The sequence below is a fragment of the Nicotiana tabacum genome, chromosome 12 (genome assembly GCF_000715075.1).
Source record: "Nicotiana tabacum cultivar K326 chromosome 12, ASM71507v2, whole genome shotgun sequence".
In the NCBI taxonomy this organism is placed as follows: domain Eukaryota; kingdom Viridiplantae; phylum Streptophyta; class Magnoliopsida; order Solanales; family Solanaceae; genus Nicotiana; species Nicotiana tabacum.
This window is the reverse complement of record NC_134091.1, coordinates 83,751,205-83,823,293: the sequence shown is the minus strand read 5'-3', so window position 1 is coordinate 83,823,293 and position 72,089 is coordinate 83,751,205.

Genomic DNA, 72,089 nt, shown 5'->3' with positions numbered 1-72,089 from the left:
AAAGCCATAAAATACAATTAATTGATAAAAATAATGGGTCTTCTCCACTTTTGATCACAAATTTCCCAAAAAGGTAAATTATAACCGCTACAGTTGCTAGAAATACAAAACTTGCCCTAAAAAAGTGCTTCCCGTCTACTTATGGTGCCCAGAAATTCGCCGACAAAAATGTACTTCGGGAGGTTCTACGGCCTCATAATTCCATGTGCGGACCACACTTTTCTTCTTCTTCTCTTGCACTGGGAGGAAAGCTGCAGCCGCATAATTCCATCTACGACTGAACTTCAGCTTATATGGCTGCATATATTTGATTGCGGACCGCACTTTCACGAGGCTTCACAATTGGTCTTTTTGCACCTTCTCTAAACTTTTCAAATTTTGTCAGTGCGACCAGCTTTTGCGGTCGCACAATTTGGTGTGCAGACCGCGCTTTTAAAAAACTCCTCTGAGGCTTCAAGGCTTCTTCTGCGGCCACACTTTTATTTCTACGGACCGCATAATCTTCTGCAAACCACACTTCTGCTTGCATTTTCCTTTTTTTTGTCTTGTTAAGCTGGAATACTCTTCTTTGAGTTAGATTTCTTTATTGAGCTCCAAACCTCTAACATGCCTGCAATTCACACAATTTTATTAGATTTGGAAATAAAAAATACTACTTTTGGACTAAAACTAAAGCAAGAGGGTACTAATAAGTGGTTAAAATCTATACTTATTATTAGTCTGAGTCAGACTCGATCATATCATTTTAAAATATAATTTCTTCACTACTGCACCTATTGTAATTGAACTACGTTTTGACCTGATTCCGTTTCGATATGTAGGAAGCCTGAGTCAGGCTCGATCACTCCAATATTTTATTTATTAATATCCTCGGACTAGTGATAAGACCCATCGTAACATCTGAATGCGACGAAGAGTATAATAGGGCTAATATAAGGCCCAAATAAAACTGTAACAAGCGTTGTGATTAAGGACGCAATATAGTCAATGTAAAGTTTAATAGAGTAAACAAAAATAGTATTGACAATGAAGTCTTTTCTTTAATTTAGCACTAATCATGGAGAGATTAATAAATTTCAATGATTAAGGGCTTTGGAAAAAATCCCATTTATGGACAAGACAACCTTTGGACCCCTGGCGCTTCAGAGTTCACAAGGGCCTCAGGGACCCCGAGCAGTGCTTGTGTCAGGGAAGGCATCTCAATCCACAAACTAGATGCAACTCCTAAATACCCTTAACCACTCACACTCACTCCTCCCTATAGGTTTAAATGTCAATGAGGCATTCACTATAACAACTAATGTAACAGTAGCAGTAATGCATAGATTCTAATATGCACACTTCTCCCAGGAGTTATATAGAGCACCAATATGAGATACCAGACTACACCATTGAGGTCACAACCAAAACACAAGAGTGTAGGATACTGTCAATACTTCCAATATGCACAAGAATGCTTCAAAGAAACCAATTATAGATGCTAACAAAGAGAGGGAACACCAATAGACTATTTTAGAAGTCCAAACACTAAATCATGTGATTTAAGGAGTAGAGAAGTCATATATGTATCAACCGTATTGATTCTACTGACTAGTTCAAACTTGTAGGAGTTCTTAGTTGCATTCACAATACCTTAACAGCTTATCAAACTATGTCCAAATTTATCTGAGGTTCACACAATTATATTAAATCTTCACTTATACTAGATGTATGAATTAACAGCCTCATACAAAATCTTTTTTGAGTATCAATAGAGGTACTTATGCAAACAAGTAGGTTAATCCTGACATAGATTAATGACATGATCACTTCTCCTTTTAGGGGTTCACAATCTCATATTCATGCTAGGCTCATTAAGAGTTAAGACACTCATATAAACACAATGTAGTGTTCTGACAAGGCAGGTAAGCATCAGAAGTTTTTCTTAAATTCTTTTAGTGATCAAAGTCAACTTATATCCCAAATTCTATGTGGTTAATCCCTTTTAATAAATTAGATAAAACTTTCTTCTTTATAAGATAATACAGTCCTAAGAGAGAGGTGTGAGAGAATAGACATAAACATAATGGACAAGCAAGAGGTCTGTTTAAAACAAGAATGTGTGCAGAGGCTTAAGAGAGGATAATCAGACACATACAAGAGATGTTCTTAAAGGGTGGCAAGATTGTAGAACACAGTAGAGAACCAAGTGACATAGGATTAGTTTAACATGATTCATTACAGAAGTTTCAGAACAAATGAAGTTTCACATATGTTAAGTAGGCATCAGTCAAAGTAAATAAGTTGAATGTGATATTCTAGACATGATGAAGTTCAGTTTAGCATAACCAATCCTACAGATAATGCACAAATACAACATATACTACTCTCAACCAAGCTTTTAAGAATAATCAAGAGCATAGCTTAAGCTAGGTTAACAATAGCTGACAGAATGCATACAAGATTAACTACAGAAACTCATTAGAACTTAGTTCAATTACTTCAAAACATATTTACACAGTGAAACTCACAGGTATGACCATACAAATATGGAGATTAATAGGAGACCTTCACAATGATATTTCAGGGAGTTATAGAATCACATAAACATGTTTGAAAAGAGAAGAAAACTCAAACAACTAAACTAATATACTTTGACTACAATGACAACCCTGTATTTATCCTTAAAATTTCATAATTACCATAATCTTAGTTTTATTAAATACATAACCCAAGTACATAATAGAGACCATCAGGTAACATTAAGGCAAATTTAGTAAAGCATACATGAAAGCCATAGCAAAACATCATGAAAAGTCTGAGATCAGAACAAATGTAAAGAATCTTTAAGGTTTTTTTAGTCAACTATAGAAGATCAACATTGCTTAGACTGTTCAACTTAGAGTAGCATTCATTAAGTTCATAAGATGATCAATTAGTATTCATTTAATTTCAAATCAGTGAGTTCACACATACAGTGTCAAAATGATCAAGCTTAAAATAATAATACATCATAAATAGAAACATTCAGCAGGGAATAACAAAGGAGACATGATTTTAACTTAAATAATTAAAGAGAGGAAAGGTCGATCTGTACTGACCTTCCTTTGAGTAGAAACAAAATAAAGTTATTGTTTTTCCATTTGGGAACCAAAAGCTTAAATTCCGATCAGTGACTCTGAACCGTAAAAGAGAGGAAGAAAAATCAAAAATCAATTAAGAACCTAAGTTTCGATTGAAAAATTCTAGACGCTAGTGCTGTGTATTGATGTCTTTCTAGATTGTTATCTGCTGTTAGGTGAGTGAAATTAAGGCTACTATTTATAGTGGCTTCAAGCCTTACGATTTCGGTAGATTCAAACAGTGATAGTGGAGAGTGACGACTACCATATGATGTAAGCCAAGATGGGTTAAAATTGAAGAAACAGAGGGGAAAATAGTGAGTATTTTACTTGAGAGGAGAGAGGTCGACCGTTGAAGGCAAAGACCCATCGGGTAAAACTCCAAATCCCAGAGGTCACTATGTTTGACCTCTGGGTGTCAAATCCTCATGATGAATCTCTGAAAGAACTCCATGCATGCTCCTATTTGACAGAACATAAGAGAGATTGAAAAATTAGAATTTTCACTCTTTGGCTAGGGTTTTCGGATTTGGGATTTTTGAATTCTATAAGTGGAATTGGAAGTGAATCGGCAGGATTCGCGGCATAAGGACAAGATTGGTTGATTGAGGTTTGATTTCGTTGACCTTCACAAATTTGTGCAAGGTCTCATGACTGATGGGGAGTGAAGCAGAGGAGGGAGAAGGAAGCGTTTGGGGAAAGGGGCGGCTGGTCCTGGAGGCAAATGATTAGGGTTTGAGGTAACTAGGACAGTCTCTAAGGTTAAGATCGAGGGAAGCAATCTGGGCCGTTTGATCATTTGATCAACGGCCCTGATAAATCTGTTATTAAAGGTTTTAAGAAGGTTTTTATGAGGAAATATGAGAACCGTTGGATCTTTGTATTTCAACGGTGGAGATGAGATTGTAGCGGGAATTAAAAGAAAAGAAAAAATTCAGGATTAATTACGGACAGTTGATGATTTGGATCAATGGTCCAGATTTGTTTGTGCTTGCTTTGTAAGTGTGGAAAATGAGTGATGTGGCGCACCGCTATTGGCTCACAAGGAGTGGCATGGATTGCCAACTTGGACTGTAGGGGTTGTTTGGACTGGGTCTGATGGCGATTGGGCCTATGTATTGGGCTAATTTCAACTTAAAGATGGCAAATTTGTGTTTAGGAGCGCAATTGCAATTATAGCCATTTAGCCTTTAACCTCTTTAAAATTATTTTACTTAAGCTTAATTAATTCAATAAAATGTGATAGAAATGTTAATCATCAAATATACCACTAATTACTGTACTTAGTTAATTTATTTATTAAAATACTTTATTTCTCAAATTATGACATTAATTTTGGATTACTTGAAATAGTAGGATAGTTAATTAAAAATTAAGGATTTATTTGGTAAATTAACTGTAAAACGTATGTAATACATATAAAGGTTACATTAATAATCTCTAAAATAGTAAGTGTAATATATTTTATAATTATGTAATACTGAATTATTAATTTCAACACTATTAATTACTAACTTTATATATAAAAATAGGTATTATTGATTAGAAAATATTTTTAACATATTTATTGCAAATCATTAAGTATAAATAAATTAACCTTAAAAGGGAGGGTCAAAATTAGTCGTCAATAGCTGTCCCTCTTTGACCGGAGGCGATGAAAAAGTTTTCGGGCAAAGAAATCAAACCAAGACCAATTTTGTCCTGACTTTATGCATATATTACAGGAACGGCATATAGATTTGAGAAGGGTTATGATTTGTAGGACTAAGTAAGAGTTAAGGAAGGTTTCATGTGAATTTTGGGAAAATGGGGCCGGATTCTAGCTTTGATTCGCCTAAATACCTCGAGCTTAATGAGGATCAGGCCTCATATAGTTCTGGAATGATGATTTGGAGAAGGTGATGCTTGCAGGAATCCCTAGTATCATATTATAACGATACTGCAAGATGGGAGTATTTTTGGCACCTAGAATGACTTCGGATTGCGGCTTGATTATGAGACTTGAAAGATTCGATGATTTAGCATCCTGCTGATCGTATTTGAGTTTGAGGTTGGATCCTTGGCCCGCTTATGAGTTTGTTGTCCCTCATAGTGTTGTAGCTTGGTTTGCTACTTAGAAGAAGTTCCACATCGCTATGTTTGATCCTGCAAAAGCAAAGTACACACATACCTATATATCGTATTGTAGACATATTAAGATATGATGTAAATAATCCAGGAATGATGATGCCTGGCTACCAGCTAGCCATTATTTGGGATTGGGGTGATGAGATATTTGAATCTGAAGTCTCCGAGCTCTGGAATATTATTTGGGGATGCCGGGGATGGGCCTTTGAGTTTGACTTGATAGTTAGCCAGGCTATGTACCGTTCCCCACATATGTCGGAGCATTGAGTCTCCACACGATGGGAGTATCTCCACGCGATGGGAGTAGCTGACTTGAAATGTAAAGTATCTCCGCTCGATGGGAGTTTCTGAATCAAAAATTGTAACAATGCACGCAAACTACATTAATAGAACGTCAAAATATTCAAGATAAAATAAAGAAATAAGGAGCATGCCCAAGAGAGACTCTTGACTACAAAATTAAATTGCGGCTGTCAATCGGCGGAACCTATAGCAGGATGGTTCATCCTTCGATTGGCGAAGTTGGCGACGAAATTAGCAACTATCCACTTGGAGCCTCCGATATGGCGAAGTGACGATGTGATCTGTGAGAAGTGCTCTAGTTGGCGAAGCAAATAGTTTGCTATATACAGGGCTTTGACTTGAAAAGCCAATGGCTCAATTTGTACAAGGCTCTCTGATTGGTTGAACAGACGCTTTGCTATATACATGGCTCCGATTGGCGGGGCCGACAGCTCGTTACATACAAGGTGCTTTGCTTGGTTGAGCAGACATTTGCTATTTACAATATGACCTGATTGCGTAGGAGGCTTTATTCCAGAATACTTGGGGAGAACTTGGAGTTAGTCCTTAATCAGATGGGGAAATGAATTAAGTAATAAAAGAGAGAGGTAAGGGTTCATGAGAGAGTAGCAAGTCCATCATTTCTCCGAGTGTTCCCCAACATTATTCGTCTCATGTCGGTCCTGCATTCAAAGAAAAATTATTAGCAAGAGAGGTGTTGGTTTGTGTTGATCGTAGCAGGGGGGGTGTTGGTTTGTGTTTATGAGAGAGTAGCGAGTCCATCATCTAAACAAATGGATTACAAAGGTTTTCCTAAGGTTATGACCGAACCTTTTCAGGTTGCCTACGTATTTGAAAGGAATCAAGTCTGAACATAGCTCGAGGGTAATACAATGATAAATGAATTATGATGATGATCGAGCCTAACTCAGGCAGCCTACATATCCAAATAGAATCAGGTCAAAACGTAGTTTGATTACAAAAGATGCAAAATAATAAAAAACTGAAATGAAGTGGCCGAGCCAGACTGTAAGGCCGCATAAAATATTTTTTACCTAAAACCTGGGCTTTTGTGGTGCCGAGGTAGACTTATGTGTTGTTGATTGTAGAGACTTTCGTAGGGCATTTCTGCGGTCCATTATGCGATCGCAGAACTGATCTGAGCGGACCGCAGATCTGCTGCAGACTGAAGTAGAAACTTGAGCAAATGTTTTGACCATTATGCAGTCCATTATGCGGCCGCATAATCATTTCGCGGGCCGCACAATCCATCGCAGATCCAACATAAATATTTCTGGAGAGAAGTTCTGCGGCGCATTATGCAACCGCAGAATTAGTCTGCGGACTGCAGACCGATCGCAGAGTGAGGCAGAAATGCCTAGTTTCGGAGGGCCATTATGAGGTCTATTTCGCGGACCGTAGAAGTGTTATGCGGTGGCATATGCGACCGCAGATCTGCATCGGGGCTTCATTTTTCTAATTTTTTTGACTCGACCCTATTTCGATATATTAAAGTAAAGGGCCACTTTTGAAGCAAAAAATCTGATATTTCTAGAGAGAGAGTGCCATAGAGTGAGAGGGGAAGTTCCTAAGTATCACGACCCAAACCGATGGGCCGCAACGGGTACCCGGTACCTTACTCAATCGAGTACCAACATAACGTATCTTTTCATATCATACTATCACAGATAACTGAGCCGGAAAGGCTGCTGTGAGATAAGTAGAATACGACATATAATACCAACTTATACATGAGACATACGGGCCTATATGACTAAAATAACTACTCGTACACTGAACATAGGCCGACAAGGCCATATAATCTTTTACGTATATGACATCTGTCTAGAAGCCTCTAAGAATACATAATTGTTATAGAGGTCGGGACAGAGTCCCGCCATACCAAACAATATACGTCTAAATCATACTAACCAAACAAGCAACTCCGGAGCAAATAGAGCGCAACATCTTCCGCTGAGCTGATAGCCTACTTGGAGGGCTCTCGACCTGTCTATCGGGACCCGTGGGCATGACATGAAGCGTCCCCAGGCAAAAGGGACGTCATTACAAATAATGTACCGAGTATGTAAGGAATAAAAATCAGTAAATAATAGACATGAGAGAAACATGGAATAAAAGACTCGACATGTACGTCTGCATAACTCTGTGAATCATTTCATTTTTATAATGTCATGCATATGCATATAACTGTCATACTATGCATAGGTATATGCGTTCATAACATCATCAAGCCTCTGAGGGCATCTCATCATATCATTTCGGCCATTGTGGGCAAATCATCAACGTATACCAGCTGATCAGGTGGTGGTGCATATATAATGCCGTAACCTTTTTTCATATCCCATATACATATAATATACATATATACACGTATATAATGTCATCTGGTCATGGGTCAATGTACATGTAATGCAATGCATAAGAAATACGTCAATAAAATCTTTCAGGGTGTCATAAGACCATTATGCCTTTGATTAATATAATGAAGTAAACTTTTTCAACTTACGTATTTTTCCGTGACCCATGAACAAATTATAGATTAATAGCACACGTGGGGAATTAAGAACATAAGCATCTCTAGCATTTCTATGAATAGAGTCATTTATGGATGTTGTGCATTTTCTCGTTTCGTTTGTATTGTATAGATCATGCCAAAAGGAAAGAAGGGATAGCCTTAACATACCTGAACCGATTCTCTTGAAAATTCCTCTAACACACGTCAATTGCAATAACACATAATGACGGATTGAAGTAGGGAAACATACGTATGATATTCTTGAAAAAGATTGTACCGTACTCCATAAGAATCGCAAAATCCCGTTGCTATTACGCAGAATAATTTCGTATGAAATTTTTGCTTAAGATCGTTACCTTGCTGAATTTTTAATCCATCTCTCTTAGTGAATTTGATCACAATATTGTATAACTTTTCTTGCTGAAGCTATCCATCACTTTGAAGATGAAAATTCTCACGTTACTCAGATACAATCTCGTATGAATTTTTGACGTATATTGTTTGGTATGGCGGGACTTTGTCCCGACCTTTATGACAATTATGTATTCTTAGAGGCTTGTAGACAGATGTCATGTATGTAAAAGATTGTATGGCCTTGTCGGCCTATGTTCAGTGTACGAGTGGTTATTTTGGTCTTATAGGCCCGTATGTCTCAGGTATGAGTTGGTATTACATGTTATATTTTATTTATCTCACGGCAGCCTTTCCGGCTCAGTTATCTATGATAGTATGATATGAAAAGATACGTTACCTTTGTACTCGGTTGAGTAAGGTACCGGGTGCCCGTTGTGGCCCATAGGTTTGGGTCGTGATACTAAGCTTATTGATCATCAACTCTTGCTCAAAGATGAAGAATTCATAAGAAAAATTCACTACAAAATCCTAGAGGTAAGATTCTACTCCCTAGCCCTTAATGTCCATTTTGCATGCATGTACTATCAAAGGTTGGGGGAAGAATGTAGAGATAAATTGGATAGACTTTGGGTAGTGGAATGAAGGAATTCACCATAGGAGGACTTTGAACTCATGATACCCACCTAGTATTTGATAAAATGCTCAAATGAGCTGGAACCATGAACTCCTTCCTAATTTGTGTTCAATTTTGCTATATCTCTAAATAGATCGAAGTTGCTAGGATTTTCGGAACTGTGTAGTGAATTAAGGATAGCTCAAAGCGAGGTATGTTGGCTAAACTTCTCTCTTAGAATTGAACCCCACAATATTCTTGTAAGTCCCGAGTTATTCATTATAAATTGATTATTCCGAATAAGCCTTGTGCCAAAAGATATATGTTCAATATGTATTCCAATGCTCTTGTTATGTTATATTCTATTTGAAAATGTGCTCGAAGCATGGGTTGCATATCTAAATGTTATAACTTCAAGTCGTGATTCAGATGAAAGCTATTATGCCAAATTGTGTAAGAAATCTCAATGTGCTTAACATTTTTATTTGCTAAATATGTGGACTTAAAGTCTTGAATAGAAGTGCTTTGTTGTTGATGATCCGTGATGATGTTTGAAAGTGAAAGAGATGAACATGAAATATGAAATACGGCCAACGTGCCAAGAGTGACATTGTGTTATGGCCATCGGTGCCAATGAACTGAATGATATATAAAAGATAATAAAATGAGTTGTCAACACTTTAAATAAATAAACACCCTGGGAGTATCGTTGGACACCGCGTAGGTTGAAATAATCTAACCCCGAAACTACACGTGCCGGTGTAGGAGTGAATTGTGATTGTACCCCTTTATTGGGATGAGATTGATGTGAAGAGAATATTCCCCTTTATTGGGATGAGATGATTGCTAGAAAAGGGCAATGTTGATCCACACGGCATTATGGTGAGACAGCCTAGCCGGTCAGGTCATGATCGGATGCCATGCCGCACACATAGTGATGATTGTGCTTGAAATTATGATTGAGATATTGATAGAAATCGTAATAATGATTGTGATTATGGTTGATGTGTTTGGATGAGACGTCTTAGCTGATTGGGCCGTGATCAGACTCCGTGCTAAAATCACGGTGGTATTTCGGTGCTAAGATCTCCCAACCTAAAATAATGGAAATTTACTTGACACTTATCTTGCTCCTAATTTGATGTTTTAGAATTGTCTGAGGCTTCCATTGATTCATAACTGTCCTTCCTTGTGTTATCATTTGTTCTAATGAGATGGTGTTTAGTCTTACATACTAGTACTATTCCATATGTACTAACGTCCCTTTTGCCGGGGGCGCTGCATCGTTAATGGATGGAGGTGGTTCCGCAGCAAGTGGCATTGATCATTGATAGCAGTACACCCCCTTCTCAGTAGATTTGGTGAGCCCCACTTCATTCCGGGTCGTGTATCTTTTGTCCCACGTGTATTATGTTTTGAGGTAAAGCCGGGGCCTTGTTGCTGGTGTTATCATAGTATTTTGTATCCGTAGAGGCTCCGTAGACACACTGTGGGTTGTATATGGGTGTTGGGAAGTCAAACTAGCCTTGTTGTATTTGAATCACTTGTTGCACTTTAACTATGATTGTGTACGTATTTTGAGACTATAAAATAGAGTGACTAATGGTAATGGAATTGGCATTGTTTATGGAATCCACTCAATGTTTAATTAATGATATAAATGTATCTTCTCTTTATTTTTGGGTGAGTTGGGTAGAAGGTATTGTAAAGGCTTGCTTGACCAGGGTATCTCGGTTGAGCACCGGTCGCGCTCCCCGAGGTCGGGGCATAACACAATCGCTCAAACATATCCAAATAGAATTAGGCCAAAATGTAGTTCAATTACAAAAGATGACTGAATCTAATGAGGATTGCCTACGTATTCCAGCCAAAGGAAATCAAGTTGCGGTATAGTTCCGAGTACATACAAGATGATATTTGATTTTTCTATTACAAAGGGGGGGAGAGACCGGACCCTACGTGGGTTGCCTATGTATCCCACCGTGGAAAGTCAGGTTGGGCGTAGTTCTGTCACATGCAAACCCTGATTCTAATCTCTTCAAATGTAGTTTCTCTTTATTGCATATGAGTTTATGGGCTTCGTGTTGACCCTTTCATCCATTTTTCCTAGGATCAAGGCTCCTCCCGACAACACCCGATGGTCCACATAAGGACCCTGCCAATTTGGTGCGAACTTTCCCTTAGCATCTTTTTGATGAGGGAATATTTTCTTCAAAACTAACTGCCCTGGTTTAAATTATCGAGGTTTCACCTTCTTGTTGAATGCACTGGCCATCCTATGTTGGTACAACTGACCATTGCACACCGCGTCCATTCTCTTTTGATCAATGAGCATAATTTGCTCCTGCCTGACCCATATCCATTATGCGTCATCTAACTTGGCTTCTTGAATAACCCTCAAGGATGGTATCTCGACCTCTGCGGGTATCACAACTTCGGTGCCATATACCAACATGTATGGCGTTGCCCTAGTGGATGTTCTCATGGTGGTCCGGTAACCCAATAAAGCGAAGGATAACTTCTCTTTCCACTGCCTGTGATTGTCCACTATCTTTCGTAAGATCCTTTTTATGTTTTTATTGGCTGCTTCAACTGCTCCATTCATTTGCGGCCTGTAGGTTGTGGAATTACAGGGGATGATTCTGAACTTATCGCAAAACTCTCTCATGAGATCGCTATTGAGATTGGCCGCGTTGTCAATGATGATTGACTCTGGTATCCCGAATTGGCAAACTATGTTGTTACAGACAAAATCTGCTACCACTTTCTTCGTAACGACCTCGTATGTAGAGGCTTCGACCCATTTGATGAAGTAGTCGATGGCTACCAGGATGAAATGATGTATGTATGATGCGACGGGTCTATAGGTCCAATTACGTCCATGCTCCAAGTGGCGAACAACCAAGGAGAACCCATTACATTCAGCTTGTTGGTGGAAGTCGGATCAAATCCCCGTGAATCTGGCACTCGTGACACTTCTGCGCGTAGTGGATACTATCACTTTCCATGGTCATCCAAAAGTATCTGGCTCTTAAGATCTTCTTAGCCAAAGTGAAACCATTCATATGAGGTCCGCATGTTACTGCGTGTATTTCCTTCAGTAACCTGGTTGCTTCAGCAGCATCTACATCCCTTAACAGACCCAAGTCCGGGGTCCTCTTGTACATGACTTCCCCGTTAAGGAAAAAGTGATTTGCTAGACTTCTGAGCACTCGCTTCTAACCATTGGTGGCATTCTCTGGGTATTCTCTTGCTTCAAGGAACCTTTTGATGTCGTAGTACCATGACTTACCGTCTGTCTCTTCATCTACATGGAAATAGTATGCACGCTGATCACGAACCACTATTTTAATAGGGTCGATGTAATTCTTATCTAGATGCTGGATCATAGATGACAAGGTTGCAAGAGCATCGACAAACTCATTCTGTATTATGGGAACGTGTTTGAACATAATCTTGGTGAATTCTTGCACAACTCTTTTACGCAATGTAGGTACGAAAGGATCTTGATATTCTTGGTGGTCAATTCACCTTGAACTTGATGTATCAATAAATCGGAATCTCCTATGACCAAAAGCGCCTTGATGTTCATGTTGACTGCCATCCTAATTCCAAGGATGCACGCTTCATACTCAGCCATATTATTGGTGCAAGGGAACCTTATCTTAGCTGAATCTGGGCAATGCTATCCTGACTAAGAGATCAGGACTGCCCTAATCCCTATGCCTTTGAAGTTTTTTGCCCCATCGAAAAACATCCTCAGTCCTGGATACGACTCTACGATGTCCTCCCCCAGCAAACAACACTTCTTCATCCAGAAATTATGTAGTGAGTGGCTCGTAATCCTTGTGCACTAGGTTTTCTGCGAGATGGTAGACTAATGATTGTCCCATGATAGATTTCTATGTCATGTACACAATATCAAATTCGCTGAGAAGAATGTACCATTTGGCCAACTTTCCTATAGGCATCGGATTGTTGAAGATGTACTTGAGCGGATAGAGCCGAGATATCAGGTGTGTGGTGTATGGTGACATGTAGTGCCTTAACGTTTGAGCGATCCAAGTCGAAGCACAACAAGTTCGCTCTAACAAAATGTATTTAGACTCGTATGGTGTAAACTTCTTGCTAAGGTAATAAATAGCCTGCTCATTCTTCTTAGTCTCATCGTGTTGTCAGAACATGCATCCAAATGCATTATGAAGAACAGATAGGTACATCAGTAGTAGTTTCCCAGGTTCGGGAGGAACTAACACTGGTTGATTTGACAAATACTCTTTGATTATGTCGAAAGCTTTCTGACATTCTTCTATCCATTTTGTAGCAGCATCCATTTTCAACAACTTGAAAATAGGCTCGCAGATTACCGTTGACTGGGCTATAAACCCGTTGATGTAGTTTAGTCTGCCAAAAAAGCTCATCACGTCCTTTTTGTTCTTAAGCGGTGACAGGTCTTGAATGGCCTTGATCTTTGAAGGATCCAATTCTATCCCTTTCATGCTGATGATGAAACCAAACAATTTTCTTCCGAGGAATCCGAATGCACATTTTGCGGGATTCAACTTCAAACTGTACCTCCGCAGCCGTTCAAAGAATTTCTTCAAATCATTCAAATGCTCCAAACTCTTCCGAGATTTGATGATGACATCATCCATATATACCTCGATTTCCTTGTGGATCATATCGTGAAAGAGGTTAATAATGGCCCTCATGTAGGTAGCTTCGGTGTTTTTGAGGCCGAATGGCATGACCCTATAACAGTAAACTCCCCACGACGTAGTGAATGCTATCTTCTCTGCATCTTCTTCATGCATCAGGATCTGGTGATATCCAGCAAAACAATCCACGAATGATTGCAGCTCATGCTTCGTGTAATTGTCGATAAGGATATGGATGTTTGGTAAAGGGAAATCATCCTTCGTACAAGCCTTGTTAAGATTTCGATAATCCACACATATCCTAATCTTCCCATCCTTCTTTGGTACCGGTACGATGTTTGCCAACCATGTGGGATAGTTGGTGACTCTCACCACATTTGCCTCTATCTGCTTAGTGTCACGACCCCAATTTCCCTTCTTAGGATGTCGTGATGGCACCTAGTCTCTATGACTAGGTAAGCCTAACATTTAACAATAACTTGACAGAAATAATTAACAGTAATACTAAAGTAAGACTGATAAACTCATAACACCTTCTGAAATAGGATTTCAACAACACACTTCCCAAAACTGGTGGAACTGAGTCATAAGCTCTACAGAATAAACTAGAATGTCTACTACAACACTGTCTAAATGAGAAATACAACGTAAAAGGAACATAAAGGAAGGTGACTCAAAGGCCTGCAGATGCCGAGTAGGTATACCTTGAAGTCTTCGAGAAATCAGCTACAACCAATCACTAATATCCAACACGAGCATACGTACCTGGATCTGCACAAAAAGATGTGCAGAAGTGTAGTATGAGTACACCACAACGGTATCCAGTAAGTATCATGACTAACCATGATAGAGTAGTTACGAGGCCAGGTCAAGACATATACTAGGACATAATAAATAAGACGGAATATAATAACAAGAAGTAACGGAAAGGGGAGAAATGGGTAATATGAACAAGTTAATAACATAGACTAATGAAAAGATTGTAAGCATAGAGATAACATAAAGGAAGCAATTTAAAGAGAACCTCAATGGTCAAATACGGGTAGAAACTGATAAGACAAGAAGATTAAAAGCAACAAGAAGTGTTTCACCAATAACTCTTTATAACATGAGATAACAACAAGAATCACAAAATGAGGTACCACCTCATACACAACAAGAATCAAAATCACAAAATGAGGTACCACCTCATACACAACAAGAATCACAACCGAGGTACCACCTCCTATACTACAAGAATCAAAACCAAGTTACTGTCTCGTATACTACAAGAATCAAAACCGAGGTACCGCCTCATATTCACATTTCTCAATTTTAATCACAATCTTTCCTTATACCTCCACATGAGCCTTACATTTAAATAGTTTTGAAAACATTTTTTCCGAAATAGCTACATGCACTTTAGCCCACCGTATGACGCCGCGTGGCTTCAAGTAATTCCGTTACAACCAACACGCACATAAGTCCCACCTTATGCCGTCGGATGCACATGAACCCCTATCCTTATACCGCCACATGCACATCAATATCACATCACAATAACAACTCGCACCACAAGTGCCCATATATCACAACTTGACAATAATCAACAATACCAATGTTTCCACAACAATAACCCATGGCTCAACCACAATGTGTACAAGAATATCAACGATAACAATGAATGTAAATTTCTCAACAAGAAAGATGTCTCAACAATTAACACTTCGCCTCAATGTGATAACGGCTTTCACAACTTCAACATTAATAACTCAACAATGAGAAAGATAATGTGTAACCACGATACTATATAAGAATAACTCACAATAGAAGAGATAACATATACCGATGACTTCAAATAAGGATAATCAATAATGAAAGAGGTAACATGTAACAAGGACTTCAAATAATGATAATCAACAATGAAAGAGATAACATGTAACAATAACTTCAAATAATGATAAATAAACAATGGAAGAGACATCATGTAACGATGACTTCAAATAATGGTAAACAATGGAAGAGATAACATGTAACAATAAAAGAGGCAACAAGTTCAACTAAAGCATAAGAGAAAAATATCAAGTAAGATGTAGAACAAGTGTTAACAAGGTCATTTAAGGCATGTAAGGATAGACTAACACACGTAAGACTAGATTGACTGTGAGCATTTTAGAACACGATATTACAATTCAATTAATGCATGGAAAGAGTCTAAGTAGCCTAAAAAGGCCAAATACCACATATAATTCATGTACCCACTCGTCACCTTGCGTACACAGATTTCACATAACACAAATGATACAATCAATCCCAAATCCTAAGGAGAAGTTCCCCCACAAAAGGTTAGGCAAGATACTTACCTCAACTAGGCCAACTCAACCCTCGAAAATAGCTTTTCCCCTAAAATTCGCCTCCACACGACTCAAATCTAACCAAAATCGACTTAATGTTATCAAATAATGCAAGAGAAATCAATTACAATAGATAAAGCTATGATCTTTACTGTCACGCCCCAAAACCGAGGAGCGTGACCAGTGCTCAACTGAGTGAACCCGACCGAGTTAGATTTCCTTCTACCCAAACCCATCCACGAATGGAGATAATACATATTTTTCATTAATTAGACAAAAAAGTGTTCATGTCTACAATACCAATCCATTTCCAATAGTTTCATTATTTTTAAAGTCTCAAATGGACAAGTAATACAACCACGACATAATATATTTTGACTTTCCCAGCACCAATACACAACCCAACTATGTCTACGGAGCCTCTATAGATAAAGAAGAGTACAATGATAATGCCGGCAACAAGGCCCCGGATATACCTCAAACAGAATACACAAAGTACAAAATATTCATGACCCCGGGATGAAGTGGGGCTTACCAAGTCAGCTGGGAAAAAGGTGTACTGCTATCTCTGATCAATATCTCCTGATGTGGAACCACCTGTATCCATTTAAAGATGCAGCGTCCCCGTCAAAAGGGACGTTAGTACTGTCGAATAGCACTAGTATGTATAACTAAACACCCTCTCAATAGAATGACAAATAATACAAACAAGATTATCATAATATCAATGAAAGCCTTAATCAACATCAAACCTCAATTTAGGATCAAGACAGTGTTCAAATTTATTTCCATATCTCACATTGAGAGATTTTTAGTATCGATATACCATTGTCCACAATACCATTATTCATAATACCATTATTCACAAAACCAGAACCACCGTACTCTCTGCACGGAGTCCGATCACGACCCGATCAGCTAGGCTATCTCATTAGAGACATCAACCACAATTACTCTCAATATCAATACCACCGTCTTTAACACAAAGTCCGATCACGACCCGATCGGCTAGGCTATCCATTAGGGACATCGACCACAATCACAATTTCAATTACAATTTCTAGCACAATCACCACCATGTGTGCGGCATGGTGTCCGATCAAGACCCGATCGGCTAGGCTGTCTTATTCGAGGCATCAACCTTTTTATATCAATCATCGCATTTCATATTACTTTCACATCTTTTCATTTCATTGGCACTAATGGCCATAATTATAAGATCATTCTTAGCACGTTGGCCATATTTAATATTTCATGCTCACCTTTTCAATTTCAACTATCATCATTATCATCAACAACAAATACAATTCAAATCAAGGTGTGTAGTACACATGTGAGCAATTTAGAGTCTAAGGAACATAGAGATATTTCACAAAATTTGGCATAACAGCCTTCATTTGAACTTGACTTAAAGTCGAAACATTATTAATGCACAACCCATATTTTAACACATCCTCAATTGGTAACATAACATGAATAAAGCATTTGGGGATACTTGTTGAACATACATCTTTCAACCCAATCTTACTCGGAATAGCCAATTTTATAATGAACCACTCGGGACTTACATAATTCACATGAATATCGTGGGATCCAATTCTAGGAGAAGAGTTTAGCCAACATACCTTAATCGAGCTTCCTTAAACTCTAAAATGCTTCAGAATTCTTAGCAACTTCAATCTCTAGGATGAAGACCTAGTGAGTTTCCCTTCTTAATCTTCCAAAACTTGGGAAAGAATTGAAGAACAATTATTGAAGAACACCTTCTCACTCTAGGGCACTCTCTCTCTCACTCTAAAACGTCAGATTATAGCTCAAAAATGTCCCAAAGAGTGTATTTAATGAATAGGGTCGGGTTATAAAAAACCAAAAATGGAGTTCCGGAACAAGGTCTGTGATCGCACAACCGATATGCGGACCGTATATCGGTCGCATAATTGGTTACAAAATAGCCAAAAGAACTATCTGTGTATGCGGTCACTATGCGGTCCGCATACACTATGCGGTCCGCATAACTGTTCTGCGGTCGCATAATGACCGCATAGCAGTTATGCGGCCGCATAATGACCGCATAACAGTTATGCGGTCGCATAGTCGACCGTAAAATTGACTTCAATCTGGACCTCTCCTGCCTCACTTCTGCGGCCATTATGCGGCCTGCAGAGTGATTATGCGGTCGCATAGTGGACCGCATAAACACGCTTTTTCGCCAAAAAATTCCTTTACTTTCCTGTGCATTTCTATAATACACAACATGTAAAACCAATTCGGCACCACGAAACATTATTTTCTTTTGCAAAATTTTACGGGGCCTTACATTTACATTTTCCCCTAAATGTTTACAAAAGTCAACTGGAGCTCGCTAGATCAAAACCCGGGTCCAAGGGTAGTTTTCGACTACCCATAACCCCACGAGTTCATATATATGATTAGTTTCAAAATCTGAGTCCAAATCGACTCTCAAAACTCAAATTCATATTTTTCAAAATTTGACAAAGTTTCACAAATTTTTACTTTGATTCATATGATTTTGATGTTAAATCTAAGATATATTGATGAAATATAGTTGGAAATAGGTTAGAATCACTTACCCAAAGTTTGTAGATGAAAATCCCATCTCCAAAACGCCTCATACCGAGTCTAAGGTTCTAAAATGAGAGAATATGTGATGAAATCCCGACTTCCAGCCCTTTTGATCACCTGCAGATATCGCAATTGAGAACCCTCACAATTGAAAAATATTACTCGCAAATGCGACCACTGTCAGTCCTATGAGAAGGTCGCAATTTCGAGTCTGGCTTCGCATTTGCGTAGCCTCTCTCCATCGCAAATGTGATTGCTTGTCGCAAATGCGAACTAGCCCTCTACCTAAGCTACTTTGCGATTGCGTGCTAGGTATCAAAATTGCGATACCTGAGGCCCACCTTCTAAGATCACAATTGCGAGCCTGGTGTTCGCAAATGCGACACTAGATGTTGATGCATACCCCATCCTATTTTTCAGTTCAAAATATTCTGAAACTCATCCGAACCCTCGGGGCTCCAAACCAAACATTCACACAAGTATAAAACATCATACGAACTCGCTCACGCATTGAAAACTCAAAAATAACACCTAAAAATACGAACCGAACACTAAAATGCATAATTTTCAAAGTAAATTTCAAGAAGTACTAGAATTGTAACTAAGCATCCGAATCCTATTAATTCAGCTCCAAATGATACCAAATTTTGCAGACAAGTTCAAAATAGCATAACTGATACCAAAGTCCCAAAATCAAATTCCTAACTCGATAGATAAAAGTCAACCTACGGTCAAACTTTTTAACTTTAAATTACCAAATTTCAACAAAACAACACAAATCAATCTACGGACTTCCGAATTCAATTCCGGGCATATGCCCAAGTCTAAAATCACGGTACGAAGCTATCAGAGTCATAAAAACACTGTTCCAGTGTCATTTCACAAAAGTCAAAGTTTGGTTAGTATTTCTAACTTAAGCTTCTAAGTCAAGAACCAAAGGGTCCAAAACAACCCGAAATCTTCCCAGAACGAAACTAATCAACCCTGTAAGTCATAAAACCATAAACACACATGTGTGAAGCATCAAAAGGTATAACGGGGTGCAATTACAAAAATCTACCGGTCGGGTCGTTAGATTCTCCCCCTCTTAAACAAACGTTCGTTCTCGAATATGCATAAGGACATACCTGAAGTGGTGAATAGATGATGATAACGACTCCGCATGTCGTGCTCGGTCTCCCAGGTCACATCCTCGACCGGATGACCCCTCCATTGAACCTTCACTAAAGCAATGTTCTTTGATCTCAACTTCCAGACCTATCTGTCCGAGATAGCCACCGGCTCCTCAATATAAGTCAAATCATTGTCCAATTGGACTGTGCTGAAGTCTAAAACATGAGATGGATCACCATGATACTTCTAGAGCATAGAAACATGGGACACCGGATGAACCACAGATAAACTAGGTGGCAATGCAGACTTGTAGGCCACTTCACGAATCCTCTCAAAGATATCAAAAGGACCGATATACCTAGGGCTCAACTTGCCCTTCTTCCCGAACCTCATCACACCATTCATGGGTGGAACTCTAAAGAAGACTCGCTCTCCAACCATGAATGCAACATCATGAACCTTCCGATCCGCATATATTTTCTGTCTAGATTGGGCTGTACGAAGCCGATCCTGGATCAACTTGACCTTTTCCAAGGCATCTTGAACCAAATATGTGCCCAATAACTTAGCCTCTCCCGGCTCAAAACAACCAACTGGGAAACGACACCGTCTCCCAAATAGGGCCTCATAAGGATCCATCTGAATATTTGATTGGTAGCTATTGTTGTAGGCAAACTCCGCAAGCGGCAAAACTCATCCCAAGAACCCCCGAAATTTTCAACACAGGCACGAAGCATATCCTCCAATATCTGAATGGTGCGCTCGGACTGTCAGTCCGTCTGGGGGTGAAATATTATACTCAACTCAACCTGTGTGGCTAACTCACGCTACACAGCTCTCCAAAAATACGTTGTAAACTACGTGCCCCAATCATAGATGATGGATACCGACACGCCATGAAGTCAGAAAATCTCGCGGATATAGATTTGAGCCAGTTGCTCTGAAGAACAGGTAGTCACTACCAGAATGGAATAAGCCGACTTGGTCAACCTACCCATAATCACCCATACCGCATCAAATATCTTCTGAGTCCATGAGAGCCCAACAACGAAGTCCATGGTAACACGCTCCCATTTCCACTCGAGAATCTCAACTCCTTGAAGCAAACCGCATGGCCTTTGATGCTCATACTTCACTTGCTAACAATTTAGGCACCAAGCTACATACTCCACTATGTCTTTCTTCATCCTCCTCCACCACTAGTGCTGCATCAAATCCTGATACATCTTAGCGGCACTCGGATGAATAGAGTACCGCGAATTGTAGGCATACAGAAGAATCAACTCAAGCAAACCATCCACATTGGGCACAAATAACTGGCCCTACATCTACAACACAGCGTCATCTGTGATAGAAACCTCCTTGGCATCGCTGTGTTGCACCGTGTCTATGAGGATAAACAAATAGGGGTTGTCATTCTAACGCTCTCTGATGCGATCATATAAAGAAGACCGAGAAACCACACAAGCAAGAACTCGACTGGGCTCCGAAACATCCAATCTAAAAAATGGTTGGACAAGGCCTGAACATCAAAGGCTAGTGGCCTCTCTGCTGCTGATAGATATGCTAAACTTCCCAAGATCTCCGCCTTTTGACTCAAGGCATCGGTCACCACATTGGCCGTCCCGAGATGATATAGAATGGTGTTGTCATAGTCTTTAAGAAACTCTAACCATCTCCGCTACCGCAAGTTGAGATCTTTCTATTTGAACAGATGTTGTACTCCGGTGGTCGGTATAGACCTCACATGGGACACCATACAGATAATGCCGCTAGATCTTCAATAAATGAACAATAGCTACCAATTCTAAGTCGTGGACTGGATAATTCTTCTCATGGTTCTTCAACTGCCGAGATGCGTAGGCAATTACCCTAGCATCCTGCATCAACACCGCACCAAGGCCAATATGTGATGCATCACAATACACAGAGTAAAGTCTTGAACCCGTAGGAAACACCAAAACTGGGGTTGTAGTTAAAGCAATCTTGAGCTTTTGAAAGCTCACCTCACACTCCTTGGACCATCTGAAAGGAGCAACATTCTGGGTCAATCTGGTCATAGGTGCAGCAATAGATGAGAAATCCTCTACAAAATGGCGATAATACCCTACCAAACCAAGGAAACTCTGAATTTCAGTAGCTGAAGACGGTCTGGGCCAACTCTGAACTGCTTCAATATTCTTCAGATCTACCTTGATCCACTTATTCGACACCACGTGACCCAAAAATGCCACCGAATCAAGCCAAACTTCACACTTTGAGAATTTTGCATTCAACTTCTTCTGGAGCACGATCCTCAGATGCTGCTCATGATCCTCTCGACTGCGGGAGTACACCAAGATGTCGTCAATAATCACAATGACGAATGTTTCAAGATATGGCTGGATTACACTATTCATTATGTTCCGCCCAAATGACATCACAAGGAATTCATAGTGACCATACCGATTCCTAAATGCAGTCTTCAGAATATCTGGATCCCGAATCTTCAGCTGATGATAACCTAATCACAAATCAATCTTTTAGAATACTCTGGCATCCTATTGCTGATCAAATAGTTATCAATGCACAACAATGGATACTTGTTCTTCACTGTAACCTTGTTCAACTGTCGATAATCAATACAATGCGCATAGAACCATTCTTCTTCTTCACAAACAAAGCTGGAGCACCCCAATACGACACACTAGGCCGAATGAAACCCTTATCAAGCAACTCTTACATCTGCTCTTTTAACGCCTCCAACTCTGTTAGGGCCAAACGATATGGTGGGATAGAAATGGACTGAGTGCCCGGCAACAAGTCAATACCAAAATCAATATCCCTATCGGGCAGCATGCATGGAAGATCTGATGGAAATACATCTGGGAAACCTCTGACTACCGGAACTGACTCAACGGTAAGAGTATCAATGTAACATCTTTCACAAAGGCTAGATATGCATCACACCCCTTCTCAACCATCCGCTGAGCCTTTATAAATGACATAACCCTGCTAGGAACATAATCTAATGTATCCCTCCACTCTAACCATGGCAACCGTGGCATAACCAATGTCACAGTCTTGGCATGACAATCCAGAATAGCATGATAAGGCGACAACCAGTCCATGCCCGATAACATCAAAGTCTACCATGCTAAGCCACAATAGATCAACTCTAATCTCAAAACCAGCAATAACAACTAAACATGACGATACACTCTATCCACAACAATAGAATCTCCCACAGACGTGGACACATAAATAGGAGAACTCAAAGAATCACGAGATATATCCAAATACAGAGCAAAGTAAGATGACGCATATGAATAAGTGGATCCCGGATCAAATAAGACTGATGCATCACTATGACAAATCGAAACCATACATGTGATGATCGCATTTGAAGTAATTTCCTCTGTCCTACCCAGAAAAGCATAGAATCTGGACTAGCCTCCCCCTCTAGGGAGACCTCTACCTGTCCATCCCCCACCCTTAGCTAGCTGTGCGGGTGGAGCGACAATTACAACAACAACCATGGCCTGAGAAGTCTGTGGACCTGACTAAATACGTGGAGCCTGAGTAGTCTGTGGAGGTGCACCCCTCCTTAGTCTGGGGTAGTCTCTAACCATATGACGGGTATCACCACACTCAAAGCAAGCTCTCGGTGGGCGTGGCAACTGCGACTGGCTCGGGCCTGGTCAGCTAGACTGACTGCTGAAGAAACCCCGTGTAGGCGGTGCGCTAGAAAGTGGCTGAGCAAAGTGTGCAACCTGAAACCTCGGAATAACCGGAGTACAACTAGAAGCTGGAAGTGCTTAATGAACTTGACGACTCACATAGCCTCTACCACTAAATCCTACCATACCTCGAGGCCTTTTGGCCTCCCTGTCCTCTCTCTCACGGCCCTGCATACCCTCTAACCTCCATGTGATCTGTACCACCTACTAATATGGGGTATCTGTCTCTAACGCTCGAGCCATGCTGAACCTATTACCATAGTTGAGCCCCTCGATGAATCGGCAAACTCGCTCCTTAACTGTAGAAACCAAAGTAGGTGCATGTCTGGATAAATCATTGAATCTGACAGCATACTCTGACATTGACATAATACCCTGGCGCAGCTGCTCAAACTCCGCGCGCCATACATACTGAAGGGTGTGGGGAACAAACTCTCTCAAGAACATCTAAAAAAACTAGTCCATGTAAGTGAAGCTGCATCGGCTGGTCTACCCTCCTCGTAAGCCTGCCAGCACTGATACACTACTCCTGACAGGTGGAATATAGTAAAGACAACCCCGCTCATCTCCACCATATCGATGGTGCGGAGAATATGGTGGCACTTCTCTAGAAAACCTTGTCCATCCTCTGTAGCTAGGCCGATGAAAGTAGAAGGAGGGTACTTCTTGTACCTCTCAAGTCTAAGCTTCTCCTCCTGAGATGCCCCTACCCTAACTTCGAGCTGAACCGGAGCAATAGGCTGCACTGGCATAATCTCTAGGGCTCGATCAACATGGTCCCGCTGCTCTGGAGTACGAGCCGCGAGAGTCTAAGCTCTTCCCCTAGCCTGAGATGTTGTTGGTGCAAGTGGAACAACCCCGCCAGAATTAGAGTACCAAATATGCTCAAGAACTGTGCGAGGGTCTTCTGAAGCACAGGGGTGGCAACAGGGGCCTCGGGTACTTGTCCCCCAACTGGAGCTATTGCGGCTCCTCTGTCACAGCTCGAGCAGGTGTTCGGGCTGCACCACGTGCCTCTCCTCAGCCTTTGCCTCGGCCCCGTCCTCTCGCGACTCTAGCATGAGGCGCAGGAATCTGATCATCGGATCCAGCAGTGCACGTCCTCACTATCTGTGAGAGAATAAAAAGTCAAAGATTTAGATTTCTAAGTCAATTAATTCGCACGATAAGGAATCAAAGAAGTGGAAGTTTTTCCTAAAAGTTTTGTAGCCTCCCGAAGATAAGTATAGTTGTCTCCGTACTGATCTGCAAGACTCTATTAAACCTTCTTATGACTCGTAACACCTATGAATCTAGGGAAATGATATCATCTTTTCACGACCGTAATTTTCCTCCTTTGGATATCGTGATGGCACGTAGTCTCTAAGACTAGGTAAGCCTAACATTTAGCAATAACATGACAGAAATAATTAACAGTAATACTAAAGCAAGACTGATAAACTCATAAAAGCTTCCGAAATAGGATCTCAACAATACACTTTCCAAAACCGGCGGAACTGAGTCATAAGCTCTATAGAATAAACTAGATTGTCTACTACAACACTGTCTGAATGAAAAATACAACATAAAAGGAAGATAAAGAAAGGTGACTCTGAGGCCTGTGGACGCCGAGCAAGTATACCTTGAAGTCTCTATGAAATCAACTACAACCAATCATTAACGTCCAACACGAGCAGACGTACTTGGAGCTATACAAAAAGACGTGCAGAAGCGTAGTATGAGTACACCACAATGGTATCCAGTAAGTATCAAGCCTAACCTTGGTAGAGTAGTGACGAGGCCAGGTCAAGACACCTAGTAGGACATAATAAACATAACAGAATATAATAATGAGAAGTAGCGGAAAGCGGAGAAATGAGAAATATGAACAAGTTAATAACATAGACTAATGAAAGGATTGTAAGAATAGAGATAACATAAAGGAACAAATTTTAAGAGAACCTCAATGGTCAAATACGGGTAGAAACCGATAAGACAAGAGGAGTGAAAGCAACAAGAAGTGGTTCACCAATAACTCTTTATAACATGAGATAAAAACAAGAATCACAAAACGAAGTACCGCCTCGTACACAACAAGAATCACAACCGCGGTACCGCCTCGTATACTACAAGAATTACAACCAAGGTCCTCGTATTCACATTTCTCAATTTCAATCACAATCTTTCCTTATACCACCGCGTGAGCCTTACATTTAAATAGTTTTGAAAACATTTGTTCCGAAATAACTACACGCACTTTAGCCCACCTTATGATACCACGTGGCTTCAAGTAATTACCTTACACGCAACACGCACAAAAGTCCCACCTTATGCCACCGCATGCACATTAAACCCTATCCTTATACCGCCGCATGCGCATCAATATCACATCACAATAACAACTCGCACCACAAGTACTCATATGTTATAACTTGTAAATAATCAACAATAACTACGTTTCCACAACAATAACCTATGGCTCAACCACAATGTGTACAAGAATATCAACAATAACTATGAATGTAAATTTCTCAACAAGAAAGATGTCTCAACAATTAATACTTTGCCTCAATGTGATAACGACTTTCACAACATCAACACCAATAACTCAACAATGAGAAAGATAATGTGTAACCACGATACTAAATAAGAATAACATACAATAGAAGAGATAACATATACTGATGATTTCAAATAAGGATAATCAACAATGAAAGAGATAACATGTAACAATGACTTCAAATAATGATAATCAATAATGAAATAGATAACATGTCACAATAACTTCAAATAATGATAAATCAACAATAGAAGAGACAACATATAATGATGACGTCAAATAATGGTAATCAACAATGGAAGAGATAAAGTGTAACAATGAAAGAGGCAACAAGTTCAACTAAAGCATAAGAGCAAAATATCAAGTATGATGCAAAGTGTTAATAAGGTCATTTAAGGCATGTAAGGATAGACTAACACAAAAAAAGTAGATTGAATATGGGAATTTTAGAACATGATATGACAATTCAATTAATGCATGGAAAGAGTCTAAGTAGCCTAAACCGGTCAAATATCACATATAACCTGTGTATCCACTCGTCACCTTGCGTACACAGCTTTCACATAACACAAATGACACAATCAATCCCAAATCCTAAGGGGTAGTTCCCCCACACAAAGTTAGTCCAGATACTTACATCAACTAGGCCAACCCAACCCTCACAAATAGCATTTCCCCTAAAATTCACCTCCACATGGATCAAAACTAACCAAAATTAACTTGATATCATCAAACAATGCAAGGGAAATAAATTACAATAGATAAAGCTATAATCTTTACCCTTTTTCCCAAAAAGTCAACAAAAGTCAACCTAGGGCCCACCCGGTCTAAACACAGGTCCAAGGGTAGATTCCCACTACCAATAACCCCACGAGTTCATATATGCGATTAGTTTCAAAATCCTAGTCCAAATCGACTCTCAAAATGCAAATTCTTATTTTTCAAAAACTTGACAATGTTTTACAAATTTTCACTTTGATTCACATAATTTTGCTGTTAAATCTAAGATATATTGATGAAGTATAGTTGGAAATAGATTAGAATCACTTACCTAAAGTTTATAGATGGAAATCCCCTCTCCAAATTGCCTCCTACCGAGTCTAGGGTTCTAAAATGAGAGAAAATGAGATGAAATCCCGACTTCCAGGCCTTTTGATCAGCTGCAGATATCGCAATTGCGACATGAATTCACAATTATGAACCCTCGCAATTGTGAAATATTACTCGCAAATGCGGCCGCTGTCATTCCTATGAGGAGGTCACAGTTGCGACTCTGGCTTCGCATTTGAGAAGCCTGTCTCCATCGCAAATGCAACTGCTTTGTCGCAAATGCAAACTACTCCTCTACCTGAGCTACTTCGCAATTGCGAGAAAGTTATCGCAATTGCGATACCTGAGGCCCACCTTCTAAGATCGCAATTGCAAGCCTGGTGTTCCCAAATGCGATAAAAGAGGCATCGCACACTAGATCCTGTTTTTCTGTCCAAAACATTCTGAAACATGTCTGAAACTCATCAGAGACCATGAGGCTCCAAACCAAACATCCACACAAGTTTAAAAATATTATACGAACTCACTCGCGCAATCAAAATACAAAAATAACATATAAAACTTCGAATCGAACACTAAAATGCATAAGTTTCAAAGTAAATTTCAAGAACCACTAGAATTGCAACTAGGCATCCGAATCCTATCAATTCAACTCCAAATGATACCAAAATTTGCATAAAAGTTCAAAATAGCATAATGGACCTATTCCAAGTCCCAAATTCAATTTCCTAACTTGATAGCTAAAAGTCAACCTACGGTCAAACTTTTTAATTTCAAATTGCCAAATTTCGGCAAAATAACACAAATCAACCTATGAACTTCCGAATTCAATTTCGAGCATATTTCCAAGTCTAAAATCACGGTACGAAGCTATCAGGGCCATCAAAATAATATTTCGAGGTCATTTTAACAAAAGCTAAAGTTTTGTCAACATTTTCAACTTAAGCTTCTAAGTCAAGAACTAAAGGGTCTAAAACAACCCGAAATATTCTCGGAATTAAACAATTCAACCCCGTCAGTCATAAAACAATAAACAAACATGTGTGAAGCATCAAACGGGGAAATGGGATGTAATTACGAAAAATGACCGGTCGGGTTGTTACACTTAGTGATCTCTTCTTTTATACTCAAACTTAGAATTGGCTTGAACTTTTTGGGTTTTTGTTTAACTGGCGGTCTAGCAGGATCAGTGGGTAGTCGATGCGAGACAATGTCAGTACTCAATCTGGGCATGTCGTCATTTGACTATGCGAATACATCGATGTATTGTCGGAGGAGCTCTACCAGTTCTTCATTTTGTTCTGCTTCTAAATGGATGCTGATTCAAGTTTCTTTCACATCTTCTTCGCTTCCCAAGTTGATTACTTCTGTTTCTTCAAGGTTGGGTTTCTTCTAGATATCTAACTACTCGATCTCTTGCGGGAGGTTTTCTGGCATCATGCTTTTGTCGTACTCCTCGTAATCTAGATCATTTTGCTTGAGGGTTTCATTACATGTTATAATCACGGAACACGGGTTTTTATCGATTTTATTATTGAAAAGAAAAAGTAAGTATAAATTAACCGTGCGTTTTTTAAAAATTATTACAATTTTACACTACCAAGACTTTCAGCGAACCAGAGATGGGCTGGCGGTCCAATTCTGCAAGGCCTCTCCTAGTTCAGCATCTTGAATGGTCGCTATCTTGATATCAACTTCGTCGCATCATTCCTCGATCATTGTCACGAACAATCTTCCCATTCCATCAACGATCTCATCCTCCGGTGATGAGCTTCGACCCGGACCTAGACACGTTCTGGCACAAAAGCCTTCTTCCCAAAGTTACTGGTGTAAGTCTTTCCAATGGTAGGCTGATATCCTAAGCTAGTTGTACCATTATGTACCTTTGGCTCAATCGGCTCTGTTATCTTATCTGATCGGGCTCCTATCCCGGTCCCTGGTTGGTACCCGTACTTCATCATCTCTCTCATTTCCATCTTCGATATGTATGATGGCTGCATACCCAGACCCTGCTTAGTCATCTCTATTTCTGTGGTTTGCATGATCTTTCCGCATGAAAGGCGACCACATCCAATCCTTCTATGAATGGAACGGCACATTCTCGATTAGCTGTCCGACTCTATTCACTGTGAATCACAATCTCCTGGCAACCCACTCGAACTTCATACACCGATGGAGAGTGGACAGAACTGCCCCTGCCATATGTATCCAAGGCCTTCCCAGCAATAGGTTCTATGAGGACGAAATGCCCATTACTTGAAATAATATTGGGAACTCAACTGGTCCAATCTGTAGGGCTAAATAGATCTCTCCAATGACGTCCTTCTATGACCCATCGAACGCTCTCACTCTTACATGGCTTTCCTTCACCTCCCTCAAATGGATACCCAATTCTCGTAGAGTATAGATTGGGCAAATGTTCACTCCGGAACCCCCATCAACCAGCACTCGAGACACCACCTTATCCCCGCTCTTAAAAGTGATGTGCAAGGCTCTGTTATGATCTATGCCTTCTGCGGGAAACTCATCTCTTCGAAAGGAAATCATGTTTGCCTTGACCATTTTTCCAATGGTTGCTGCTAATGCCTTGCTAGTGGTGTTGCTCGGAACACTTACTTCACTTAACACCTTCATCAGAGCATCTTTATGACTGTCGTAACTCATCAACAGATCCACGATTGATATGTGTGCATGGGTCTTCTTTAACTATTCTTTCACGTAGTACTCCTTAACTGGAATTTTCCTACAAAATTATGCGGCCTCGATATCCGTTATGTGTCTCCTCTGAATCAATTCTCTACTTGGATTTCCTCGGTTTACCTCCTTTAGAGCGCAACACCTTCCTGACTTGGTCATTCCATGGGCAACAACGAAATCTATCATCTTTCCATTTCCTTTATGCTGATACGTCCATGGAACTGTCTTGTATTTTTGACTTTTCTCCTTCCTGACGATGGCAGTGGGCTGTCGTTGGTATGTCTGGACAATCACCGAAGGCTTCAACTGTACGCTAATTAGCGGAGTTTTTCGGTAGAGCTCTTGCAGCCTCAGCATTCCCAATTGTGACGATGGTACCCTTCAGATCATAATCTTGGTCCAAAGCGATCATGTTGGCTCCTTGATTCCTATGGTTTGACAGTGGGTTACGATTCACATTCAACGGAGTTGGGGTATATTGGATGGATCCACTCTTGATCAGTGACTCAATCTCATTTTTGAGCCTGAAGCAGTCCTCGGTATCATGCCCAGGTACACCTGAATGGTAGGCACACAGTTTGGTTGCATCAAAGTATTTGGAAGGTTGGTCAAGAATTCTCCCTTCTGCTGGATATATCAAACCATCTCTCCTCTGCGTGAACATGAGCATATGGTCATGGCAGGTTAATATTTATATGGGCGTGAGGTGAGTTGTATTGAGGTTGGATGTTACAATATGGTTGTGTGTTGTATACTGGAGCGTAGGTAGGTTGGTGTAAGGGATGGATGTCCATAGGATAAGAGTTGTTTCTGTGGGGTGGGCTGGACTGGTAGTAGGGAACAATTGCTGATTCTTCTTCCTTCTTCTTCTTCTTCTTCTTCTTCTTCCCACTACTTATCGAACCAAACTGAATTGCTTTGCTGGCAGCTTGCAGCGTGGCCATTGATTGTATCTTGCCTGATTTGATGCCTTCTTCTAAAAAGTCTCCCATATTAACCAGTTCGGGGATCTTCTCCCACATCATGCCCATCATCTTTTCAAAGTATATTCCTTCTCGAGCCCTGATGAAGTACTTGGTCAGTTCATTGTCATCTAGCGGGGGTTGGGTCTTGGCAGCCTCCGATATCCAGCGGCAGGCATACTCTTGAAATGATTATGATGGTTTCTTCTGAAAGTTCACAAGAGTGAACCTATCTGGACTGATTTTGGTATTAAACTGAAAGTTGTTTATTAAGTTCTCTGCCATGTCTTTCCATTCTCTCTAGTTTCTGGGGTCCTGGCAGGTGTACCAAGTGAACGCCTCTCCTATCAAACTCCTTATAAATAACTTCATCCTCAACTTTTCATTTCATCCTACCCCAACCAGCTTGTGGCAGTAGGCCCTCAAGTGTGCATGGCGATAACCTGTTCCATTGAAAATGTGCATGGGCCCTCAAATGGGCTTATACCCTACGAGCATGTCTACATTAGGGTCTACACACAAATCTTCATAATCTAGGCTCTCGCTCCCTCGGGCAACCTGGAGATTATTTCATTTGCTTTCTCAAAACTCGCAACTCCTGAATATGCTGTATTGATTCCATTTCCTGTGCCATTCTAGGAACGTGCTCATCACTTTGAGTATCATTCTTTTTCCCCGATTTCCGCGACTTGTCAGCTATTGCCAGATCATTTCTAGCCGGGTCATTAGTAACACACATCGTCCCTTTTGATCTCAGGTGTATGGTGGTTCAACCAGTTTTTCGTATCAACACAAACCAACCTTTGTTTCTAGGGATAATAATAATGTAATGCGAAAAATAAAGAAAGGAAGAGCAGAAGTTAGTTTCAGTGATTTCACAAATATAAGCACATAGAGAAGTTAGTTCACGTATTCAAATAAGAACGTTTCCTAATATACGAGGGATGTCTCATTGCCGAAGGTAGGCCTATATCGCGAATATTTGACAAACAATCAGATTTTGACACGTTTAGATCCGGAACAAACATTTAGTTTTTCATTAATAATATTTAGATTACAACAGGCGGGAGCAATGATTACAACATTGTTTTCCAACATCCACAAGGTTACATGGGCTTATAGACTTGCCCTTGGGAAAATAAAAGGGGTACAAGATAAAGGGTGTAGGATAGGGGGGAAATCAACCAACCACTAGTAATCATCCCCTGAATCATCTCCCAAGTCTTCTTCCTCAGGTTGTTCTTCAGGGTCTTCCTCAAATTCTTCTTCTTCCTCGTCGTTGTTGTATTCAGGCTCTTCTTCAGGATCCTTTTCTGGTTCTGTTTTCGATTCAATTTTTATACACTCGATCACTCGGTCATCATCATCCGGAGGTAGCAGCATATGGTCAATCGACCCTTGAACCACTTTCCGGTGCATGGCAGTGGTAACGAGATAATGAGGTAAGATCTCATGATATATTTGTAAGGTTGTTGCTGCATTTTGTAACCCGACCACTCCTTCTCTGCTTGGTCGAGCCAAATCATCTTCCTCATTGATTCATACAAAGTATTCTGGAGTACACCATGAATTTAGACCCATCAGCATCACAATTAAGTCATTCCATTCGTCTTGAAGTTTCCTCACCCTTGGGATCGGGAATTTCCCTTTGTAGTCATCATCATATAGGGTCGTTCTCGACCAGAGGGGTACATCCTGGATTAGACCAAACTGCCTAAGAACTCGTAAAGGTGCATATGGATGAATTCCTTTAAGTCCTACCAGCTTTATGAAATACTTCCCGGGGGTCCTCAAAATTGCCCTGCCACTCAACCACGAAAGCTTTCAGTTCACCCATTCTCTAGTTATATTAGTCAGAATTTCTCTCCGTTCCTCTTGCCCGTATGGTGAGACCCAGTGCCTCATTCTCTCATTGCTATTCCTGATCATATTGGTGACACCCCACAAAATAGTCGACATTGGCCTCTCTTTGGAAGAAGTGTTCAGTGGACCATACCTGGAGTAACAAATTGCAACACTTGAAGAAGTCATACCCTCTGGAACATGCAGACAATGCTCATAGGCACCTACCAATATCATAGGTACCAAGGTAACCTGGAGATTACCCCAAAACCTCCCCAAGACCACGAGCAGTAAGTTGATGTTGATTCTCCCTCTCCTATGTGGAAAAACCAGTAATTGTAGCAATGAAAAAAGAGGGTTAAGGGACGGAGACTTTCCCAGGTTGCATGATCATATTGGAACTACCCCATGTGCCACTCGTAACTACCTCGGTGTCCAAATCTATCAAACAATTTGTCCAAGCTGACCCACCCGCCTTCAATGATCCTTAGATTATGGCTACTTTCTAGGCCCAAGGTGTCGAGTAACCTGTAGTCGGGCATGGTACCTCCTCTAGTGCTGGTACCAATTCACAATCTACGAATATGAAAACTACTTTGGTTGGATCCCAGAATTCTATTAACAGTTTGGTAAGAACTTTGGCGGCCCAGATGTTCAGTAAGGTGGTCAATGCTCCTAAGTGTGTTCTGATCTCATCTCCATGATCACGAAAAATGTTTCTCCACCATTGTTTCAGCTTGTGTGGTGCTCCCATGACCATACCGATTTCGGGGATGTTGTGGTTGATTTGCATCCTGGAAAGGTAAAGAAAAAGGGTTTGGTAAGTGTTTGCTTCGGATCTTTAGCGTCTCAATTGGATTGGTTCGTCGTTCCACAAAAGACATGTCGTTGGGTGCATGAACCGTTGACATTAAGGTGGCTTTCCTAATTCTATGTCAATGCCAAGGAACGACTCACCTAAGGTTTATGCAATATGACTTATGTTTGCTAGAGTAGAGTGTTTCCTAATTCTTCGAGTTGGAGTGAATACTGCAAGATGTTATGTCAGTTGATCTAACAAAGCCATTCTGGGAGACTAAAGAATTTTGAAAGAAGGTTCAGAGTGGTGTAAAAGACAACCCTCGTGTGCCATTGTGTGTGATAGTGTATGATGAAGACTCGATAGGAAAGAATATGATGACGGTGTATATAAAGCGGTAACAGATAGTGGGATAATAGTAATAGTATTAAAGTAGGCAGATAAGTACATCCTGGACAAGTTAAACAGGTAAGCACATATTTTCAAAATTAATCACAGTTAAAGTAGCATACAAACATCCCTAATTCAGATCTGGTCTGAGTCTACTAAGGTCAGAACCTAAGTCTAAGAATCCCCTGCAGAGTCGCCATATTGTTGCACCGTATGTTGCATGAGACAAAACAGATTAAACTAGTGGTTTTTCTATTGTTGATGAAAGAGAGTTACCACCTAATATTTAAAGGTATACTAGGGTACCTATTCAGCTATTAGATTATTGTCCTATTAGTCTGCTAACCGGTAAGATTTGGGTAACAGTTCTTGTTCTTCTAAGGGGAAGGTGTTAGGCACCCCTAGAATCTACATGAGGTAGCTCCATAGGAGTTAGACTAGGTTTTAGGGATTTAGATATCTATATTCTACTTAGTTAGCCCTTAAAAATTTATGGCTTACTCCATGTTATGTTAAAGTCTATCGTTTGAAAGAAAATAGTATATGTACTTTGAAAAGAGGATAGAGGTTTCATTTGTAAAAGACCTAAAAATGTTTTACATCTATATGATTGAAAGAATTTTGGGAGTATCTCTATTGTGTTTGTTTTTGCAAACTTTGCAACATGTAGCTAGGCCTTAAATACTTCATTTTGAAATAATGTGGCTATTTTTATAACTCTAATAAAGTATGGGCTTTTAGAGAAGTAATATTTAGATATACCTTAAGATTGATTTCAAATCTTGTATCCATATTTAGAAGAAAAGCTCATTGAGTTAATCTTGATCGCAATTGTATTTCATGTTTTTTTGTTGTACAAAACTTGACTTTGGGACTGTTTTCGATTACAACTTTTAAAAATGGAGAGTTTCCCACTTTTCAATCTATTTTAAACTTCGAAAAGGAACTTCATAAAAGACGGTTAGTAAGAGTGAAAATCATATAGCATAAATAAATAAGTTAAGCATATTGGAATTCTTAACCGATATAGGTAAAACAATGATTTTCCTTTTTAATTACCTATGGTCTTTAGCTTGCCTAGGTTTCTAGAATAATTCAAAGATGATAAAGAAATATATTCACTCAATATCGTTAGTATCATATACACATATAAGCAAAAAACATATTTATGTAAAGCGATAAAAGGAAGGGGGATTGGACTCATAGTATTGGGACTAAAGAAGTGCAAGGCCCAGCAGACATCGGACAGCACCAGCAAACTCCAGTGGCTTCAGATTCTAGGCTGGAACTTTGGCCCGAGTTCTTAAGAACTTAGCAGGCCCAGTTCGATCACATGTGCAAAAGAAAAGAAGACATTAGTGATAAGGCCCATCCTAACATCTGAATCCGACTAAGAGTATAATAGGGATAATATAAAGCCCAAATAAAACTATAACAAGTGTTGTGATTAAGGACGCAATAAAGTCAATGTAAAGTCCAATAGAGTAAACAAAAACAATATTCATAATAAAACCTTTTCTTTCATTAGCACTAATCCTGAAGAGATTAATAAATTTTAATGATTAAGAGCTTAGGAAAAAATCTCATTTATGGACAAGACAACCTTTGGACCCCTGGCACTTCAGAGTTCACAAGGGCCTCAGGGACCCAGAGCAGTGCTTATGTCAGGAAGGGCATCTCAATCTACAAACTAGATGCAACTCCTAAATACCCTTAACCACTCACACTCACTCCTCCCTATAGGTTTAAATGTCAATGAGGCATTCACTATAACAACTAATGTAACAGTAGCAGTAATGCATAGATTCTAATATGCACACTTCTCCCAGGAGTTATATAGAGCACCAATATGAGATACCAGACTACACCATTGAGGTCACAACCCAAACACAAGAGTGTAGCATACTGTCAATACTTCCAATATGCACAAGAATGCTTCAAAGAAATCAATTACAGATGCAAACAAAAGAGAGGGAACACTAGCAAACTATTTTAGAAGTCCAAACACTAAATCATATAGGGAGTAGAGAAGACATATATGTATCAACCTTATTGGTTCTACTAACTATTTCAAACTTCTAGGAGTTCTTAGCTGCATTCACAATACCTTAATAGCTTATCAGACTCTATCCAAATTTATCTGAGGTTCACACACTTAGATTAAATCTTCACTTCTACCAGATGTATGAATTAACAGCCTCATTCAGAATATTCAAAGAGTATCAACCGAGGTCTTATGCAAACAAACAGGTTAATCCTGACTTAGATTAATAACATGATAACTTCTCTTTTTAGGGGTTCACAATCTCATATTCATGCTAGGCTCATTAAGAGTTAAGGAACTCATATAAACACAATGTAGTGTTCTGAAAAGGCAGGTAAGCATATGAAGTTCCCCTTGGTAGATAATCAGACACATACAAGAGATGTTCTTAAAGGGTAGCAAGACTATAGAACACGGTAGAGAACCAGGTGACATAGGATTAGTTTAACAGGATTCATTACTGAAGTTTCAGAACAAATAAAGTTTCACATATGTTAAGTAGGCATAAGTCCAAGTAAACAAGTTGAATGTGATAGTCTAGACATGATGAAGTTCAATTTAGCATAACCAATCCAACAGATAATGCACAAATACAACATATACTACTCTCAACCAAGCTTTTAAGAACAATCAAGAGCATAGCTTAAGCCAGGTTAACAATAGCTGACAGAATGCACACAAGATTAACTGCAGAACTCATTAAAACTTAGTACAATTACTTCAAAACATATTTACACAGAGAAACTCACATGTATAGACATACAGATATGGAGATTAATAGGAGACCTTCACAATGATATTTCAGTGAGATATAGAATCACATACACATGTTTGGAAAGAGAAGGCAACTCAAACAACTAAACTGATATACTTTGACTACCATGGCAGCCCTGTATTTGTCCTTGAGTGTAGATAATTACATATTCTTAGTTTTATAAGATACACAACTCAAGTACATAATATAAACCAACAGGAAACATTAAGGCAAAATTAGTAAAGCAAACGTGAAAGCCATAGCAAAACATCATGAAATGTCTGAGATCAGAAAAAATATAAAGAATCATTAAGGTTATTTAGTCAACTAAAGAAGTTCAATATTTCTTAAACTTTTCAACTTAGAGTAGCATTCATTAAGTTCACAAGATGATCAATTAGTTGTAACGACCCGGCCGCTCGTTTTGAGAATTAGCATCCCGTTCGGTGGCTTAAGGTCTCGGGTAGCTTCGTATTATTTATTATGACTTGTGTGTGTGTCTGGGTTAGTTTTTCGGATGACTCACGATCGATTTAGAAGAATGATTCTTGGTTTAGAAGCTTAAATGGCAAGAGTTGACCAGAGTTTGACTTTTGTATAGACAACTCTAGAATGGTGTTTTGATAATTCTAATAACTTTGTATTGTAATTTTTTATTTAGGCCTATGCCCGGATTTGGATTTCGGGGTCCGTAGGCTGATTTGATGCATTTTGGCAAAAGTTGGAAAAGTTGAATGTTTGGAAGGTTGAGAGGTTTGACAGAGAGTTGACTTTATTAATATCGAGTTCAGATTGCAATTATGGGAGTTGGAATAGCTTCATTATGCCATTTGGGACTTGCATGAAAAATTTGAAGTTATTCTGGGTTGATTTGATATGATTCGGCGCGAGTTGTAGAAGTTGAAAGTTTCTAAGTTCATTAAGTACGATTCGAGATACGATTCATAGTTTCGATGTTGTTTGATGTGATTTGAGGCCTCGAGCAGGTCCGCGTTATGTTATGAAACTGGTTGGTATGATTGGACGGGGTCGTGCGGGCCTCGGGTGTGTTCCGGATGGGCTACCGGCCATTTCCTTCTATTTTTGGACTGCTGATTTGTGTTACTTGGTGTTCTTCATCGCGTTCGTGCCTGTTCTTTCGCGTTCGCGTAGTGTTATAGTGGGCTCAGGTATTTTGTTCTTCGCGGTCACGAAGAGGCAACCGCGTTTGTGAAGCTTGAGGGACTTATGCTTTCGTGTTCACGATCTGAGGTACGCGATTGCGTATAAGGAAAGCTGGAAGGGGCATCAAGCATTTGTTGTCTGCGATCGCGTGGGCGCAAATGCGTTCGAGTAATGAGCTGGAGGCTATGTGTCGCGTTCACGACTTCTTTTACACGTTCGAGAAGAAGGTTTGGTCAGCTATTATCATTTTGTCTCCGCGATCGCGAGTGATGTTCCGCGATTGCGATGTGTAAATCACTGGGCAGAATATAAAGTACTCTATTTCGAGGGCTTTTGATATTTTTTCACTTTTAGGGTTAGAGAACTCGGATTTGGGCGATTTTGGAGGGAATTTTAACACTTTGGATTGGGATAAGTGTTCTTTACCCGGATTTGATTATATTTCATGATTCCATCTTTGTTTTTATTATTAAGTTAGTGATTTGAATTGGAGAAAATGAGAATTTTTATAAAAACTTTCAAAAATGTAAAGTGAGGATTGGAAGGCCGATTTGATGTCGGAATTGGATAATTTTGGTATGGTTGGACTCGTATCGGAGTAGGTGTTCGGATCTTGTAAATTTGTCTGGTTCCGAGATGCGGGCCCAGGATTGATTTTTTAGTTTTCATTAAAGATCGAAGCTTTATTTTCCTGAATTGTTTCCTATGATTTTTATTTATTATATTGAGCTTTTTTGGCTAGATTTGAGCCGCTTGGAGGTTTGTTTCACACGAGAAGGTCATTTAGAGTATTGATTTGGCTTCCTTGAGGTAAGTATCTTGCCTAACAATGTGTGGGGGGGGGGGAGAGGGGGACTACCCCTTAGGATTTGAGTCGTTTGTGCTAATTGTGTTATATGAAAGCCGTGTACGCGAGGTGGCGAGTATGTATTCGGGCTTATATGTGGAAATTGACCAGTTTAGACTCTTAGGATTCTTTCATGTATTTATTTGGGATTGTTAGCACATGTTATATCTTTTAACTATCTTGTTTACTTTTGCGTGCTTTATTTTATTTGAAGTTGTTACCTCTTTTATCATTATGTGACTTCCTTTATTGTTGAGTTACTCTTAATTGAAATTGTTTTTACATGATATCCTTTTGTTGTCGAGTTATTCTCATGCATTTAGACGTAGTTGCTAGTTCATGCCATCTCTTTCATTGTTAGCCTATTTCATACACTAGGATCCGAAGTTTGCCATTTCGTGGAAATACTTTCATTATCGAGTTTATCCGTAAGCAATTAATTGATGTTGAAGTTATAGAAAGTCATTAATATACTTTAATTGAAGTTATGTTTTGTCACGATCCAAACTCCCTCCGTATAACGTCGTGACGACACCTAGTTTTTACGACTAGGTAAGCCTAACAAATTGCTAAAAATAACAAAACGAAAGTAAAACTTGGCAACTAACAACAATGGATAACTGAATAACTAGTAACAATGTCGCTCGACATGTACAATAACCAATACTCTATAAATACACAATCTTCCCAAAATTCGGAACATCGCAAGTCACAAGCTACAGAAGGAAAATAGCATCTCTATACACCAGAGACTAATAAAAGGGATACAAGAAGTGTTTGACATAGGGAGAATAGAGGAGGACTCTTAGGTCTGCGGATGTGGCAGATGTATCTTGAAGTCTCCGTACAATAGCAAGCACTCTCAGCTAATAGCGGGGCTGATAAGAAGTACTTGGATCTGCATATTAAAAAACATGTGCAGAAGAGTAGCATGAGTACATCACAACGGTACCCAGTAAGTGCCAAGCCTAATCTCGGTCGAGTAGTGACGAGGTCAGGTTAGGGCCACTGGTATATAATAAATAAAACAGGGGAATATAACAGTATATTAAGAGACTGGAATTTAACAAAAGGAAAACACAGCAAAAATAGCAGTACAACATAGGGGTAAATAGCAGGGGATCTCCTGAGATATCGTCTCGTAGTCCCGAAGTAAAGAAGTAAAGAGATCTCCCGAGGTACCGCCTCGTAGTCTCAAAAGTAAATATGCAGGGAGAACTCCCGAGGTACCGCCACATAGTCTCAAAAGTAAATATGCAGGGAGAACAACCGAGGTGCCGCCTCTTGGTCTCAAAAGTAAATATGCAGGGAGAAATCCTGAGGTACCGCCTCGTAGTCTCAAAAGTAAATGTGCATGGAGAACTCCCGAGGAACCGCCTCGTAGTCTCAAAAGTGAATATGCAGGGAGAACTCCCGAGGTACCGCCTCGTAGTCTCAAAAGTAAATGTATAGGGATAACTCCCGAGGAACCGCCTCGTAGTCTCAAAAGTAAATATGCAGCTCAAACCGATAAATACGACAGTTAACAGCAAGATTTCTACAGTTATACTGATAAAAAATAAGGAAAAGCAGAAAATCAACTAGGCATGCTTCACAGAGTTCAAATAAGTATTTAAAGCACGTTGACATGCGATATTAAACTAAACAGGATAACTACACATATTGGAATAGCTCAATTAAGAAAGAAAACAGACTAAAACTCATTTAAACGTTATAACTCAAATTAAAGGAAAAATAGGTTACTATTCAGTAAAATAAATCGGGTTTTACAACAAATAGCCCGTGTACGTACTCGTCACCTCACGTACACGGCGTTCACATATCACAACAGTACCAAATCCTAAGAGAATTTTCCCTACACAAGGTTAGGCAAGCCACTTACCTCGATCCAAGCTCAATTAATCGGTAACAATGCCTTTTCCAAGAATATCTGACTCTGAATTGCCCAAATCTAGCCAAAATCAATTACATACCATAAATACAACTATAAGAAACTAATCTAATTAATGAAATCAAAGCTAAAGCAAGAAATTAGAAAATCGCCCCAAGAAGTCGACTTGGGCCCATGTCTCGAAATCGGGTAGAAGTCACAAAATATGAACACCCATTCACTCACGAGTATAACCACATAAGAATTACTCGAATACGACCTCAAATCAACTTTCAAAACTCAAAATTTTAGTCTAGGAAGTTTATACCATTTTCCCCCAAATTTCCAACTCAAATCCCTAAATAGATAATGAAAATAGTAATAGATTCATGAAATATAGTCCAATTCGGGTTAGATGTCACGCCCCATCCTCGGGAGGCGTGACCAACGCTCAACTGAGTGAACCTGACCGAGCAAGCCTGCTAGATACTCTCTACCCCATTAACCAATGATCAAGAAAAGACGTGATTTCATTAATTATACCGTAGGAAGCTCATTCATACAATCCTAAATCATTTCGTTAGTCATTGCGCCTTTAAGTCTCAAAATACAAATTTTTTTATAGTTTGAGTGGAACAAGTGATCAACTACAACATAATTTGTTTAACATTCCTAACACACATACACAACCCACATAGTGTCTACGGAGCCTCTAAAGAGAGTAAAGATGGTGCCGGCAGCAAGGCCTCTGCTATACCTCAAAAAGTGACCATAATATAAACAAAAGGCACAATACATGACCTCAGAATGAAATGGGGCTCACTGAGTCCGCTGAGAAGAGGATGCATCACTATCTGTGATCAACGCTGTCTGCTATGTAACCACCTGCATCTATTTAAAGATGCAGCGCCCCCGGCAAAAGGGACGTTAGTACCGTCGAATAGCACTAGTATGTAAAGCTAAACAACAACTCAATAGAATGAATAGTAATACAAGAGGAACAATCAAGAATTCAATAAGGGCTTTAAATAATAGTAAAACAACAAGTCAAGGATTATATACGTTTTCAAGACAATTTCCATATTATTAGGTTGGGTGACCTTTAGTACCGATATTCCACAATTCACAATACCTTCGTATTCTTACACGGAGTCCGATCTTGGACCGATCGGCTAGGCCATCTCATTTGTGACATTACCATAATTTCATTATAATTTATAGCACAGTGCCACCATGTGTGCGACGTGGCATCCGATCACGGCCCGATCGGCTAGGCCATCTCATTTGAGACATCACCCATATTCAATCACCCATCTCAATACACACTTCTTTCCCATACTTTTAATACAATGGCAGGAGTGGCCCCAATTATAAAGTTATTCTTGGCGCTAGGCCGTATTTCATAATTCAAGTTCTTTTCCACATTCCAAAATTATTATTATCAACGACAATAAGGCTTCCCATTCAAGACGTTAAATTCACATATGAGCAATTTGGGCGTCTTAGGCACATAGAAGCTTTTCATATAGTTTGGAATAAAAACTTTTATTTTGATCTTGACATGAAGTCTTAACTTTGCTAGCACATATTCCCTATTTTGAACACATCCTCACATAACAAGATAACATGATGAAGCATTTAGAATAAAGATTGAACTTACATCCTTCAACACAAACACATAGAAATCGCCAATTCTATAATGATCAAGGGCTTACTCCAATTACATGAACATCGTGGGGTTCGATTCTAAGGAGAAGGGGGTTTAGCCAACATACCTCAATTGAGTTTCTTAAAACTCTGCAATGTTCCGGAATATTAGCCACTTCAATCTATTTTTAGCAATATAACAAAATTCAACCAAAATTAGGAAGATGAACATGGTTTTAGCTCATTTGAGCATATTATCAAACACTAGGTGTGCATCAATGTTTTAAGCCCCATTTTGTGTAAGATTCCATCTTTTCCCAACCCATTCTCTATCATTTTTAGCTCACAATCTTCCCACATACCTTAGGAGCACATGCATGCAAAGACAACAACCCTCACACCCAATAATTACCTTTCTAATTACCCCATTTTTGCAAAATTTCAAAATTGAGAGCTAGGATATAGATTCTTACCTTTATAGTGAAAACTTCCTTTGTTATTCCTCAATGATTGAGCAAGAATTGATGGATAATGGTTGAAGGTTACTTCCCCACTCTAAGAACTCTCCCTCTCACTCTAAAAGAGCAGAAATGTGCTAAAAATGGTTTGTCGGGGGTGTTTTAACAAAATGGTTTGTCGGGGGTGTTTTAACGGAATTGGGTCGGGTTGAAAAACTCAAAAAATGAAGCTCTGGAATGGGTTCTACGGTCCCATATACGACCGCATAATGGTTATGCGGTCCGCGAAATGACTGCGAAAATGGGGGCAAGAACTGGAAAGGAATTGGTATGGTATGGTATGCGGTCACTATGCGGTCCGCAGACCTGTTCTGCACCGCAGAACCTCCCTCGGAAAAATACCAAGGTGGGATATGCGACAAGAATGCGGCCCGCAAAACATTTATGCGATCGCATAATGGCCGCGAAATTGGGCATAAAAAATGCCCTAGAAATCTGCCCGTCTACGACCAGTCTGCGGTCCGCAGAATGGTTCTGCGGTCGCAGAATGGGCTGCAGAAATGCCTACCTCTGCACAACATTTTCCTTCAAATCCCCAAGCACTGTTCAATCCAAAAGAACCACTCTGGTCCTACTTTCACAAAACATTTCTACTATTATTAACCTCTACGCCTACTTTGGCATCACGGAACTCGAGTTTTTAGGAAAATTTTTACGGGGCCTTACATCCTCCCCCACTTAAGATCATTCGTCCTCGAATGAGGGTCAGGGTCTACTGTTAGCACCTTATGCAACTCAGTTTTTCATACCCTACACCAGCAACCCCACATTTAACTAACTCCCCAAATCTCCAAAAACAATTTCGCCAGAGTTTCCTTTGTAACTAGGCTTATCCACCTGTTAGAGAGCCCCAGAAACACATCTTACAAATATATACAGAATCCAATAACATAACATAACTCATAACCACACCAACCATGGCTTCATGTAAACAACATGTAATCAAAAGGAGCACCTTTACATTAACTGAACAAGTGATACAAAATTCTTAGGCGACTGGTTCATAAAAGAAAGAATTACACAGCTATTCTAATAGGTATGGATACTTCTTCTTCATCTCTTCCTCGGCCTCCCACATGGCCTCTTCAACCTGCTGGTTTCGCCATAACAATTTCACGGAGGCAATTTTTTTATTCCTCAACTTTCGGACTTGCCTATCAAGAATGGCAATTGGAATTTCTTCATATGATAATTCTTCATTAACCTCAATGGTCTTAACCGGCACAATAGCTGACAGATCTCCAACTACCTTCTTCCATATAGACACATGGAATACCGGGTGTACTAATGACATCTCGGGTGGTAGCTCAAGTTTGTACGCCACCTGACCGATCCTCTGGATGATTTTGTATGGCCCGACATACCTCAAAATCAATTTCCCTTTCTTCCCAAACCACATAATACCCTTCATAGGGGAAACCTTCAAGAATGCCCAATCATCTTCTTTGAACTCTAAGTCTCTGCGACGGACATCCGAATAGGATTTTTGACGATGCTGAGCTGTTTTCAACCGCTCCTTAATGATTTTAACTTCTTCCATAGCCTGATGTACAAGTTCTGGCCCTATCAACTCTGCTTCCCCAATCTCAAACCACCCAATGGGATATCTACATCTCTTACCATATAATGCCTCAAATGGTTCCATCCGAATACTAGCATAAAAGTTGTTGTTATAAGCAAACTCTATGAGTGGCAAATGATCATCCCAGCTACCCTTGAAATCAAGAACACAAGTACGCAACATGTCCTCAAGCGTCTGAATAGTGTGCTCTGATTGCCCGTCGGTCTGTGGATGGAAAGTTGTACTAAGATTCACCTGAGTACCCTAACCTTGCTGAAATTTCTTCCAAAAAATGGCCGTTAACTGAGCCCCTCGATCGGAAATGATAGAAACTGGAGTGCCATAAAGCCTGACTATTTCCTTGATATACAACTGAGCATACTGTTCCGCTGTGTTGGTAGATTTATCTAGCAAGAAGTGTGTTGATTTCGTGAGTCAGTCCCCGATCACCCAAATTGAGTTAAACTTGCACTGAGTGCGTGGTAATCCTACCACAAAATCTATATTAATGATCTCCCACTTTCACATTGGAATTTCTATGTTCTGTGCCAACCCACCAGGCCATTGATGTTTGGCCTTCACTTGTTGATAGTTCGGACACCTCGCCACAAAGTCCGCCACGTTCCTTTTCATGTCATTCCACCAATAAACTTCCTTGAGATCATGATACATCTTTGTATAACCTAGATGCATGGAATACCTAGAAGCGTGAGCCTCGATCATGATTCTTTCTCGGAGACCATCTATATTCGGAACACATAGTCGCCCTTGGTAACTTAGTGTACCATCATCCATGCCAAGTGCAAAAGCAATAGTTTTATGTTTATGAATCCTCTCCTTCGGCTGTACCAACAATGAATCGTTGTATTGCTTCTCTTTGACTTCCACAACAAGCGATGATTCAGCCCTATTTTGCACAATTACCCCTCCTTCATTAGAGTCTGATAACATCAACCTGCACGACATTGCATCAAATGTAAGGTAACATTGTGGTCAAACTTTTCTTAGCCAACCTCTTCTCCCTTTATGTGCCTTATAAAAATTCAAGAAACCGCTCTACTTCCCTTGTGAGCATTCTCACGATCCCTCTTTACTGTTAAACACCTCCCAAAACACATATCAACACCCTTTATATATATATACAATTCAGGAAGAGTCACTGGCCCGAACAGGGCGTTCTCTGAAACTTGAGATCCTTCTCAATTCTTCAACAATGATAGCACGACCTAGTGTCATCGAGTGCATGAGCTCTATAGAATTTAAATATAGAGTCTGAAGAAAAAAATGCAGTATTGTCTGAAAGATGGAACATTAATAACATGAACTAAGACAACGAGGAATTCAAGGCATGCGAACGAAACATCAGCTACCTCAAAATCTCCAAAACTGGTACTGATACCACTCTTTAGCAATCACCTCTCTCAGCAGCACCTGGATCTGCCCATAAAGAGCATAGTGGAGTATGACTACAACCACCCCATGTACTCAATAAGTAACAATCCTAACCTCGAGCTGAATTCATTGACCAGCTTGGCAAGGTCCAATATTCCTTTCCAAACTCTAATAACAATGATATCGGTATAACAACGTCAAAAGAAAATGTAGCTAAAGTAATATCAAATTCAACCTTTTCACAATAAGAGGAGAAATAAGCATGTTTTTCAAGAATAACAGTTAAGGCATAAATTCTTCCGTAGAAATCACCTAAACATGGATTTAACAATTTAACCGTGATTCCAAATTCTACAATCAAATAGAGACATCAAGTACCAATTAGCACGAGGGAAGAAATACAACCTTATGCCTGCATGACAATACATACCAGAATCAACAATATCACTGTTAAATCATCATGTATACCAAATCTCAGCACATGTATAGTGTATGGCACAAATACCCTTCAATCATCACATACAGCCACACTAAACACTGTACGGGTTCCTAACATAAGTCCCCCACCAAGCACATATATGACCCGTGTGCCTGCACCCACAGGTTAATACCACTCTAGAAGGGCGGGTCCTAGCCCAAGCGCTGATCGGATCTAAGTGAACAATTTATATCACTTAGCCCAATATGGGGCCTGTCACAGGCGTCACCTCAAAATTGATACCACTCAGCCCAACGTGGGGCCTGGCGCATGCATCACCTCACTACTGATATCAAATTGGCTTTATGGCCTAAGATCAGTCATCCACCGCTCAAGTCTCAAATGCTCACATCTCACAGTACGTAGCTCAACCCGTATCACACATATAAGGACACCAACAACAAGTGTGATAACATATAAAGAGTGCACAAAGACATAGATATAACACGCACAAATAATATCATGACTGAGGATATGACTACAATTAAGGCAAATAGCTCAACATAGTAAATAATAGACCTATCATGTCTCAAACAGCTAAGCACATAGCCTAGACATGATTTCTAGCATGAATAATAGCTCATGTAGTCGTACAAGCAAAGAAAACACGATAACAAAGAGGCATGTTAGCAAAACAAGGCACATAATAGCCTAAAGTCTACCCGGATCATGAATAACCACGGTGTACGCATATACGCTTGTCACCCCGCGCTTTCATCATCCCCAACATATCTCAAATATCATAGCCAATAACGAAATTACCCTCAAACTAAGTTTAGACAAGTTACTTATCTCGATGCGCGAGAACCAATACTCCAAAAATGCCTTTCCACGCGAATCGACCTCCAAACGGTGCGAATCTAGTCAAATAACATACCACGTATGCTAAAGGAAACAATCTCGGAGCAAAAAGGCTTGATCTTTATCAAAAGATAAAGTATAGCAAAAGTCAACCCGGGTTTGCACTCCGGAACCCGACAAAAGTTACAAATCACGATGACCGATTCCAACATGAGTCCAAATATACAGGTTTCATCCAAATCTTACTGTGAATCAGGGTGCAAACCTCAGTTATTCATTTTCCAAAATTTCTCACAACACCCCCCCCCCCAAATGTTTTCCTTTATATTTCATCATCCAAAAGCCAAAATCAAGGATAGAATCACGAATAATAATCAAATCCATGTTAAGAACACTTCCCCAATTCAAGTGGGTGAAAATTGCCTAAACAATCGCCCCAATATGACAAAACTGAAGCCAAACACTGGATTATAATATTCTGCCCAGCGATTATCGTTTCTATGAACCCAGATGTCACTTCTACGACACCACATCTGTGGAAAGAACCTGGCAGATGCGGAACCAACTTAAAATACCAAGCTGCAGCTTCTGCAACTAATATTCCTCTTCTGCAGATCTACTTCTGCTTATAAAACTGTGCACCTACGTATGCGCATCTGCGCATATACCTTTGTGTCTGCGGACTCCCCTGATTCTAGCCAAACTTGCTTCTACGATGCCTCCCTCGCTTCTGTGACTTTGCAAATGCGGTCAAAGTTCTGCATGTGTGACACACCAAACCTAGACCTGCCATCCAATATCTAAATGGCCCGGAATCCATCCAAAATGCACCCGAGCCCCTCGGGACCCTGTCAAATCATACCAACAGGTCCTAAAATATCACCAGATCTATCCAAAGGCTGCAAACACGATAAATAACATCAAAATCAAGAATCGTTGCTCAAGATCAATCTCTTAAGTTCATAAACTTCCAACTTCAAACCAAGCATCCGATTCAAGTTTAACAAACCCAGAATGAACCCAAACTTTGCACAAAAGTTTCAAATAACAAACAGACCTATACCAATTTTCGAAACAACAATCTGCTTCAGTTGAAGCCCCATGAGAAGAACTATCGGTGCATGATAAGGAGTTAGCAGCTATTGTACACGTGCTCAAGATTCGGAGGCATCAGTTATATGGCATGTTTTGTGAGGTGTATATGGATCATCAGAGTCTCCAACATTTGTTTAAATAGAAAGACTTGAATTTGAGGCAGCGAAGATAGTTGGAATCATTGAAAGATTATGATATAACTATTATTTATCATCTGAGGAAGGTCAATGGGGTAGTAGACACCTTGAGTAGAAAGGCGGAGAGCATGGGGAGCTTACCATTTATTCCAAGTGGGGAGAGGCCTTTGGCTATAGATGTTCAGGCTTTGGCCAATAGATTCGTGATATTAGATATTTTGGAGCCAAACAGATCCCTCTATCCTTGTTTGAGCACATAAAGGCTCGTCAGTAGGACGATCCCCATTTACTTATCCTTAAGGACACGATGCAGAGAGGCGGTGCTAAGGAGGTGACTATTGGTGATGATGGTGTGTTGCGGCTTCAGGGCCGCGTTTGTGTTCCTAATATGGATGGTTTGATGAAGTTGATTCTTGAGGAGGCTCACAATTCGTGGTACTCTATTCACCCAGGTGCTATGAATATGTATCATGATTTGAAGCAGCATTATTGGTAGCGGAGAATGAAGAAAGATATTGTTGGATATGTTGATCAGTGTTTGAATTGTCATCAGGTCAAGTATGAGCATCAAAGACCGAGTGGTTTGCTTTAGATGATTGATATACCGGAGGGGAAGTGGGATTGCATCACCATGGACTTTGTGGTAGGGTTGCCACGGACATTGAGGAGATTTGATGCTTTTGGGGTCATTGTGGATAGACTGACCAAGTCTGTGCATTTCATTCCAGTTATGACTTCCTACACTTCAGAGCAGTTGGCTAAGATCTACATCAAATTGATTGTCCACCTGCATGGTGTACCTATTTCTATCATCTCAAATTACAGCACTCAATTTACTTCGCATTTCTAGAGAGTGGTTCAGCGTGAGTTGGGCACACACGTGAGTTAAGCACCCTATTTCACCCTCAAATGGATGGGCAGTCCGAGCAGACCATTTAGATTTTGAAGGATATGTTGAGAGAGTATCATAGATTTTGGGAGGCTAGTGGGATCAGTTTCTCCCACTAGCGAAGTTTGCATACAATAACAGTTATTAGTCGAGCATCCAGATGGCTCCGTATGAGGTATTATACGGAGTCGATGTCGTTCTCTAGTTGGTTGGTTTGATCATGGTGAGGCTAGATTATTGGGCGTAGATTTGGTTCGTGATGATTTTGAGAATGTGATATTAATTCAGGAGCGGCTACGTGCAGTGCAATCCAGGCAAAAGAGTTATGCTAATAGGAAGGTTCGTGATGTAGCTTTCATGGAGGGTGAGAAGGATCTTCTTCGAGTTTCGCCTATGAAGGGAGTGATGTGATTTGGAAGAAGGGCAAGTTGAGCCCTCGATATATTGGTCTTTTTGAGGTATTAGAGAGAGTTGTTGAGGTGGCCTACAGACTTGCTTTGCCACCCAGCTTATTGGGAGTTCATCCAGTATTCCATGTTTTCATGCTCCGGAAGTATTTTGAGGATCAATCACACATGTTGGATTTCAGTTCGGTGCAGTGGGATGAGAATCTAGCTTATAAGGAAGAGCTGGTAAACATTTTGGATAGGCAGGTTCAGAAGTTGAGGTCTAAAAATATTGCATCAGAGAAGGTTCGATGGAGAGGTCAACTTGTCGAGGAGGTGACTTAGGAGACCGATCATGATATGTGGAACAATATCCTCATCTTTCTAACATCCCAAGTATGATTCTAAACCTATTTGAGGACGTACGTTTATTTAAGAGGGGGAGAATGTACAACCCTATCGGTCACGTTGTGTATTTTTGCCCCGTTTCTTTATTTTATATTCCCCGTGTGTGTATTTGATGTTGGGTGACTTGTAGGGATGGTTGGGATTAGTTTTGGGAAGGTCTTTGAGAATGTTGAGACACTTAGTCTCATTTTGGAAACTTAAGTTGTATGAGTTGAACAAGATTTGAGTTTTAAGTAAACGATCCCGGATTCATGTTTTGATGGTCCTAATAGGTTCGTGTGATGATTTTGTACATAGGCATATGTTTGGATTTGGATTTGTAGGCTCCTAGGTTGATTTGGCTATAATTGTTGAAAGTTGGAATTTTGAAGGTTTGAAAAGTTCAAATTTAGTTGACTTTGAGGTTACCAGGATCGGATTGTCATTTCGGCAATTGGTATAGGTTAGTTTTGTTATTTGGAACATGTGTGCAAAGTTTGAGTTCATTCGGGGTTGGTTAGACTTGAATCGGATGCTTGGTTAGAATTTGGAAGTTGTTGAACTAAAAAGATTGATCTTGAGCGACGATTCTTGATTTTGATGTTAATTATGGTGTTTTGATCTTTGTATAGGTTTGGGTGATGTATTAGGACCTGTTGGTATATTTGGACGGGGTCCCGAGGGGCTCGGGTACATTTCAGATGGATTATGGACCATTTGGATGTTGGATAGCAGGTCAGGTTCTGGTGTGTCGCACCTGTGAAACTTTGACCGTATGTGTGAGGTCGCAAAAGAGAGGGAGGCATCGCAGAAGCGAGTTTGGCTAGGATCAGGGGAGTTCACAGATGCAGAGGTCTATGCGTAGATGCACATGCATAGGTACGCAGTTTTGTCCGTAGAAGCGGAAGTTTGGCCGCAAATGCGGCAAGTTGATGTTTTAAGTTAGTTCCACATCTGCAGGTTCTTTCCGCAAATGCGGTGTCGCAGAAATGACATTTGGGTTCGCAGAAGCGATAATCGCTGGGCAGAATATTATAATCGAGGGTTTGGCTTCATTTTGTCATATTTTGAGATTGGGAGCTCAAATTGAGGCAATTGTTTAGGTGATTTTCACCCACTTGGATTGTGTAAGTATTTTTAACTCGGATTTGAATATTATTCATGATTCTATCCTTGATTTTGGCTTTTGGTTGATCAAATCTAAAGGACAAAATTGGGGGTTTTGTGAGAATTTTTGGAAAATGAATAAGTGAGATTTGAACCCTGATTCAGAGTCAGATTTGGAAGAAACTTGTACATTTGGACTCGTGTTGGAATGGATGATCGGGATTTATAACTTTTGTTGGTTTCGGGATGCCAGTTCGGGTTGAATATTTGGTTGACTTTTTATTTTTTATAAAGATCGAGCCTTTATGCTTCGATATTATTTTCTTTAGCATTATTTGATACTGTAGTGTGTTATTTGACTAAATTTGTGCCGTTTGGAGGTTGATTTGTGTGGGAAGGTATTTTTGGAATATTGATTCACGCGTTTAGATGTAAGTAACTTATCTAAACTTGGTTTTAGGGTACTTTTCCGGTTGGCTATAATATTTGAGATATGTTGGGGGTGACGCATGTGCGGGGTGACGAGCGTATATGCGTTCACCGTGGTTATTCATGATTCAGATAGATTTTAGGATATTATGTGACTTTTTTTGCTAACATGCCTCTTTGTTATCGTGTTCTCTCTGCGTGTACGACTACATGAGCTATTATTCATGCTAGAAATCATGTCTAGGCTATGTGCTTACCTGTTTGAGATATAATAGAGCTATTTTTTCTATGTTGGGCTATTTGTCTTAATTATAGTCATATCCTCAGTCATGATATTTTTTTTGCATGTTATATCTCCGTCTCTGTGCACTTTGTATATGTTATTACACATGTTGTTGGTGTCCTTATATGTGTAACACGGGTTGAGCTAAGTATTGTGAGACATTTGAGACTTGAGTGATTGATGACTGATCTTGGGCCATAGAGCCGATTTGATATTTGATAGTGAGATGACGCATGCGCCAGGTCCTACATTAGGCTGAGTGGTATCGATTGTGAGGTGGTGCATGCACCAAGCCCCATATTGGGCTAAGTTATATTGATCGTTGACTTAGATCCGATCAGTGCTTGGGCTAGGACTCGCCCCTTCAGAGTTAGGTATTAACGTGTGGGTGCAGGCACACAGGTCATATATGTGCTTGGTAAGGGACTTATGTCAGGTACCCGTACAATGTTGAGTGTGGTTGTGTGTGACAATTGAAGGATATTTGTGCCAAACACTCTACATGTGCTGAGATTTGGTATACTTGATGATTTAATTATGATATCGTTGATTCTGGCATGTATTGTCATGCAGGTGCAGGGTTGTGTTTCTTCCCTTATGCTAATTGGAACTTGATGTCTTTATTTGATGTGAAGAACTTGGAATTGCAATTAAATTGATAAAACCATGTTTAGGTGATTTTTGTGGAAGAATTTATGTTTCACTATTATTCTAGAAAAACATGCTTATTTCTCCTCTTATTGTAAAAAGGTTAAATTTGGCATTACTTGAGCTACTTTTCCTTTTGCCGTTATTATACCGTTATTATTGTTATTGGTTGTTGGAAATGAATATTGGACCTTGTCAAGCTCATCACTGATTTCAGCCCTAGGTTAGGCTAATTACTTATTGAATACTTGGGGCTGGTTGCTCATCACTGCTGAGAGAGGTGTTTGCTTGAGAGTGGTATCGATACCAATTTTGGAGTTTTCGAGGTAACTAATGTTCCGTTTGCAGGCCTTTAAGTCCTTTTTTTCTTAGTTCATGTTATTATTGTTCCATCTTTCAAACGGTACTACATTTTTATGTTCAGGCTCTGTATTTAAATTATGTAGAGCTTATGTACTCGATGACACCAAGTTGTGGGATGGTTATCAGTTGCATTGTTGCTATTGACTTCAACTATTTATGTTATTCCGTTGTTGAGACTAATTAATACTATTATTTAAGTTTATTTCTACTTATTCTCCTATGAGATTTTGGGTCAGGACAAGCGTGCAAAAATCAAACCATCCACCTATGTTCGCATATTTACGCTACTTACCGCTGGACTAGAATAGCTTCATATGTCAAGTGTTGTTCTTCAAATGTCATTTATCTACATATTTATTTAATTCGTACAGTAGCCTTTGCTGATACATCTAGTGACAACATTCGAAGGATCAAATAAGGCAAATCACCTAAACGGCCTAAAAGAGCAACAATTATTCTACTTATAAAGGCAAATAAAATAAGGCTTGAGCACCTTCTCTCCTTTCTTCAACATTAAACCTCGCTGCTTGTCCTTCACTTCTACAATGGTTCTGAAAATTATTGTAAGCTTCAACGGCTTGGTCATATGATTAGTATGGCTAGAAGTAGCTTCGTCTCACCCTATTAGTTATGCATGAACACTCGGACCATGACCGGCATATACCAGACCACAATACACAACTTGTTGGATTTCGCCACTATTGAATAAGAAAAAAAATTACAAATGGAAGGTGTATTTGGACAATGAAAAAGAAGAAGAAAAATGGTCTAGAAACTGTATTGGAAAGAGAAAGAAGAAGATAACAGTAGTAGGTTTCAGGGTATGTAATTTGTTCCTTATAGAATAAGATTTGGATTGTGTTTACCAAGAAAATTGAGTAACAATTAAACTTATATTGTGGTTTTAAGGACATGTGATTTAAACCAGTACCAATTGATAAATAACGAATTAAATAAATAAATTGGACAAAAATAAATCTGACCAGTATGCAAACAATGCCTCGGCCTCGATTTGAGGTAATCTCGAAGTTAGTTAATAAGAACAGCAGAGGATGGAACAAGCAGTGATGAACAGTAAGTAAGGAAAAGAAAGCACCATATATGTATATGTTTATCAGTGAATCATCATCACTAAAAATGACTGGAACTCCTCTTTATATAGTAGAGGAAACCTACTTATGGTATGTCTCTAATTACAGAAGGAAATCAAATAAACAACTAGTTAACCGCTTCTAATTTGGTCCGTTCCGAGATCACGCCATGATCCTCGACCAGTCTCGGATATCCGTTCCGAGATTCACGCCGTGATCTTTGACCAGTTACTGATATCTCTCCATTCCGTTATTATGTTGCCCTTGAAGTCGATCATACTTGGTCTTGATTGTTGTTGGCCTCGATCTCAACGTACACTTCGATCTCTAGGCTTGCTGTCTCATCCTCGAACTCGGGTCTGATTTATTATGAGGCTACCCCCGATGCAACTCCCTTATCTCGATCAAACAGTAAAATTGGGTAGGCTAAATTTTGACCGTATACAGATAGTCCCCTCGTTTCTTGGAATGTACCGAGAAGAAACGAACTGAGCCTTCGATTTAGTACCTCGACCAACTATGACATCAACATCGTGACATAAGCGACAGAAGCGATTGAAGTGTCGCGTCTGCACAGTTCCCAAGGTCATTAATTAACTCCAATTGATGGCCGGCCACTAGTGCTTTCAAACCATCAAAGTGGCCATTATAAATAGACCACTTTCATAATCCTCTTAAACTTTACACTTTCAAACTTCTTCTAATCCTCAAAAAACTCTTGTATTCTCTTCAAGTTCATCAACTTTACCGGTTTTCGTTTGCCAATATCTAAAGAACAAATTCTGCCTTCTTCTACCTTAAAACTCATATAGCAATGGCAAAAACATCAAAATCCGTTCCTCAAGAAGAAAAAGCCTCCTCGTCGCGGTCGACCGGTGGCAAAATACCGGTGGAGCCACGTATTGAAGAGTGCATCCCCGGGCCATGTGAACTTACTTCCGACTTTAAAGTCGAAAAACCCTCTTTGGTTCCTGGCCGATATGAGCCCATGTCTAGATATATCTGTTCGATATCCAAAGGTAATCCCGAGCAGGTGAAAAAGGATTGGTGCTGGGAGAATAAAGAGGTGGTGATCCCTACCCCCGAAGAGGATATCACCACCCATGTGAAAGGATTTTTGAGTGTGTATACTTACCCTTTCACACTAGGTTCCGTCGATCCCATCATAATCGACTTCTGCCGCCAATACCGGGTAACCCTAGGCCAGATCTATCCCTATTTTTGGTGTATTGTCATTTTGCTCAGATTCTTCTCGAGCAAGATCGAGGGGATGTCTTTCACGCTCGATCATCTCATTAGTCTATACAGCCCCAGCCGAGAAGATGCCATTCCCCGAAGAATGGAACATGAAGCGTAAGTAAAACTTCACCGATAACGTTTGATTACATATTACGTTTCTTTTATCTCTTCTTATCTATATTCTTGTTTATGGGGCAGCTTCCCCTTGGTTTCCTGGTGCAGTCCCGAACCTTGCAGGTTGGGTTCGACAACTGGTTTCAACCTCCTCGTATGCTAAGTGCTCGTGGCGTGATTTGGCCAAGGGTTGATGGGAGGCCAAAAATCATGGTAAGTTCCCATGTACGTGTTTGATGATTTCCTGTGAATACTTCTTTTTAACTTAATTTCTTCTTATACAGGTCTTGGAGATAACGTCGTCATGAGGCCGCCTCCCCTCGAGGAAGAGGAGGCCCCGAAGCCGACCAAAGACAAGAAAAGGAGGAGGGACTCGACTCCAGATACCCCAAAGCCCAAGAAAAGCAGGGCTCGAAAGTCGAAGATTGATCCCTCTGTTCTGTCTGCCGATGTAGCCCAAACGCTACAAGATGAGGACGAGGAGGGAGAAGATGCCGACTACCTGCTAGTGGCTCAGAAGAGGGAAAGCATCAAAGCTTCGATAACTGCTGAGCCGCTTACGGTCGAGGAGGTTCAGACGCAGATCGAGATGATCTCAGGGGAAGGTCCAAACAGAGTCCCCGAGTCATCGGCTATTGATGATGCCTCATGCCATTATGAGCAACCGGCGGGTGTGCCCAAAGGGTCTAGTTCTGAGGCTCTTCAAAGAGAAGAGAATCCCCTGAGTGACTCGCCCGGGAAATTAATATTGATAATTTGTCGCCCGGTCCCACGTTCTCCGAGGGGAAATTTTGAGATGCCCGGTCCATGGGAACCCCCGAAGTGGGGACGGCCCCCGAAGGGGACGATATATTTCGTGGTTGCTTCGCAGTGGTCGATGATGTTTTCGACCTTGACGCATCACTCATTTTTTATGAGGCTCAATGGCTTCTGAACCAAGTGAGTTTTAGCCCATGCTACCATGCTTGTGTTTGTTCTTATTTCTCTAAGTCTGATTTCCTTTCTTTCTATACAGGCTACAGCGCTCCATCGAGAAGCGTTTTCCAAGTATCGAGCTGAGCTGGTCCGATGTGAGGCTGATCTCAAAAAGCTTACGGAGGAGAGAAACGCCCTCAAACTCCTCTATGTGCAAAAAGAAGAGGATATCATGAGCATTCGAACCGAGCTCATTGAACGGGTAATGTAAATTTTTGGGAGCTTGTTAAGTATTGACTTGATATTGGCAACTAACACTTTGATCCTGCAGGTTCAGAAGAAGGCCGAATTAGTTGAGCAGCTTCGTGAGGAGGCCAAGATGAATGAGGCAGAGCATTTGGGGTGGAAGCAGAACATAGACCGTCTCGCCTCAGAGAAAGAAACGGTTCGGGCCCAACTGTCTTCGGTTGAGCATCAACTCCAAAGTGTGAAGGAGGAGAACTTGGCCCGAGCCTAGAAAGTTGAAGAGCTCGAGACTTGGTTGGCTGTTGAGCTTGCAATGGCCACATCCGAGGCAGAGGTGCTCATGGCCTCCTACCGAGCTGACGCCGAAGCCGCTAACACTCGAGCAAAGGAAATTTCTGATGCTACTGAGGTTAGATTGTCTCGTGTTGCCGAGCATGCAAGGTGCCAGTCTCGAAGAGAGACTCTTGAGGAGGTGCATGCTCGTGGCTTCGACCTCACGGCTGATATCAAGAATGCGAAGGTTTTGGAGGACGAGGTCGGAGCTTTGCTTTCCAATGAAGAAGACTCTGCGAGTGGGTCAGAGAGCGGAGATGAAGATGAAGCTCCCGAAGATGTGGCTCCCGAGGTGGACTAGGCACTTAGGATTTTTTCTCCTTTTGTTTTATTTTTTTGTGTAAGACCCTGAGTGGGCTTTGTAAATACTTTGCATATATGAAAGATTTCTTTTCTTTCCGTTTCGTTGATTTTTGACTTATGATAAATTTTGTTTTGCCTTTGCTTTGTGAAAACTTTGTTGCAATCGGGTTACTGTAGCCTCTATAGTCGAGTGAGCAATAGCTCGAACTCATAGTAGAACAAACCCTTAGGTTTTTTAGTTAAGCGAGAGCGAGTCCCTGAGCTTAACAATACATTCGTGATTTTAATTTCGGATGGCTTGATCGAAGCCGTAAATGTACTACTTTTATAGCCGAGTAAGTCTTGAACTCACAGTAATAGACCCCTTAAGGTTTCATGATGAATCCTCGAGCTATATTTTATTTGAGCTCGGAACAGTGGAACCCTTAGGTCTGAATTGAGTGAGAACAAAATCTCGAACTCTAAGTATATTGGCCCTTAGGCTCTTTAGATTGGGCCGACATGGCCTCTAAAGGATGGCTATGTTTTCCCTTTTTCGGCTTAGAAGACTTTAGTAAAAACAAATTATGCCTTAACACGTATTCTTTACCCATTGGGTTTTTTGAGGGTTCGATGTCGATTGAAACCCCTTTGCTTTTTGTGTCTTAGCACATTTGTGTTAAGATAATTTGATACCTCTTAAGGTTTTTCGAGGGCTGATTTTATCGAGGCTCTTTTGATTATATGCCAAGGGTAGCCATTTTTAACCAGTTTTTCAAAGAATTTGAAGGCCTATTTTTATTGCAGAATTCGGACGTCTCCGAGCTGCTTTAATTTGGCCGTAGCCTTTGGGTATGCCTCTTGGGCTTATTTCCCAATAATACTTCAAACTTGTTAGAAGTGTTAGTCCTCGAGAATGATGGCCTTGGCTTGTAGATCGAGGAGTGCCTCTTTGAGGTCTTATGAATTTGAGTTTAGATTACTCGAATATGTCGATTGTCGACGGCAGTGCACGAGGTATATTTGCACTTGGCCCTTGAGCCATTTCTCACAAAATCATAAGTATGGAGCTTGCATAGTATAAAATTTTCTTGGAGACACAAGATGTTTGATATAAAAATAATGATTCTTTGTATAATTTATACATGCATACATGTTTTGCCATCGGGGCTTCAACTAATCTATACGGACACGGTTCATTCGACCGTTTGGCCCATTACAAAGTTTCTCTATCGAGTCCCTTTGACACGAAGTATTTTCCTCGAAAGCATAACATCCGAGGTTGATGCCCCCCAGTATTCGAGGTTGATTGTAAAGAAGCCTTGGATACTGTTGAACGGTCCTCAGGTAGCACATAATTGTTGCCTCGTTAAAAACCTCTCCGGAAAAACCCACTTGGGACAAAAACTGATCTAAGGGAAAAAGAGTGCAATGCATGCTTTAAAACCTGAGGTCTCGATATCTTCGATCGATCAACTGCAATGAGTTAGTGTCGAATATATAAATAAAAAAATAAAGGAATAAAGTCATACCTTAGCAATAATACCGTTTGAGAAGCGATATGTTCCACTTATTTGGCAATTGTTCGCCGTTCATCGTGCCGAGCTTATAAGATACCTTTCCGACGATTTCGAGGACTTGGTAGGGTCCTTTCCAATTTGGACCGAGCTTTCCTTCATTAAGATCTCGAATGTTGATGGTGACTTTCCCCAGGACTAAGTCCCCGACTCTAAAGTGGCGAAGGTTGGTTCTCCTATTGTAGTATCTTTCGATTCGTTGCTTTTGTGCAGCCATTCGAACGAGTGCGGCTTCTCGTTTCTCATCCAATAATTCGAGGCTAGTATTTATAGCCTCGTAATTTGACTCTTCTGTTGTATGTCGAAACCTGCCGCTGGGTTCCCCGACTTTGACTGGAATTAAGGCTTCGGAGCCATATACTAAGGAGAATGGGATTGCCCCCGTACTGGACTTTGACATTGTTCGATATGCCCAAAGAACTTCGAATAGAATTTCTCTCCATTTCCCTTTAGCGTCGTTCAACCTTTTCTTTAGGTTTTGGATAATAGTCTTGTTCGTCGACTCGGCCTGTCCGTTCCCACTAGGGTGATACGGCGTTGATAATATCCTTTTTATTTTGTGATCTTCGAGGAAATTTCGTCACTTTGCTGCCGATAAATTATTTTCCATTGTCACACACTATTTCGGCAGGTATCCCAAATCAACATACGATGTGATCCCAGATGAAGTCTATAACCTCTTTCTCTCTCACTTTCTCGAACGCCTGCGCTTCAACCCATTTAGAGAATAGTCAGTCATAAATAAAATAAACTTGGCTTTACCTAGGGCCGATGGCAGATGGCCGACGATATCCATCCCCCATTTCATTAATGGCCATGGGGATAGGACTGAATGAAGTCATTCTCCGGGCTGATGGATCGTCGGTGCAAATCTTTGACATTTATCACATTTTCGAACAAACTACTTAGTGTCGTTTTCCATGCTATCCCAGTAGTGTCCTGCTCTAATGATTTTGCGAATCAGTGATTTGGTGCCTGAGTGGTTCCCACAAGTGCCTTCATGGACCTCTCATAGAACATAATCGATGTCTTCTAGTCCTAAACATACTGCCAATGGTCCATCGAATATCCTTCGGTATAACGTTCCATATTCAGTCAATGTGAATCAAGCAGCTTTGGTTCGTAGGGCCCTCGACTCTTTAGGGTCTGATGGGAGCTTTCCGTTCTTCAAGTATTCAATATATTTATTCCTCCAATCCCAGGTTAAGCTTGTAGAGTTTATTTTGGCATGACCTTCCTCGATCACGGATCTCAAGAGTTGAACGACAGTCCCCGAGTTGATCTCATCTTCCTCGACCGATGACCCTAAAATTGCAAGTGCATCGGCCTCACTGTTTTGTTCTCGAGGTACATGCTGTAAAGTCCATTCCTTGAAACGGTGCAAGGTTACCTGCAGCTTGTCCAAATACCTTTGCATTCTATCCTCTCAAACTTCAAAAGTTTTGTTTACTTGGTTCACCACCAGTAAAGAGTCACACTTGGCTTCAATGACTTCTGCTCCTAAGCTTTTAGCTAGCTCGAAACCTGCAATCATGGCCTCGTACTCGACCTCATTGTTAGTCAACCTAGGAGTATTGATAGATTGCCTAATAGTGCTACCCGTGGGCGGCTTCAAAACGATGTCTAGCCCAGACCCCTTCACATTCAAAGCACCGTCTGTGAAAAGGGTCCATACCCCTGATGATGTACCCGATTTTAACAAGAGTTCCTTTTCGACTTCGGGTACGAGGATTGGCATGAAATCGGCCATGAAGTCTGCTAAAATTTGAGACTTGATGGCCGTCCGAGGTTGATACTCGATATCGTACCCACTAAGTTCGACGGCCTATTTGGCCAATCGGCCCGATAGTTCAGGTTTGTGCAAAATATTACGAAGTGGGTAAGTGGTTAATACGTATATGGGGTGACATTGGAAGTATGTCCTTAACTTTCTAGAGGCGCTTATCAGTGCAAGTGCTAATTTTTCCAAGTGCGAATATCTAGTTTCTGCTTCTCCTAAGGTCCGACTTACATAATAAACGGGAAATTACGTACCTTGCTCTTCTCGAACTAGGATACCACTTACCGCGATTTCTGATACTGCCAAGTATAAGTAAAGTTTCTCATCTGCCTTTGGATCTACTAGGCGTTGGTAAGTAGCTCCTGCATTTTTTAGCCCGAAGGGCATTACATTATAACAATATGTTCCATACTTGGTGATAAATGAAGTCTTTTCTCGGTCCTCCTGGTTCATTTGGATTTGATTGTACCCGGAATAGGCATCGGGAAAAGTAAGGATCTCGTGGCCGGCCGTGGCATCGATCATGCGATCGATGTTAGGCAGTGGAAAAGAATCTTTGGGGCATGCCTTGTTTAAATCCTTATAATCTACACACATTCTAAGTTTGTTCCCTTTTTTAGGGACTACAACTACATTGGCTAACCATTCGGGATATTTCACCTCCCGAATAGACCCTATTTTGAGAAGTTTAGTTACCTAGTCCTTTATGAATGCGTGCTTTACCTCGGGCTGGGGTCTTCTCTTTTGCTTCACCGGTTTGAACCTAGGGTCCAGGCTTAACCGATACGTCGTTATCTCCGGTGGGATCCCTGTCATGTCTAAATGGGACCAAGCAAAACAATCCATGTTATCAATAAGAAATTGAATAAGCTTTTTCCTGAGTTTGGGGGTTAATCCCGTTCCCAGGTATACCTTTCGCTCAGGCAGATACTCGATCAATATAACCTATTCCAACTCTTTGACCGTTGATTTGGTGGCGTCAGAATCTTCGGGAACAATAAAAGTACGAGGGGTCGGAAAATCCTTCTCTTATTCTTCTATCTTCTGCTTCCCCGATTCGGTCGAGGCTGGTGGTTGTGATTGCTATTTGACTTCCTGCTTACCTTTGATGCTCGACCTTTCCGAGGTTGATAGTGTCGATATCGGTGTTACCTCATTGACCACGAACATTTCCTTTGCAGCATGCTGCTCCCCATATACTGTTCTTACACCGTCTGACGTCGGGAATTTCATTATCTGGTGGAGAGTCAAAGGGACTGCCCTCATATTGTGGATCCAAGGCCTTCCGAGCAGGGCATTGTACCTCATGTCGCCCTCGATTACGTGGAACTTGGTATCTTGAATGGTTCCATCCACGTTCACCGGTAGAATAATCTCCCCTTTAGTTGTTTCACTGGCCATATTGAAGCCGTTTAAGACTCGGGCTGCGAGCACGATTTGATTTTGTAGGCCGAGCTGTTCCACGACCCTCGATCGGATGATATTCGCCAGCTACCTAGATCCAATAAAACACGCTTAAATTGAACTTTATTTAATAAGATAGAAATTACCAGAGCGTCGTTGTGGGGCTGAGAAATGCCTTCTGCTTCTTCGTTGTTGAATGATAAAGTGCCTTCGGGCACATAATCTCGGGTTCGTTTTTCCCTAGTGGTTGATACCTTAGTGTGTTTGAACATGGGTCCATGTGGAACGTCGACCCCACCGACAATCATATGAATGACATGTTGGGGTTCCTCCTGTTCATTTTTCCTGTTGGCGTCTCTTTCTCTGAAATGATTCTTGGCTCGATCACTGAGGATCTCTCGAAGGTGGCCCTTATTGAATAGACGGGCTACCACCTCCCTTAATTGCCTGCAATCCTTGGTCTTGTGACCATGTGTGCCATGATACTTGCACATCAAATTTGGGTTTCTTTGGGAAGGATCGGTTTGTATAGGTTTGGGCCACCTAGTATCTCTGATCCTTCCGATTGCCGATACAATTCCCGATGCATCGATGCTAAAGTTATATTCCGATAACCAAGGTGCCTCTGTGGGATTGGCATACTTGTCAAAACCACTTTTGCTCATAAGTTCCCGAGCATTATGTCCTCGATCATTTCTTCGATCATTCCGGGCGGAATTGCGTCCTGAACCATTGTTCCTTCGATCTGTGGTATATGGTTGATATCGGTCCCTGTTTGACCTTGGCTCCCTGTCGACGTCCCTCTGGTTTTTAACTATCGATCTGTTTGGATACACTAAACCAGAAGGGGCTCCGAATTGGTCGTCCTCGACCCTGATCTTCGACTGATATCGATTGTACACATCTGCCCAAGTTACAGCTGGATACTTAATCAGATTTTGTTTCAACTGACTTGATGTTATCAAACTCTGCTCATTCAACCCTTGGGTGAAAGCTTGAATGGCCCAATCATCTGTGACCAGCAGCAACTCCATGCGTTCCATTTTAAATCGGGACACGAACTCCCTCAGCATTTCATTATCCTTTTGTCTTACCTTGAAAATGTCTGATTTCCTCGTTGCGGCCTTTATGGCCCCGGCGTGTGCCTTTACGAAAGAATCTGCTAACATGGCAAATGCATCGATGGAATTTGATGGCAGGTTGTGATACTAAATCATTGCTCCCTTCGAAAGGGTCTCTCCAAATTTTTTCAACAGCACAGATTTGATTTCATCATCCTCCAAATCGTTACCCTTGATGACGCATGTATATGAAGTAACATAATCGTTGGGATCGGTGGTCCCATTGTATTTGGGTATGTTTGGCATACAAAACTTCTTTGGAATAGGCTTCGGAACTGCACTTGGAGGAAACGACTTTTGTACAAACTTCTTCGAATCCATCCCTCTCAAGATTGGCGGTGCCCCCGGTATCTGATCAACTCGAGAGTTATATGTCTCCACTTTTTTATCGTTGGCTTCGATTCTCTTCTCCCCTGATTCAATTCTTTTGGTGAGCTCCTCGAGCATTTTCATTACCGCAGGATTAGTCCCCGATTCGTTACCATTCGATCTTTTCGGTACTAGCTCGGTACGGCGAGTAATTTTTGGCTCGACCCTATTCGGAGCTCTATGTTGATTTTGTAACTGAGCAATAGTGGCTTGCTGAGCCTGAAGCATCTCGAATATCACTTGGATAGTGACTCCTTCATCTCCTCTGTCCTATGTTCCTTGGCCACTAGATCGGCCTTCTCTGCGTACACTCCCATCGAGATTTGTGCTTAAGTCCGCGTTTAGGGCAACGTGCGAACTGACATCGACTGGGTTGGCAACCGGTGCTGTCCCAAGATTAGCCTGTGGCACCTTGACTCCTGGAGCGATAACATTTTTGTTTTCATCATGGAATCCGAGGCCATTGTCACCGTGTGTGGATGCGTTTTGTGAGTTTGACATGTTTTAACCTGAAAGCAAAGATACTCGACAAGAACAAGCGTAAAATAGTGTGTTTTACCAAAATCAGCACTGAACAATCACTATTACCCTTAGCCCCACGGTGGGCGCCAAACTGTTTACTCAGAAAATCGAGTAACAATTAAACTTATATTGTGGTTTTAAGGATATGTGATTTAAACCAGTAACAATTGATAAATAACAAATTAAATAGATAAATTGGACAAAAATAAATCTGACCAGTCTGCAAACTCAATCTCGATTCGAGGTAATCTCGAAGTTAGTTAATAAGAACAGCAGAGGATGGAACAAGCAGTGATGAACAGTAAGTAAGGCAAAGAAAGCAGCATATATGTATATGTTTATCAGTGAATCATCATCATCACTACAATGACTGAAACTCCTCTTTATATAGTAGAGGAAACCTAATTATGGTATATCTTTAATTACAGAAGAAAATCGTATAAACCGCTAGTTAACCGCTTCTAATTTGGTCCGTTCTGAGATTCATGCCCTGATCCTCGACCAGTCTCGGATATCCGTTCCGAGATTCACGATGTGATCTTCGACCGGTTACTGATATCTCGTCATTCCGTTATTATGCTACCCTCGAAGTCGGTCATACTTGGTCTCGATTGTTGCTGGCTTTTGGTATCAACGTAAACTTCGATCTCTAGGCTTGTTGTCTCATCCTCGAACTCGGGTCTGATTTATTACGAGGCTACCCCCAATGCAACTCCCTTGTCTCGATCAAACAACAAAATCGGGTAGGCCCAATTTTGACCGTATACAGATTGTATACATGCAAATGTGTACTTATACGCTATGCAGTACATGAAAATAATATGAAAGGCGTATATATAGAGGTATACTAGGATTGTCTAAGGGGAGAGTACTGGGACATTAAGGGCTAAGGGTACGGGGAGGGTTCCTTAAGGGTACTTTTCTTAACGGTATTTAAGGATACGGGTTAAGGATATTTTTTTGGATACCCTACCAGTACACCTACCAGTCCTAAGGGTGCGGTATTGGTACTTTAGGGGTACTTAGGGGTAATTTTATATTAAAAATTAAAAATTAAAAAAAATATTTATTAAAATACAAACAAACTTTAATGGGTAAAAAAAATTAAGGCTATGAAGTGCCTTTTATTTTATTTTATTTAATGTAAACATTAGATTTCTAATACAAGTTACAAGTATTTATTTGTATTTCAACACTTGTAATAATAAAATTACATATTTCTTTTGAACGATTTACGTAATTTTTCAATAACTTTTTGTGGCTCTTCGGTTGGAATTGGTAGCATTTGTTCATCTGCATCCCCGCCATCTCCGGTTAATAGTATTTCATTATATGTATCGTCGTCTCTTTGGAATTATTTCTGGAAAGCCAAAGTTTCTTCTCTCCACTTTAATCCAATCTCTGAATAAAATGGTAGTCTCTAAGGTGTCTTCTGCCAATGAGTGTTTGTGGTCTCCAAGTTGAAATTGTGCTGCACTGAAAGCGCTTTCGGAAGCTACTGATGAAGCTTGAATAGTTAGCACATCTCGGGCCACTCTTGAAAGAATCGGAAATGATTGTTCATTCATTCTCCAATATTTTAGCAAGTCTTCATTCCCTTCATCATCAAAAATATCAATAATTCATGCAAGTAAATAAAGATCAAGCTCATTAATTTGTGAAGATTGCGATTGACTAATCATTTGCGGAATAGCACCAAAAAGTCTATTTGCAACAGTCCTTTTAAGAGATTGAGATGATGAAGAAGTGGAAGCACCACTAGTTAGTGCAACACAGTTCATTTGTCTTTGGTAATAGTCATACACTATTTTAGCATTTTGTTGAATACTATCCAAACAAGTAGAAAACGTTGGTCTTTGAGTTGGTTCTATTTCTAAATTAAAGTAAATTATTTCAATAACTGCCTTTGCACCAATAACGTTTATTTGAGTATGTAAAACAGCAGCAATAATGTAAATAACAGGAATAAGAAAAAAAATATTTTTTAAATTATTCAACAATTATTTTAATAGCCATCTTTATAATCTTCTTTTTGTTTATACTTAAAAAATAGCATCGAAATTCCAGCTATTAACATGCTAGAAATAGTTGGATAACATACCCCCAAAAATTCTTTAGTAGCATAGAAATATTTTTCTAAAAAATGAATAAGATGAAAACCGGTATCCCAATCATCATCTATTATCATATCGTGAATAGATTGAACATGAGAATTAAACACGTTGGTAATAGCAATCGATATTCATAAGCAACGGACAACATATCATATACCGAATTCCATTTAGTTGCAACTTCTTTAGGATTTTTTCTAAAGGGTAATTCACAAGATTCACAATGCATCTTAAATTCTCTATGTCTAGCACGTATTTGAGAGCAAAAAATATAACCAACTGCAAATCTAATTTTGTCAAGAGTAGTGCCAAATAAAGTTAGCCCATCTTGAACAACTAAGTTATAAATATGACATGCACATCTAATATGAAATAAATCCGAAAAGGTGAAGTTAATCTAGTTTTCAAAATTTCAATAGCAAAAGCGTTACTAAAAGAATTATCGAAAGTAATAGTAATAATTTTGTTAGAAAGTCCATAAAAATCACAAATTTCTTTAATTTGTTTAAAAATAAAAATACCAGTTTGTCGGTCATCAACCGATTTATAACCAATAATGTGTTTTTGCATATTCCAGTTGTTATCTATCCAGTGACATTTAACTGTTAAGTAATCATAACCGTTTACACTACGACCTATGTCAGAAGTGATAGAAACTCTACAATCTAAGTGGTAAAATAAATACCGTAAATATTGTTGATATTCACGATGAAATTTAAAAATATCACTTCTAACAGTTGTTCTAGGGAAACCTTGAAAAGCAGGATTATAGGTTTCTTGTATGTAACAAACAAACCCGTCAGATGGAGAAAAACTAAAAGGCAAACCCTCTACAACAATCATTTTTGCTATATTTTCTCTATCCATTTTTTGGTCATAATGTAGAAGACCTCCCATCACAGGGTTAATTTGCATTTATATAGTAAGAGAACCGTGCCCTGATTAAGTAGGATTTGTTTCAAAACGGGGACCCCCCTCTAAGCACAAGTATAACAAAAATAAATGCGAAAAATAATAAGAGTTGGAACAAATGTACCAAACACTGACGTATAACTGATGTCGATGGAAGAAAATTGCTCCAACTAGTTGTGTAGTGCAAAGAAAACAAATACGCCATCGAATACTTGATGTTGATGCTTGAAAAATTATACCAAAATAATTGAGTGCTATAAACATTAATTGCAATTATAGATAGAGAGAGATAGAGAATTAGAGAGATATGAGAGTTTTTGAATGAAAATTGAAAGAATAAAAATATCCACCACCACCACCACCCCCCAATGATCATGTTGATCACGTGTTGAGGCTCGTCCTGCTCAATTTGTTTGTTGGCGTCCCTATTTTTGAAATGATTTTTGGCCTTCTCACTTAGGAACTCCCGAAGATGCCCGTTGTTGAATAGTCGAATCACTTCCTCCCTTAATTGTCGACAATCTTCGGCCTGTGACCGTGAGTACCATGGTAATTGCATACCAAACTGTGATCCCTCGCAGCATCCACGTTGAAGTTATATTCCGATAGTCTCGGGGCTTCCCTGCCCCCAAGTGATTTGTCGAAACCGTTTTTATTCATCAGGCCCTAGTTGCTAGGTCCTTGGTCGCTTCTCCTGTCGTTCCTGGTTGGGTGGTGACCGGATCCGTTTCCCCTTCTGTCTGAGTTGTATGGCTGATATCGACCTTGGCTCCTGGTCCATAATTCTTTTAGATCTGTCGTTCGCTCTGTTGGGGTAAACAGACCCCGAGGGGGTCTCCAGCTAGTCATCCTCGACTCTGATCTTCGACTGATACCTCTTATGGACATCGGCCCAAGTAACCGCCGGGTACTCCACCAAGTTTTGCTTCAATTATTGAGAAGCAATGGAACTTCAGGGGTTGAGCCCTTGAGTGAACTCCTGAACGGCCCAATCATCTGCGACTGGGGGCAGGTCCATTCTCTCCATCTGGAATCTCGACACGAATTCTCTAAGCATCTTGTCTCTCTACTTGTCTTTGAAGAGGTCAGATTTCCTCATTTCGACCTTGATGGTGCCAACATGGGCTTTAATGAAGGCATGTGCAAGCATAGAAAATGAATTAATAGAATTTAGAGAGAATTTATGGTACCATATCATCTCCCATTTGGACAAGGTTTCCCTAAATTTCTTTAATAACACCGACTCGATCTCGTCGTCCTCTAGGTCATTCCCTTTATTGCGCATGTATAGGAGGTTACATGCTCATTTGGATCTGTGGTCCCGTTATAGGGAATTCAAAATCTCTTCGGGATTGGCTTCGATGCCGCACTCGGGGAGAAATGTCACGACCCAAATCGGAGGGACGTGACGGGCACCCAGTGCCTTACTTAACTGAGTACCCACGTAATGTATCTTTCTTATCATACCATCATGCGTAAATAGCTGTAAAGAAAGTCATAAGATAAATAGAATAAAATATAAGGGAATACTCGACATAGGACGACCTAACATGATATACAAACTTATACATGTGACATACGGACCTATAAGGCTGCCATGATTATTTGTACACTCAAAACATAGGCCGACAAGGCCATACAAGTATCCATATACATGACAACTATCTACAAGTCTCTAAGAGTACATAAACGTCATAAAGGTCAGGACAGGGCCCTGCTACACCAATCAATACATGTCCAAGGCATACTGACCAAATAGGCAATTCCGGAGCAAGTGGAGTGCACCCAACATCTTCTGCTAAGCTGATAGCCTACTAGGAGGACCGTCAACCTGTCTATGGGGACCTGCGGGCATGAAACACAGCGTCCTCAGGTAAAAGGGACGTCAGTACAAATAAAGTACCGAGTATGTAAGGCTGGAAAGCATAAGTAAGAACAATAATGTAAAGAGAGATAGAGAAGATACAACCTGTAACATCTGAGTACCTCTGAGGGCTACTGACATGAAATGCATGATACATATATATACATAAGCTTTTAAAAATATTCGCCTCTGTAGGGACCATCATCATATCGTATCGTACCGGGTCGTAATAGGCTCGGTAAAAATATACCCGGCCATCAGCAGGATCGGTAGAATTATACCCGGCTACGTGGATCTCGGTAAAACCCAACTGATCAGTGGTTGTACAGTAGGTGTCGTACCCGACCGACTATAGTACGGCTCGGTAGAGTAAAATAGATACATATATAAAATGCATGCTAGACTCATGGAATCACGTTCTAAATCTTTCGTAGTGACGTAGGGTTGTCACACCTTCGATTAACGTTATGGACATTCATACTATCAATATGGACCTCAATAGGATTCAATGATCATACATACATGCTTAGAATAACTTGATAAGGAAGGAACAACATGGACAACCTTAGTTGCTAGGAGTAGATCTGTTATGAAATAGCGTATCGTTTACGTTCATTTCACTTTAGATCATGCCAAAAGAAAGAAGGAAGTGCCTTAACATACTTGTATGATCTCATCCTTATTCCTCAACCAGGCTCAACACAGCATCTTGCATCTATAACAAGTGAAATGATATTGTCGTCAATATATAATGTCATACCATCGTATTTGGCTAGTCGTATAGCTTACGGAAAATTGGGCAGCAAATCTCCTGTTTTTACTACATCCCAAAGACCACTAAGGGTCATCAACATTCCAACAACAACAACAATAACCAACAATAGCAACAACAACAATATAATCCAATATGAGCTTCTTCGATTACCTTAACAATCCTATTGAGCGACAAGCTCGTTTTTACTAATAACAAAATATAATTGAATCCAACTCTTATTCAATAACTTAGTTTACAACCTTCAGAACATCATACTTATATGTACTATATTATTCCTAGTTCAAAACATCCACAAAATACCTTCCAAAACAGCCCCATACGCCTAGCACCTTAACTTTTATCGTCAATCACTTATTTTTCATATTTTCTTCGTCAATCAACTTAATTAACACCTAGAAAAGCTTAACAACAGCAACCATAACATTATAAAATTATTTCTCATAATTTCCAGCCACCACAAACCATATATTTAGCCACAAAATAGTCCAACCAAAAAGATAACCATATCCCTTGTTCTTTCAAGTGCTATCTTATGGTTTTTCACTCAAACAACACAACCAACACAAGATTAACCTTAGGTACAATCAAGAAGGTGTTATACATATCTTGGAAAATAGCTACAACTTGAAACCCCATCTCAACTTAGCTCACAATAGCCCTCAATCACACCTCAACATCATAGAAGTATTCTCTTGTAGTCTTTAACACTTTTGATGATGATTGAGTTGATTCCCCTTGAGTTTGGTTCTTGGGATCTTGGGATATTATAGAGAGGGTTTTGGAGAGCTTTTGGACGAATTTTGGGTTAAAAATGACCCGAAATAAGGCTGAAACATCTTTTAAAAGAAGTAAGATCGGTGGCCGTCTCAAGTGGGTCCCAACAGGAGCTGCTTGCGCAGTCTCGCAAAAATGCAAATATATCTCTACTCCGATGTCATATCGATGAACGGTTTAATGTGTTGGAAACTATACTCGTAGATATTCAATTTGGTGGGTAGATAACGCCATAATTCCAAGTAAATTAAGAGAAAAGCTCAGTAATATCATACCTAAATTTCATAAACATTTATGAACATAACTTGTGACGACCTTCGTCGACTTTTATTTCACTGCTCGCTTGACTTCAAAACATAACACACGACTCTCATATGACTAAATTAGCTCATAACATTACCTTCTTATCATATTAATCACCCTAGTATCACGTAACAAGTATGGGTTATAACACTCTCAACTTGTCGGCTTTCTGTCACGCCCCAAAACCGAGGAGTGCGACCGGCGCTCAACCGAGTGAACCCGACCGAGCAAGCCTATTTTATTTCCTTCTACCCAAACTCATCAACGAATGGAGATAATACATATTTTCATTAATTAGAAAAAAAGGTGTTCCCGTCTACAATACCAATTCATTTCCAATAGTTCACCATTTTTAAAGTCCCAATGGACAAGTAATACAACCACAACATAATATATATATATTTGACTTTCCTAGCACCAATACACAACCCACACTATATCTACGGAGCCTCTATAGATAAAGAAGAGTACGATGATAATGCCGGCAACAAGGCCCCGGCTATACCTCAAACAAAATACACAAAGTACAAAAGATTCATGACCCCGGGATGAAGTGGGGCTCACTAAGTCAGCTGGGAAAAAGGTGTACTGCTATCACTGATCAATATCTCCTGCTGTGGAACCACCTGCATCTATTTAAAGATGCAGCGCCCCAGAAAAAAGGGACGTTAGTACTGTCGAATAACACTAGTATGTATAACTAAACACCCTCTCAATAGAATGACAAATAATACAAACAAGATTATCATAATATCAATGAAAGCCTTAATCAACATCAAACCTCAATTTAGGATCAAGACAGTGTTCAAATCAATTTCCATATCTCACATTGGGAGATTTTTAGTATCGATATATCATTGTTCACAATACCATTATTCACAATACTAGTACCACCGTAATCTCAGTACGGAGTCCGATCATGACCCGATCGGCTAGGCTATCTCATTAGAGACATCAACCACAATTACTCTCAATATCAATACCACCGTCTTTAACATGGAGTTCGATCACGACCCGATCGACTAGGATATCCATTAGGGACATCGACCATAATCACAATTTCAATTACAATTTCCAGCACAATCACCACCATGTGTGCGGCATGGTGTCCGATCACTACCCGACCGGCTAGGCTGTCTTATTCGAGACATCAACTTTTTTATATCAATCATCGCATTTCATATTACTTTCACATCTTTTCATTTCATTGGCACTAATGGCCATCATTATAATATCATTCTTGGCACGTTGGCCGTATTTAGTATTTCATTCTCACCTTTTCACTTTCTAACATCAACATCATCAACAATAACAACAACAATTCAAATCAAGGCATATAGTACACATGTGAGCAATTAAGAGTCTAAGGCACATAGATATTCTTCACAAAATTTGGCATAATAGCCTTCGTTTGAATTTAACTTGGAGTCGAATATTTCTAATGCACAGCCTATAGTTTTAACACATCCTCAATTGATAACATAGCATTTGGAATACTTGTTGAACATATATCTTTCAACTCAATCTTACTCGGAATAGTCGATTTTATAATGAATCACTCGGGACTTACATAATTCACATGAATATCGTGGGATCCAATTCTAAGAAAAGTGTTTAGCCAACATACCTCAATCGAGCTTCCTTACACTCTAAATGTTCCAAAATTCTTAGCAACTTCAATCTATTGTAGAAATATAACAAATTGAATCAAAATTAGGAATATGATCATAGTTCTAGCTCATTTGAGCATTTTATCAAACACTAGGTGTGCATAAGGTTTCAAGGTCCTTTTATGGAGAATTCCTTCATTCCACAACCCAATCTTTTCCATGCTTAATTCAACAATCTTCCTACACCCC